The 72,089-nt window shown below is 40.2% G+C and overlaps 5 protein-coding genes across 5 annotated transcripts; 2 read left to right on the plus strand and 3 right to left on the minus strand.

Annotated features, from left to right (window-relative positions):
• The first annotated feature begins 5,824 nt into the window (after positions 1–5,824).
• Positions 5,825–6,796, plus strand: LOC121709785. The gene is made up of 2 exons (XM_042093385.1): positions 5,825–6,507; positions 6,704–6,796. The coding sequence occupies exons 1-2, from the start codon at positions 5,956–5,958 to the stop codon at positions 6,794–6,796; spliced, it is 645 nt and encodes a 214-aa protein (XP_041949319.1). The 5' UTR covers positions 5,825–5,955.
• Positions 6,797–9,916: 3,120 nt separating this feature from the next.
• LOC121709532 (trace amine-associated receptor 13c-like) lies at positions 9,917–10,918 on the minus strand. Its single transcript, XM_042092985.1, has one exon. The coding sequence runs from the start codon at positions 10,916–10,918 to the stop codon at positions 9,917–9,919; it is 1,002 nt and encodes a 333-aa protein (XP_041948919.1).
• A 13,588-nt stretch (positions 10,919–24,506) lies between these two features.
• Positions 24,507–26,833, plus strand: LOC121709786 (protein bfr2-like). The gene is made up of 3 exons (XM_042093386.1): positions 24,507–24,847; positions 25,398–25,575; positions 26,811–26,833. The coding sequence occupies exons 1-3, from the start codon at positions 24,731–24,733 to the stop codon at positions 26,831–26,833; spliced, it is 318 nt and encodes a 105-aa protein (XP_041949320.1). The 5' UTR covers positions 24,507–24,730.
• A 9,018-nt stretch (positions 26,834–35,851) lies between these two features.
• On the minus strand, positions 35,852–36,853 carry LOC121709787 (trace amine-associated receptor 13c-like). Its single transcript, XM_042093387.1, has one exon. The coding sequence runs from the start codon at positions 36,851–36,853 to the stop codon at positions 35,852–35,854; it is 1,002 nt and encodes a 333-aa protein (XP_041949321.1).
• Positions 36,854–51,722: 14,869 nt separating this feature from the next.
• On the minus strand, positions 51,723–52,774 carry LOC121709788 (trace amine-associated receptor 13c-like). Its single transcript, XM_042093388.1, has one exon. The coding sequence runs from the start codon at positions 52,725–52,727 to the stop codon at positions 51,723–51,725; it is 1,005 nt and encodes a 334-aa protein (XP_041949322.1). The 5' UTR covers positions 52,728–52,774.
• Between the last annotated feature and the right edge of the window lie 19,315 nt (positions 52,775–72,089).

Genomic DNA, 72,089 nt, shown 5'->3' on the forward strand with positions numbered 1-72,089 from the left:
ACCAGTTGGATTGACAATCGCAAAGACATGAAGACAACAGTCTTGTACCCCTGGAACAGTGTTCTAGAATATTTGATTGCAACCGTTGGTCCTCCACATCAAGCGACAAGCCGGCAGTGAAAGCTCGAAGGTATGTTGAACTTGTGTAAAATCCATACGCCACAATTTATATGATGATATATGATATGATATGATATTTGGTAGAATGCATAGACTAATCCGGTGTAGGCTAACTTTTTGAAGATAGTAACGTTATAATAAGGTTAACTTTAACGGTGACGTTAACGTTGCTACACAAGCTATTTTTCAAGCTATTTGGTTATGTTAGCTGCTAACGTTAGAATGTAAGTTAATTAACACGCAGACACAGAACAGAGTCTGTAAAGCAACTTTGTAAGCAATTAAAGCTGTGTCACTCACAGACACTCATTTCGGTTACATTACCTGTACAGTCTAGTCTGTTCTCCTGCAATCAAACTAGCTGTCTTAGTCTAAAACTACATACAGTCAAGTTAGTTTGACCCGAGAGCATGGTGGCTAGCTAGCAGGTATCTTTATATTAAAGACAATGTTTCTACTACTAGGCTGATAGAGATTCCACTTGGTAGTCACTAGAGTAGCTGGCTGCCTGTTTCAGTTTTAATTTTGGGTAGGAAGAAAAGTCTCTCTCTCTCTCTCTCTCTCATAGGCTAGGCTGTGCAGAGTCCAAAAAGGCTGCCCTCATTCATACGACATTCTGACTGAATCCGATATGATCTGACACTGATTACCTAAAAGAATCATTAATCTTTGTTTTAACCTTTTTAATCTTTGTGTTTCAAGTGTCCCATCTGTCCCGTCCAGACCTTCCACACAGGATCCCTCAAAGTAAGACATATTTTAGTGTATGATGTGTTTCATGTGTCTATACTTTTTACTCTGTGTTATGGTAGGCTAGAGGCTGAGAGAGGGTAGTCACTAGAGTAGCTGGCTGCCTGTTTCGGACAAGACACATTTCATCCATTGTATTTTTGTTAACACCTATATTTTTTCTGTCAAAGATTTCCCAGATCAGCTCCTGCAGGATGCACAGGTATTTTGGACAAGTTCTCTCTACTGTTGTCACTACACTACTGTATTATGAGCATTGCTAGTTAATCGTTTTTTTTTTTTTTTAGTTTTTTGTAAAATGTTTTTTAGATTTTAGTAAAATTGTTGTTCAAAATTAAATGAAACAGTGTTTGAATGAAATGAAACAGTGTTTTTTACTTTTGTACTGTAGCCCATTTGTGGCAATCAATAAAAAATATAAAAAATAATATAATGTATTCTCCTATGTCTATTTCAGCTGATTTTTTCAGCCCTATTTCACCTTGATGTACATAAGTAAAATAAAGTAAAGAAATATGTTTTTGGAAATCCATAAGCAAAAAAACAGAACACCCAATAGTGGGTCAAATATATAACCCAACAGAGAGGTAAATATGAACCAGTAATGGACTGGTAGGTCATATCCATTTTTTTGTGTTATTTTGACCCATCATGTTAGTAAGAATGACCCATAGTTGGTTTGATAAAAGTAACCCAATTTAGAGTTAAAGTCACCAACCCAATGGATTATGTTATTTTAACCCAACATGAGGTCGGTCCAATAGTGACCCAGGTACCTGGGCTAGGAATAACCCAATTTGGGTTGTTTCCAACCTAGCATTTTTAAGAGTGAAGGATAAGGCAGATGACCGATCGCCCGACTTAAGTCTGGAGGGCAGTTGTAGCTAGGCTGCGGAGGTTGTTGATGCGCCGCTGCCTTCGCTGCAGTTGTGTAGGTAACCCGAGGTGGTTGACTGGGTAGATACAGGGAAGAAGAGTGAGGTAACGATGATACATATCTAGGTGCAGGTGGATCAGGATGCTGTTCCTGTCTGTATTGAGGAGGCAGGTGTGACCCGTATTGGCTGTATGGAACCTGTGATGACTGCTGGAGACTTCTTTCCCATGGCCGGTGGTAAGGCGATAATGGTGCTTGACGAATAGGTTGTAGGAGTGGACTAGGAGGTCCAGGAACATGATGTGAGGGTTCTATGTTCCGCTTACTTGCTTGAAGCAGTCCCTCCTCGAAGGATTCGGTCAAGGCACGCATGGGATCCAATCCACTTTGACCCATGGGGCTGGAGGCTCTTGAGTGTGGTGGAGTCACCATCCTTGCTCCCTCCTCTGATATGTACTGTTGCCTCTCTTCAGTACCTTGTGCTTGCTGTTGCTGTGCTGTGTACGAATGATTAGTATGTCTTCGGCTAGTGCCCAGCTCATAGTCTTGAAGATAGGATGGTGGATGAATCTGGCGCTGTGGCCTGACAACCTCTAGACGAGATGGGTAGGGTTGCATATTGCCGAAAACTCTTCAATCCAGGGATAACACCAACATCCGGCTCGAAGGACCTCTGTTAAATAGGTGTTGGGTTGGTAAATAATGGTAGGACTGTATGTGGAATGATGTATTTAATATGGGTGTCTCACTGGGGTGTCGATCAGAACACAAAAGAGTCGATGCAATTCAATCCAGCACTTTACTTGAGGTGTTGAAGGATTTACACAGCACAGCAAGCACAATAAGGTACACTGGTTGTTATGTTCCAATGGCTATATGTATCTAGTTGTATGCATATGTCTGTTTCCGTGTATCTGTGTATGTATGTGTGGTCTGGAATAAACAAGAATAAACAAGAAATAATGTGTCTGTTAATTTCCCATTATAAAGTTACATAATCATTGGCATTACTTGCATTAATACACTATAAACTGACATTTCTCTATTATGACTAATTCTAATGTAAAACAGTAATTACCATTGAAATGCAATACAATAGTGCCACCTTGTGGCCAGCTGAATTACCATTTGACTGTACGCTAGGCTCTGGAATTTTCCACGAAGTCGCCACTAATCTAATTACAAACACGTCACATCTTACACATGTCATACATCGTCAGAAACGGGTCTAATAAGGCAAAATAATGTCACATATAAGTGCTAACATAGTGTAGATATGAAACAGGTTGCAGTTTAAGGAGATAGCAACATTAATCACGAACTACAAGGAATTACAAAGTGCATGTAATCTCCGTAAATGCTAGGTTCTATTGACGAGCTCTAAACATGTATCTAAGCAAACTACATCACAACACTCAAACATATATCACATACAATGCTCAAACGAATCTAAACATACAGGAATTATACAGAACAACTCACTTTTTCAGCATTGACGCACACATCACACACAAACGTTTTCTCCCTCTCACTCCGCTGCTGCATCTAACTTGAAGTGACGGCGGGAAATGTTCATACTGGCACATGCGCACAGACACGGCATTTCCAACACTTCGTTAGTACCGACCTGAATGAGATTTTGAACGAGGTTGTGAGAGTGGTGAATTTCATCAAGACCCGGCCCAAAAGCGTGTCTATTCTCCACACTTTGCGAGGAGATGGGAGCTGACCAAAAGGCTGTACTGTTTCACAGCGAGGCAAGGTGGCTTTCCCGAGGTAAAGTGCTGTCGCGCGTGTTTGAACTCCCACTCGCCTCTTCTTGGAGGAAGAGCGCATGTTTGAATCTGCAAGCACGTTCACTAATGAACATTTCTTGACAAAGCTGGCTTATCTTAGCGATATATTTGGAAAGCTCAATGCGTTAAATCTCCAGTTACAAGGCAAAGACAAGCACCTGCCTCACCTAGCAGATAAGATTACTGCATTCACCAAATAACTTGAGGTATGGGACAGGCGCCTCGATCGCGACAGTATTATGCCTTTGAGAATCTAAGTGAAATCGCTGAAACGTCTGATTCGGGAGCCACTCTTGTGATCCCATGTATTACAGGGTACCCGCGGAGTCTTAAAAGTATTAAAAAGTATTCAATTTCATTTTCCTAAATTAAGGCCTTAAAAAGTATTGAATTTCACCTCAAAGTTTGGAATTTTTTCACGGAGGTCTTAATTTTTCAAATGATCAGTAGATTTAGTCTAATATCCTCACGTAGCGTAAATCAACTAGGTTCTATTCCGTGTAAATTTGTCCATGAAGCGGTACATTCAGTCACGTTACTACCGCGACAGCTTTGCGTTGCCACTGCGTAGGACCTGTCTATGCGTAGGACGACGCAGTGGTGACGACGCAAGTCCTCTACGTCGCGTAAGCGCGTAACTATACATTGTTTTACTATGGAGCATCGGCAAAATATAGCGCGGGAGAAATCAGAACAGAAGTCGTGGAAGAGAAAGTAGTCGAGAGAGATCATGGGGAAGTGTCGGTTTAACGACCAGTGGCCGCTCAACCCGAAGTATAGCTGGGCAAAAGAAGTGTCAAATAATGACCGGGAGGCTCAATGCACTTGGTGTAAAAAGAAATTTCAACTAGGGACTATGGAGCTTATAGGCACCAGGCACCGATAGCACAGTACTGTGTACAGGCTCCAACACCTAGCACTAGTGCTAACAGTAGCGCCACGACACAAGCGGGGAATCTATCATCCACGTCGGGGATACGAGCTCATATCGGTGGAACTCCAACACTTCAGGCGGAGGTGTTGTGGGTTCTGAAGACCATCACAGACCACCACTCCTACACGTCTAATGAGTCCATCAGTGAGCTGTTTAGACTCATGTTCCCTGACTCCCAGATTGCATCCACATTTAGCTGCGGCAGCAACAAAACGGCGTACATCACAAAATTTGGTTTAGCGCCGTTCATCACGACAGAGATGACAAAACAAGTGATGAGGCCAATGCTTTCCTCATCATGTTTGACGAAGCCCTCAACAAAACTACGAAGTCGAAACAGTTAGACTTGCACGTGAGGTACTGGGTCGGCGACCGAGTCACATCAAGGTTCTTCGGATCGCAGTTTATGGGCCATGCAAAGGCGGTGGACCTGCTTAAACATTTCACAGTAAGTATTTCTCTAATTAAATGTGTGTGTGTGTGTTTTTAATTAAATCTCAATATAACATTAAGCTTATCAGAACTTAAATCATAGATGTAGTAGTAATGTTGTGTTTCTCTAGCCTTTCAGTGTTTCGCATTCTAGCCAGCAATGTTTTCCTGCCTTTTGGGAGCCCCTATCTGTGCTTTGGGATGTAGGCTAGATCCCACGCAGCTGATGTTTCTCCTGAGAATACACTGAATTGTATTCTTTGATGGCAATAGAAAATTGATATCTAAAGTGCATAAAATCAGTTTAGTTAGTGTAATTTCCGTAAATCCTCAAAGTATGGCCGTCTGTATTTCTTTGTTTTTTACTTTCGTTTTATTGTGAGATGCATTTTGATTCGGCATAGCAGTCGGCAAGCTATCAAAAGCAAAAGATGTTCTGTTTGGTTTGGGATTTAATTCACTTTTGGACAGTTTGATTATGTTGCTAAATGTTGGGACTAATGGGAACAGAGATCTGGGGGATATTTGATGGTCCACTGTTAAGTTAGGCTACCTTTCATGTAGTTGGACGTGCTGTATAATGGAAACCTTATTGCGTAGCCTAAATGTAATTATGTTTTATTTATGCATTATTTACTTTTCATTACATTCTTATTTCATTCAGTTAAATCGAAGCAATGTCTTCTAGTGCTTGTGGACATAGCCCTAGTAGGCAATAATTACTTGTAGCCTATTTGGGGACCGCCCTTTATTTGTCCTAATCGACCACGGCTATAAATAGAATTCCGGCCATAATTTGAGGATTTATGGTATGTCTGGATACAGTCTCATTTAAAGCATGGGTTCTTGTAGCAGCTAATATGATTGCCAAAATTGTTAGTGAATTGGTCACGTAGCTTCTTGATATAATGTGGTAAGCTATGCCATCTAGTGGCTATTTTCTGAAGTGTTTTTTGCATAATCTATTTTAGATAACCTGTATCTGTATATTAAACAAATTATTTTATTTCTTATAGGAGTGTGTGAGTGACCTTGATTTGAGGAAGATGGTGTCTGTGTCCATGGATGGTCCCAATGTTAATTGGCGTTTTTTTGAGTTGCTGCAGCAGGAACATGCAGAGCGTTTTGGTGGAGCACAGCTGATAGTAGTTGGGAGTTGCGGCCTCCATACTCTACACAATGCTGTTAAATGTGGTTTCAATGCCTGGCATATGGAGAAAGTTCTAAGAGCCCTACATACAATATTCCTGAATGTGCCTGCAAGGAGAGAAGATTTCTCTAATCTCACCCAGTCAAACACCTTTGCCTTACCTTTTTGTGGTCATCGCTGGGTGGAAAACCTTCCTGTGGTGGAAAGAGCACTTCTCATCTGGCCTAACATTCTGAAGTATGTTGACGCTGTTACAACTAAAAAACTCCCCAATCCTGGGACCTCGTCGTACGACACAATTGAGACGGCAGCCAAAGACCCTTTAATCGTGGCGAAGCTGCATTTTTTTATGGCAGTGTCACGGAGTGTTTCGCCTTTCCTCACTAAGTATCAGACAAATGAGCCTGTGCTGCCTTTTATTGGAGATGACCTGGCTGAGCTGCTTAAGGTGAGGTTTTGTTTTTGCGGTCACAGTATGAATATGACTTCTCTCTTTCCTTTTATTCATAATTAGACCATTACTACAGCTGAGGTTGGTTAATTTAGGTTTATTTATTCATTGCATTTTGAATAAATTACATAACACTGAGGATCCAGATGACCCATTTCTATTGTAACAATCTTTGTTCTTTGTCTTTTTACAGAGTCTGCTAAGGCGATTTATCAAATTGGAACTTCTCCATAATGCCACCCCTCTGGATTTGGTCCGCATTGATGTTACTGAGAAGCCATCCTGATAAAGGCTATTGATATTGGCATTGGTGCTGAGAATGCCATCAAGGTATATTTTTATTCTATAAATGTTCAATGTTCACAGCAGCCATATTGTTGACATTCCTGACACAGGTGACATATGCAACCGTGTCTACTTTTCAAGCAGGGAAGAAGAGGGAGAGTTATTTCAGTTTACTTCAGTTAGTCCCTATTTATTCATAGGAATTTCAGAAGCAGAGTAGGACCACTGGAGAGCTCTCTATCCTACAATTCAGAAAGGAGTGCATGGAGGGTCTTTCGAGAATAGTGAAGAAGATTCAAGACAAGAGCCCTCTGAAATATACAACCGTGCGACAGATGAGTTGTCTGAATCCAGCCCGGATGTACTCTTGTCCTGAACTGTGTCGGACCAAAATGAAAGGGCTAGTGAAGCAGTTTCTTCAGGATAAACAATTGGATGGAGGAGTTGCTGCTGGTAATGTTCTTCTATTTTGTCCATGAGTCCAGAAGCCCAAAAAGGGGCATGACACTACCACTACTACTCACTACACTATGATAGCAAGATGGATCTTGTAGCTTTGTGATTTTAAAGTCTGTACCATTTAGGGAATGGTGATTCCACCAATTAAACCATACATGTTCTGAAAAATTATACCCTCAAGATGTGATGTAATGTGTAGAGATATATCCCACTCTTCACTTGTTTTGCCCATGTATAATATGTTGGGTAGCTGTCATAAACCAAGTGTACAGCTGGTATATTTAGCCCTGTATCATGAAGGGTAAACCCATTCTTCCATGTAAACCATATCTTCTCTCAAAACATTTCCTCTCAGGATGATATGATATGATGATATAACATGGGTTGAGATGTTCCACCCTCTTTACTTTGTTGCCCATGAATAGCACATTGGGTATGGGTAAATCAAGTCAAGTGTATGACGGATATATTTAGGCCTGTACTATTAGGTAGTTTTGTCAGTTTTTCTTCTATGATACAGACCAAAAGATATTAGTCATGCACTTCTTTCATCTGAAACCATACAATCCAATTAATTTTGAATGGGAGGGCTCCTGAGGGGCTGTTAAAATCACAAAGCTACAAGATCCAACTTGTGAGAATTTGCCTACAGTTCACTGATATGTGCAACAATTGCATGCATCTTTAATGTTTTGCAACATAGTTACACATTATTCATGTGTTTTTAAACAATTATGTACTCTAATTATAAGTTTGTCTTTGTCATTTAATCCTTCTTTAGGTGATCTGATCACCCAACAGTTTTCTCAAGTCCTGTCATTGGAAGTGAGGAATGAAGAGGATTTCATGGCCTTCAAGCCTTTACAGAAAAGGCTGGATGTGTTCCTTCATCACCATATTAGTGGTCCCTACCCACAGCTCTGGACTTTCATTCAGAAGCTTCTGCTCCTCTCCCATGGACAGGCTACTGTGGAAAGGGTTTTTTCTATAAATAAGGAAGTGGAGGTTTGCAACATCCAAGAAGACACCCTTGTAGGACACATAATTGTGTATGATTATGTATCACTGCATGGAGGGGTGACCAAGGTGCCTCTCACACCAGAGCTGCTGGCCTCAGTATCATCAGCAAGGAGCAGATATCGGATCCATCTTGAGACTGAGAGGCAAAGAAAGGAATCCGAGGCACAGGGCTTGAAGAGGAAAGCTGTTGAGGAGGACCTGGAGCAGCTCAAAAAGACCAGGTTGACCCTGCAGGCAGTTGCACAAAATCTGGTCCAAGCATGGCAGCAAGATGGCAGAACTCATTGCAAAATCAAATGCTTTCAGGAGGAGCCACAAAGACAAGTTGGCTGAAATCAAAAGTCTCGATGACCTAATTGAAGCCAAAGGAGCAGATCTCAGAAAGATGTAGGCCAGGGATAAGCAACTTTAATGGTGGTGGGGAACCATTTTTCTACTTGACAGTGGTGGGAGCCAAGTTACATATTTGCACTTTTATTGCCCACTGCCTTCACACAATCCCCCCACTACTTAACATAATTTCAGTCATTTCAGTTTTTCTTTTTTTCAACCCTGATGTAGATGTTTCAAGTTTGCAATAAATGTGCAATTTAAATCTATTTGATTGTTGGGTAAGGATAAGTTAGAGGATTAGACCATTTGGGCCTTTGACTTCAAATGTTGTCATGTTCATGTTGGCATGTTCAAAAACTTGTAAATAGTAATTATTTGAGGTTTAATCTTACCTTTAATATTATTTATTCTATCCGAATGGGTGCGATGTAGGTATTACATTTAATCTGAAGTGGTATTAAAAAGGTCTTAAAAAGTCTTAAATTTAGGTCTGACAATTCTGGGGGTACCCTGTATTAAACAGTAGGCCTACATCACATCCCTGCAAAGGTTATTTAAAAAATATTTCCCAACCAGCAGTGCTCAGTATGACTGGATTATGGATCCATTTAATTCAGCATGTTGGCATTTTATTGAATATATTGTGCAATGCTGTAAAATATTGGCCTATGCTTCCTAATATGTTGCTGGAAAACAGAAATACGTGTGTTTAATTTACAATGGCACATTATGTATTTATTTATTATTATATCTGCAGCACCAGCTGATTTTAACTCTGCTGAAGAGGATATATTTAGAACTTGTCATTATTTCAATAAATTTGACCTACCACTTTCTTAGAGCGATGAGGGACAGGTGGGGCTCGAAAATGCCCCCTTGATCAATGTGGGGAATGAAAAAAGTTTGAGAACCACTGGTTTAATGCTATTTTGAGCCATGTCAGTAGTTTAAAAATAGCAATTAGTTTTGACATGACCATTTCTTTAGCTTAGCATACATTGTTATTACAATTTCTAGCCATGTGTAACAGCTTTTCCATTCTCTCCAGTGCTGACCAGTCCAGTTTGGCAGGAGGGATATTGTATTGTGTTTGTGACAGGCCCCTTCCTACGTACAACCATTTTCCCCAGCGGATGGTGTGCTGACAGCGTACTGACAAAATATATGAAGTGATATAACATGAATGCTTACTTTTCTTACTCCACCCAGGTTAATTTTTGGCCCTTTATAGGGAAGAATTTGGGCACCCCTGATTTATACACTTTCTGTCTAACAAATGCTGGTAATTTTAACAATTGTGTCAGTTCAGCTATTTCACATCAGAATTTACATTGAGGTAAGAGGAACCTGGATGAAGTATTGCAAGGGTGATGATTTGCTTGGTTGAGACTTTAAACCATGGGTAAAATAAAGCATATATTATTGGGTTCATGCAGGAGTTGAGATACATAATCCATACAAGACATTTAAATAGATAAGATAATGAGTCAGTGCCGTATGCCAAAGAGATTAAATTATATGGCATATAGCAGAGCAAATAAACTGTAACGAGTACCCCTATTGTTTTTGTAGCTTTACAGCTGGATTTCTTACTTCTCATTGTGTCCTTGTTACCAGCCCTTTCTCTTTCTGTAACAGAGTTAATCACCTTTGTATGATACTTAGCTGTACAGAATATTTTCATGTTTAAAATTATAACCGTGGAACAAGGCACAATGAATGACACAAAAACATCACCAACAATCCTTGAGAAACCGAGTGTGAGCAGACACTCTCCGTGACATGTCCTGTGAGGCTCCATTTCAGTACGGTGGTCATAAAGCAAGAAGAACGTATAAAGTAGACAAATACACCAGCCTAGAACAACAATTATAACTACTTTGTTGTGTGTGACCTTCAATGAGTACCTTAAAGGATCACTGACTGCAATGAAACGATCAATGGAAATTAAGACAAGGCTGCAGAGAGATCCTGAAAAAGCCACACCATAAATGAAAGGGAATATGTTACACAGCATGTCCCCAAAATACCAGCATGTTTCAATTAATTGTGACCCTTCCACAGGCATGACAGTCAGTCCGATAAATAAATCTGCCACAGCAAGAGAGAGGATGAGCAGGTTGGTTGGAGTGTGAAGCTGCTTGAAGTGAAAAATCGAGATGATCACCAGCAAGTTTAGAAACACGGTAGACACAGATATTGATGACAAAAATATGTACATGATGATGTATAGTGCCTGTGGCCTGACAAACTTTGTACATGAAGAGTTCAGGGCTGGATAGCAGCGATCAGCTCTCCAGGGGTCTTCCATTACTGTGACTGGTTGTCCTGACGATAATATTGTCCCAGCTTGGCAGCACACCCATCTTTTCTACTGATTACTTCAGATACTGACCCTGTATTTATATGTTGGTGAAACAATGGCAGCTGTGAAAAACAACTTTTCAGATCCTCATGTGGATTGCTATCTATTAATAACAAAGTCTGGCCCACCCATAATGATCAAACATATAATGGGATGTCATTGAAGTTCCTGTGGGTGCAATGGCCAAATACTTTAGTCCATATAGTGCATATAATACTAATATGTAAGGTTTTTTATTGCATGTGAGCATTTACTTTCATACCAACTTCCTAGTTTGGCATTATTGAGATATGTTGAGCATACCAAGAATCTCCCAAACACCCAATTATCCATTTTTCTATCCAACATTACATTACACAAATACAAAATCAGGATACAACTCTAAATGAAATCTTAAATATGCATTTATTTGACTTGCAAAAAAAAGATTATTAGAAAATTGAATATAATTTTCCAATTTCAATAGAAAATTGGAGCGGACCTCTTGACTGCCTCTTCTCTTTTCGAGATACAGAATATAGGAGTTCGTAGTATATAGGAGATCATACCAACTTCCTGAATTTGGTGTCAATGACACCAAAACACCGGGGCACATGAAACTTAATGGGTATGTAGCCCCACTAGACTTTTTTCAGGAAATAAGCGTTTGGCAAACATGCGCACACAGAATCACACACTCCTGCCCAATATTTAAATCAATCCGACTGCAACTCGAAACACGAATATTACCGTATTTTCTGGACTATAAGTCAGATTTTATTTCATAGTTTGGCTGGTCCTGCAGGTGTGACTTATATATCAAAATATATATATAATTTAACATGTTTTTTAAATGTTAGTGTAACCCACATAAATTGCACTGGGTTATTGAATGTAGTTGTAGCGTTTGCCCCCTGTCCATTAGGGGGCGCTGTGCTGCATGTGAACGAGTGCATTGCACATAGAGGAAGAGTCCACAACTGCGTTTTTTTCCTGAAGCTCAGAGATATTGCGAGTGAAAGAAAGATTAAGATTTATCAACGTTTCGACACTTCACCGTTTATTTTTGAACTAATCCTTTGTTTAACCTTTTCAAGAAGACGTTTCCGGTTGAATTATTACTCCTGAAGATCGTTTGTGTCTTAAATCATTGAATCTCTGGTGAGTGTGTGTTTCCGTTAAGCAAGCCAGTGTGTTAGGCATTGGTTAGCTTCCTTTTACTTTTGAGGTAAAACGAACTATTTTGATGTATATAGAGGTAAAAAAAACAAAAACCAGTCGGAGATATATTGAAAATGAATGTTAAAGTTTTAACCCTTTCGTGCCCGTGCCGAATATTCCATTTTTGGTGCTGGATGACCTCCTTACACAAAAAACCTTATTTCTTGAGTATAATACATACCATCAATGGGATATACATACCATTGTAATCAGAAGGGTCAGTTCTATCAAATGATGTAAAATACATATGGTAATGTTGATATAGTAATGAACAGTCTTTGAAAATCCTCTCCAAATGTATACCAAAATTCGTTAAAATTGAATTTCATTCGCATAAAAATGAATTTTCATCATATTTCTATACGAGATAGAGAAAAATATAGAGTGTATGACATGTTCAGCAAGTTGTGGGCTATTTAACAAAAAAGACTGAATTGGAATATCATTAACCTTTCAAAAGTTATGATAAATTAAGTGATAAGTGTAAAAAAATGCAGGAAACGGGATTTAGAATGTTGACAGAATTCACATTCTCTTTCTCACCAAAAACATAAAAGTATGCATAAAAACTAATAATGAAGTCAGACACAATGGTTTAGATTTATTTGGTCCATAAGAATAAACCATTTATTTGTATATAAGCAAATGCTACAGTCAACAATAATGATATATAAAAGAAAAACATGTACCTTACCAGTAATACAGGAAGTAAGTATACTGTATATTTATTGAAGATCAATTCTGAAGAGACATAGAATACATTTGATTCAACAGATACAACTTCCTTATATAAATTAATGTAATATGAAAATGATATACATCTATAAAATGTATTATTTATGAAAAGCTAGGAATACAATCAACTTCAACATCACTCAAAAATCAATGTGTCTAAACATTTGAAAGTGGATTACATAGAACAAGCCTGTTGAGAATAAACACATACACACATATAAACACAAACTCACACACACACACACACACACACACACACACAGAGGAGGATAGGGAAAGGTGGGGTGGGGAACCTGAAGGTTAAACACAGAGGACCTATGACTCATAACGAAACGCATCCCCTTCTGTAGAATGCCAAATCTGACAGCAATTTTGTTTACCAAAAAAGCAGTCACCTACCGCTAAACTCCAGGCCATACAAGCTACTTTAGTGTTATTATGTATTGTTTTTATAACAAAGCCAACAATTTTTCTTTGGCTCCTGCTGTACAGGAATATGTACTTGATGAAAAGACGACAGAGTAGTAGTTGGAGCAGCTGAAGGCGAGGCTGAAATTTTGACGGAAATGCCTGCCAGCTGTTGTGATAGATTTTCGCCAAAGTCTTTCTGGCTGTAGCTACCAAACCTAGGTTCAACACCAGATTCTGCATTGCCAAACTTGAAATAATAAGAAACTACTGAAACAGCAATGTCAATGGAGAAAAAGTGTACACAATATGTATTTCTCATTTGGTCAACGCTCCCTGATCCCTTCAGAGACTTGGTTCCCCAGTAGCAATGGATATTAGGGAGGGAAGTGAAGTCCCATGTCAATGATCAATCCCAGAAAACTGTGAAACTCTTCTGGGTTCTCTTCGTCCCATGCCCCTGCACTGTGTGTTTGAATACGACGGCCTACTAAGCACAACCTCCCACCCGTTCCGGTGGGTAAAACCACATATGCCTGGGACAACAACATAAAAATCAACATAACAAGTCTATTTCACAGTGTTTTAGTGGCAGTCTACACCACCCTACGCACGCCACCTAAATCTATACCTTCTTCCTCCATCCTCACATGGTCTTCAACATTGTGATCGCAAGCTCATCAGCAGTCAGCCACCTCTTCAGGCCTGCAAGGAGGTCTGTGTAGGTCTTGTCATCCTCCATCTGAAACAACAGTAAAATCATACAAATGTAATACATTTATTAATTTAAAAAATAAAATCACAAAACTACAGATGTGTGCGTGTGTGCACATACATACACAAGAAGAGGTAGCCTAAACTATTGAAGCATTTTGAGTAACTCAAAAATATTTAGAAGTATGAAAAGTCATTTTATTACACATGGGTTTAGCTACCCTAAATCTGATTGCCTGGCTGGCATTAAGATAAAGACAGATTACATTTCACCTAGTAACTAACTGCTTAAATGCAATAATGACATTTCTGACATAATATGTGATTTCACATCATGTTTCTATAAAACTACATATTGAGAAGAGTAGAATATCAAGTCATGCCATCTTAGAAAATGTTGAGACAAGCACGTCTGATGTTTGTCATTTAGAAGCAAGGTAAAACAGTTCACTACAAACTGCCTAGCGAGGTAACAACCCGATGAGAGGCAATACGTCAATTAGCACTACATTTCTGACAGAATCCGTGATTTCACATCTTGTTTTCTACAACTACATATTGAGAGGAGTAAAAATATCGCTCAACTTATTTCATGTAAGAGAACGCAACTTAGAAACGCGGCGCCCATTGATTTATTCAGCTTTGGTATGCTATACTGACTTGCCAATATAATGCTTACCTAACAAGCAAATTAGTACTAGAAAACAAACTTACTTACAGGTTATATATACTAACAGGTTTTTAAATGAAATTGTCAAGTGAAAATAACTGATATCAAAAGCAAACGAGAATACTGCAAGCAGTTCAGAGTAATGCAGCTAGCTAAAGTTACATGACGATGCACTTAGCCCCCGCTATGCCATAATGTTGACGCTGATGAGAAAGCATATTACTGTCAAATAACATGATTTTATGACTACAAATTAAGATTAACCATAACTAGAAACGATGTAAAATATATATTACCTCAGTTTATCCAGCTGTGTGGTTTCCAGTCGAGGTAAACTCCAACGAAGTGCAGGTGGCATCTGGCGGTCCATGTTAAAATGTACGATTGAAGTGAAAAGTTTTTTTCACGACTCATCTTCAAGTATCCAAAACATTTCGCGCCATAAACCCCTTAACCAATCATATCAAATTGAAGCTTATGTTGTCAGCATTACGGGGAAGATTTCAGAAATAAAATCAGTCATTGGACAGCTGAGATATTAGATGATTGGTCATTGTTAAAATTTTAACGAAATTAGAACGGTCGGGCTTGTAAGGGTTAAACCCGCCGTGTTAGTTTAGAACGGCGCTTTCTTTTCTGATCACGTGCACCCTGCGTGGGCATGCATGCATGCCGTGACCTGATGTAGGAGCGCGTGCAGACAATGTTTAAGCTATGAGGTTACTCTATAGGGCTAATGTTTTCAGGCTTCAAGCCATTGTAATGACGTTTTGAATATAATATGATGTGGTATACACATAGTAAGTTGCTAATGGCTTACTGTTGATATTGTATTTGGTTAACTGAATGTACATGTTGTATGTTGACTAGAGTTGCAAATGACACACTGTCATTCTACTGATCTGGTACTGTATTGCACAGTTGTTCAGTACATGATTTACATTAGACAGAGAAATGATATTTGAGTTTGAGTGTTAATACTTATGGTATGAAGTGAAACGATCCTGCATGGCACTAATGAGGTATTTTACACTGCCGTGTGCAGATTTTTTATTTTTTTTGTTATTGTGCATCTTCTGCCACGATTGAGAGAGAGAGATACAGCGAGCCATCCTAAGGACTGTGACCAGTGTGTGTGCGCCTACCTGTGATGCCTGTGGCCTGGACACAACCTGTTCTGGATTACAGATAAGATACACATCACTAATTTTCCTACCCGGGTAGTGATTAGTAAGGCCTTGTTTCATCTTTTTTTTCCCCTTTACAAAAGTACGTACGAAGATCTTTTTGCATTTTTCTACTTTTTCCCTTTTTTTGAGGATTTAAAGGAGGTTTAAAGGAAACATTGAACTCTGGGATTGGAAAATTGAACTTTGGGATTGAAACATTGAACTTTGGGGTTAAACTTTATTATATTGAACATTTTGTTACTGACTGACTTTACGCGACTGACTTTAAGGGGTTTTACATTTTTCTATTGTGGTTCAATATCTTTTCTTGTGTGTCATAATAAATGTTATTGTCTTTTTCTTCATCTAAATACTGGTCGTTGCCAATTCTCTCCCTATAGCCGAACTTAGCTCTGATAACTCTGGTAATATAGTGGTCCTATATATTGCGTTAAGTTAGAAGTGTTACATTAGTCAGTATGAATTGACATGAATTCTACATGAAACATTACCGTCTACAGCCGCGAGAGGGCGCTCTAGGCTTGTGGAATGAGATCGGTATCTTGGTGAACTTGCGACAGGTCAGACATTGTTTCGTACTTAATGGCGGCCTTACATTGTACGATTTTGGTCTGTTTTCACAGTCGGCGACTAAATTTCCACAGTCGGACAGAAATCATAGGAGTTGCCAGGGATGGATTACTGCACGGGCCTACCGGGCCCAGGCCCAGGGGCCCAAGGGGTCAGGGGGCCCTGAAGTCCAAGCCTTTGCATGGAATCATTGCCTCAATATCAACAAATCAGGATGTAGACTATGAATCTGATTGAATTTATTATTGGCCATCCCCAAAATGCACCAGAATACAGGAAATCACATCAAACTAATTAAAAAATTTCTGGGGGAGGACCCCCAAACCCCCCCTCCCACATATACAACAATAAGTGGGGGGCCCTTAATACATTTGGGCCCAGGGGCCCGAAAGTTCATAATCCGCCCATGGGAGTTGTACTGGAATCGCGGCGCGCTCCCGTCAACTAGATCGTTAAAGGCACACTATGCAGGTTTTTTTAGCTTAATATGCAAGTTTTTAAGCTTAATTTACCTTCATTTAACAGCTTCAGAATCATTGGGATGGTTATATGACTTTTTTCGGGTTGAATTGTGGCCGTCTTGCTTCCCCCTAGCGCCTGTGAGCAGAAAAAAACACCCTTGCAACTGCACTCTGCCCTTTTAAGTATAAGTATAAGTATAAATACTTTTTTGATCCCGTGAGGGAAATTTGGTCTCTGCATTTAACCCAATCGGTGAATTAGTGAAACACAAACAGCACACAGTGAACACACAGTGAGGTGAAGCACACACTAATCCCGGCGCAGTGAGCTGCCTGCTTCAACGGCGGCACTCGGGGAGCAGTGAGGGGTTAGGTGCCTTGCTCAAGGGCACTTCAGTCGCGGCCCACGGGTCAGGGCTCGAACCGGCAACCCTCAGGTTACAAGTCCAGAGTGCTAACCAGTGGGCCACGGCTGCCCATATACTTACTTATACTTTCTCTCGGCTTGGGACAGTTTCCTAGAGAAATAGGCACATGGAAAAAGTTTAGCGGGATTACCTTGACGCTCCTACCCCCACCTCCTGAGGCATCTACTTCTACCACAAAAGGTAGCGCTGGGTCTGGATGCTTCAGTAAAGGGGCTGACATGAATTTCAACTTCAGGGTTTTGAAGGCCTCCTCGGCCTCAGGTGTCCAGGAGAACTGACGAGGGGATCCTTTCAGGAGTGTGGTCAGAGAAGCTGCAACAGAGCTGAAATTCCTCTTTGGTAGTCTTGGGCCTTGGCCAATTCAGAACCGCTTGCACCTTCTCCTTATCCATCTGTACCCCCTGTGAACTGTATGGTTAGTACTGCCCTCGCATGTTTCACATGATTCTGCATATTATCAGAGTATACGAGGATGTCATCAATAAAAAACAACAACAAACCTGTGAAGCATGTCCCTGAGAACCTCATTTACAAATGACTGGAATACGGATGGAGCATTAGCTAAAATAGAAGTACTAGGTACTCATAGTGACCTGTGGTGGCAGAGAACGCCGTCTTCAATTCATCTTCTTCTCGTATCCTCACCAGGTTGTATGCGCTTCGCAAGTCCAGCCAGCACCCTGAAGTTGTTCCAACACAGAAGGGACTAATGGAAGTAGATAACAGTATTTGATGGTGATGGCATTGAGAGCTCTGTAATTGATACAAGGGCGTAATCCACCATCCTTATTCTCGATAAAAAAGAAACCAGCTGACACCGGTGATGTGGATGGTCGAATGAAGCCTTATCTTAGAGCTTCGTTTACATACTCCTGCATGGTAATCGTCTCCTTGGAGGACAGGGGATAAACTCTGGAACGTGGTAGTGGTGCTCCTGGCAACAGGTCAATGGCGCAGTCCCATGGGCGATGAGGTGGTAGTTGCGTGGCCCTCGCCTTACTGAAAGCTCAAGCTAGATCATGGTATTCAGGCGGGATGTTGATGTCTCCGACGTCTGAACTCTCGATGGATGTAGAGGAACACTGCACTTGTATACACTGGTCCTGCCAGGTTGGAGACCAGGCCAGCACCCTACTGCTAGACCAAGAAATATGAGGGTCATACTGACGGAGCCAAGGTAATCCTAGGACAATGGGATGGATAGGTGAATTAATAACAAACAAACTCAGTTTTTCTTTGTGAACATGGTCAATAGTGAGTTGTAGTACCTGCGTTAAGCAGTGTAAAGCAGATTGCAGTAGCCTAAAGTTAATCATAACGTCGTCTATCGCTGGAAAAAAAATAGAGAGCGGCCTATGCGGCCTATGATAACTTAATTAAATGTTCGGCAGGCCGGATTAAAGTGCATGGCGGGCCACAGTAAACAGTAAAGTTTCCGGGAAGTGACCTAGCGAGACCGCCACCTTGTGATAAACCCACGAAAATGGCCTGGTTTTGACCTGACGTGCATGTGTCACTGATTCAACCCAAAGCGGCAACCATCAAAAGCAGAGTTTTAAGATTAAATGTCCAGATAACGCACAATCTGGACATTTTTTCATGAGTTTTCGATCGTCATATATTTAATTTCCATTCTTCACAGAGTTCCCAAAATCACATATACAGTAAGGTGTGTTAGAGTGTCTAGTTTGGTAATAAAAAAAAAAGCTAAAAACGTAATATTATGTTTTTGGCACTCAACGCATGGCACTCAATGAGTTAAAGGAGAATTCCGGTGTGATATTGACCTAAAGTGTATCGAAACATGATACCGAGTGTGAACGTATGTCTCATAGCCCATCTCGGCTTGTCCCCTGCACTCCAAAATCTGGCGCTAGTTAGCCGATGCTACCAACATCTTTTTCAATAGTGGTGCTTCGGCATCGGGCTAGCCATGCAAATAAATCACTGTTTTACACCCATTTACGAGGCTCAATGTATCTCCACACTTCATTGGTAGACTTCCGAGGGCCCTGACATTTAAAACGAGACATTGAGAACTTTGAAAAAGCACTGGTAGTTTACTTACAAGACGATTTATACAGACAGTATCTTCACGAAGTTTAGCGTTTGCAGCCATCTTGAATTTAGTCACGATAAGTCGAGCAATGAGTAAGAATGAACAGGTATGATAAGGGATCAGATTCCAAAAATAATTCAGTGGAAATGCATGGATTCCAGTTGCTGCTACTGGAAGAAACTGGAATCCATGCATTTCCACTGAATTATTTTTGGAATCTGATCCCTTATCATACCTGTTCATTCTTACTCGTTGCTCGACTTATCGTGACTAAATTCAAGATGGCTGCAAACGTTAAACTTCGTGAAGATACTGTCTGTATAAATCGTCTTGTAAGTAAACTACCAGTGCTTTTTCAAAGTTCTCAATGTCTCGTTTTAAATGTCAGGGCCCTAGGAAGTCTACCAATGAAGTGTGGAGATACATTGAGCCTCGTAAATGGGTGTAAAACAGTGATTTATTTGCATGGCTAGCCCGATGCCGAAGCACCACTACTGAAAAAGTTGTTGGTAGCATCGGCTAACTAGCGCCAGATTTTGGAGTGCAGGGGACAAGTCGAGATGGGCTATGAGACATACGTTCACACTCGGTATCATGTTTCAATACACTTTAGGTCAATATCACACCGGAATTCTCCTTTAAGCTTCAGTAACAGCTCTCCGATCTCCAGTCCCTTCGCTGGAAGTTCGAACACAGCTTTGAAGAGTGTCTCGAATCGGGAAAAGTCTTGAATGTTTTCTCCCCCTTGTACCCATACAGCTGTAGCCCATTCTAGCGCTTTCCCAGTGAGAAGAGAAATAATGAAGGCTACCTTGGAGGCCTCAGAATGAAACTTCTTTGGATTCTGAGTCATGTACAGCGAGCATTGGAGCATGAAACCTGTACATGAATCAGGGCTTCCATCAAAACACTCTGGCTTCACCATGGGACCATCTCGTGGAGGCATGGGCTGAGGAGGAGGTGGTGGAGGTTGAGTAGACTACTCCTGGATGGCTGTTGACATACGGGTGAGTTTCTCTCGCTGTTGCCCAAGCATCTGACCATGCTGGGTGATGGCTTGACGAACCTTTGTTGCCTCGGCTGCATCCATGTTGTGGTGTGATATTCTGTCACACACAAGGAAACCAGGAACACAAAGATGAAGATGCAGTAGTTCAAGGCTTCTTTAATTTCCAAAAACAAAAGGCCACAATGAGCAAACAAAGGATGGACACGGCGATTAAAGCAAAGACTAGAACTCAAACAGTGTCTCCCGTAGAACAGAGAATATCACACTTACAACTGAGAGGAGAAGGACTTAAATACAAACATAACGAGCAAACTGGAAACAGGCGAGTGCTACTAAAACTCAGGTGAGGCTGAACGGAGTAGGCCTGCATTTGGAGCTGGAACCCGGACTAGAGTAGATCCAGGGACTGGATCCGGAACAGAGGAATGAGGTGCGGCTGCTGTGACAAAGTGATTTTGACACATTTTGCTGCGTCCACTTGTAGGCTTTTTAGCCTTTTGTCTCGCAGCTTCTGTGCGCCCCCCTTGCGCTTTTGTGGTTTATTAGGCCTACTATCCATTTTCACAATTTCACAGACGGAAACTCACAAACCACGGAGAGAGGGAAATTTCCTGGGAGGGGGGGGGGGGGCTGAGAGATGTCATTGGACTAAAATCAACCAATGGGCCGCGTTTCGTGTCTCCAATACCGTCGCGGTGGATATTTATTAAATGATTATTAAATTATTAAAAATGTGCGTCGGCCCACCGGGCATTGCCCGGTACGCCTGATGGCCAGTCCATGCCTGACCTTAATAATATTCACGGGAATTATACAGGTAGCAAGTAAAGCATGAACTGAACACATGAACTGAACAACACTAGTTGGCAAGTTAGAGATGATCCTGACTGTCATCAGTGCACCAACGTTTTGCCTAGTGAACCGAACCGAAGCTCATAGGCTAACAAGACATCCACATGAATTGTTAACGTTAGCCTAGGTAAACCACACAATAACAATACGGCATGTTTCTGATAGGCCTATTTGACAGAGTAAGCAACAGAGAGGTTTTATTTTGAATTGTCAAAAGTAGTTAATATACTGTACTTCATTTATCAGCATCAATTCAGTTAATAATATGGTTAAGGTAGAGTCAGCACTGAGGTGTCAGGTAAAAAAAAATGGTTAGTTTTGGCCCTCAGATATAGGAGGGCCCCTTAGCAGGATTTTGTTAAGAGCCCCATGGAGGTCTGAACCGGCACTGGTCGCAAGTCAAGTCTGAAGTCATTGTTTTTGCTTATGCTACCCCATACATCAGAAGACTAACAAGATTTGGGGAAAATTCTTGAAATAGTCTTTTAACTAATGCCCCCCATTCAAGCTTTATTCAAAAGACTACAGTCTTTCAAGAATCTTTCCCAAATCTTGTCAAAGTCTTGTAAGGATGGCTTTAGGTCTCAGACTCAAGTCACCATCTCTGATGACTAACAGATGTAACAACATGGAAATGGTCCAAATGACCGCTGAACTTGTACAGCACTAGGCTACTCAATGGAGGATGGAGGACCAAAAATGACTTCATGATAAATAAATGCAGAAAAAAATATGGGATAAATAAATATTTCAATTGTAATAAATAATTTTTCATATAATGTATTGTATCATTTTTATTCATGTTAAACCATACAAGACAGAGGGAGCAAGTTATTGCATCAACTAGCGTTTGTCTTTCATTTCACACCTTTAATGTAAGATGTACCACTGAGGTTTGGACCCTCATTATGGCTGTGTTGTGCACATTTCAGGTGTTAATAGGCTCCTCTGCTATCCAGGGTTCACAAAGAAAAGGCAGACAAACAAATTTAACAGATCATTAGAGTGTATCCCAGTGTGCCAGAGTGTGACCTGTGTCATAGTGACAACAAACATATCAAACAAAATAAATAAATAATGGGAGAACATGGAAACATGAACACAGTTGTGTATTTGTTACATCATGTGTGTTTTCCGCACACCTCTGACTCAGATGATTAGTCCATCATTAAGACAGAACCTTCAGTAATCTCAACGCTTAAGGGTGTACATGTAAATAAACAAATGTAGGCCAAAAGGATTTAATGCTTACTGCAAATTCAAAGCATTCAGTATATTGGTTGCGTGACTTGTTGAGAGACTGTGATAAACAAATGTTAGGCTGCTTACTGCCATACAAAGCTAAACAGCAGTAGGCCTAATGTTAACTAGTTTGGTCAAAATAGAGTTATGAGAGAAATGACTCGAAATGGGCTTTGAGAGTCTGTTCTGTCTATGGGCCTCCTCGACAAGCAGATTGCTCATCCACGGAGCCGCTAAGTTATATTCTGCCTGGTGCTGCTGTCACATGTCTGATAATAGCCTGATAATTCGGCACACGGACCAAAAGAAAAATAAACAAAATGTTTCCTGATCAGGATCTTAATTTGGTGTCATCAAATAGGCCTATGCAGGCATAAAATCAGGGGGTAGGGGTATGAGCGCTCATTGAATGTTTGCGCATGTGAAACTGAACCACTCCGGAGATAACGTGGATAGGCTAGAAGCAACATTATTTAGAACAACAAATGAGGTTGATTCCTGTAGGCTTATCCATGAAAACAGCATAGAGACTGGATATATGTCTCTATGTAGGGTAGTTTTAGATCGCCTAATGCAGGAATGAATGTCACACAAGCCAGACAGAAGAGACCCACCTTACTTACTTAAAAGAACTGTATGTAAGATTGCAGTACCAGTTTTGGCCACAATTTACTTTCAAATTACTGTAGAGCGGTGTATCCCCTCCCCCTCCCCCCTGACTGGCAGAGCTGGCAACCCGGATGCCGAAACACTACTGATTTTGTGATTAGTAGATAGGTGGAGGGTGGCACATCAGGCCAAAACACAACATGACAACATCAACATCAGTTGAGGGCTGCAACTTCACTTTTTAAATGACAATATCCTGGCCGGGCTACTGTTGTCAGTGATATAAGTATTTGAAATGAACATGATTTCTTAATGTCTAGTGAGATATCAGGGCCAATCTATGATTAATTGAAATACATTTCTTACATACGGTTCCTTTAACTATGTTAAGGTATTCCTGTCCCTCAAAACTGTACAAATTCTATTAAAATGGTAGCAGTCAGAATTTCAAAATGTTCATGGGGGAGAACCCCCGGGCCTCCGCTGATATAATCCACACCCCCTCTCACAAAATGCATTCAATGACCCTGATTGTGACCCCCTAGAATTTGGGCTTGCATGACACCCCTGATGCAGAGGCATTTTGCCCCCTTTATCGGTTGAAACACGCCCCATAATCACATCCCAATGGAGCAGTAAGACTCAAATTCTGACTATCATTGAGAATGACGATGTCAGGCCACCATAGACCTCCATTCATTCTGCACTCGCCCGTAAGCGCCCTCACATGGAACCAGAGTGGAACTGCAACCAGTTTAGAAACTGGAAATTTCCAGAGTGAAAGTTCACAATATTCCAATTTACAATACAGTGTAGTTACACTGACACGCGCACAAAGCATCTTTCACAAGGTAGACATAGGCTCTGTTCGAAACAGAAAGCAGCGACTCGCCCCCCTGCCTAAATAGAGAGCTGTCTCACTAGACATGACTACCGATTGAATGGATTTTTTAACCCTCTGTACCCCGTAACGGCCGTCGCCGGCCGTGCTGTTCTTCCCCGTAACGGCCGTGAGCGGCCGGTTTTTTTTCATGGATGAATACAGGCGATCACTTAATTTCTACAGCTTATGTACACTACAGATCAATATTTTAGATCCCCTTCGATGTATTGTCATAATCAAACACATATGTTTGTATTGATTTATTTTTAGATATTTGCGTTTTTTTACAATATGTGCCTGTTTCTGCTCCGTGGCCGCTGTGGTTCAGCTGATATGAATGATGGCATGTGTCCAAGATATCTAACAAACGTCACTCATCTTGCCATAATCAATTTGGCACAGCAGTCGTAGGATTTGTAACACTTTACTCTTTTCCCCAGCCATCAAAACAAAAAAATCTGCTTGTAGACTTTGATATATGTTGATCTTTTATGCTACGAGATGTGCCTATCTGCTCCGTGCGGCCGCAGCAGTTCAGCCGATATGAATGAGGACTCAAGTCTCAAAGTTGCAGTAGCCTATGCTATCTGCCAAATCGTCACTCATGTCACTGTGTCACATCAATCATAGGATTTGTTACAATTTACTTCTTTTCCCGCCGTCAGGACCTACAATTCTAAACATTATAGCCTCCGAAATCACGAGACAGAGTAACAGGCAAAGAGATAATGTCTTCTGCACCGAAACGCCGCAGGTTTAGTCTGGCCGAGACGGTTTTGATGTGCACTGATCCATCTCAGGTGCTGGAAGAAGATCTTCCCATATTGGATGGCAATGACACTGATGTAAGTTGTAAATGTAATGTTGGCAATAAAAGAATATGACCGTAAACAAAATATGTCAGTGATCGCTAAGTTGATTGCTAAGTTTAGCGCTAACTTTCACTAACGTTGAACACTAACACTAGTTAGTGTAACACTTCAACAAGTGCAGTGCGGCGCTGGGATGTCTTTTACCATTTTGCCGAAAAATTCAGAAAACATGAAATTTCTTCATTCCTGTCTTCTAATCTGCTAGATCCATACAAGAAGACATTGGCATAGATTTGGCATTACTTCCATACGTTGTTAGCTAGCTCACTATGGCAGTCATCAGAGTAGGCTAATCCATATCGAGTGACAACAAAACTTCTGAATGGATGTCAATTGGTTACGTCAGGGGTGTTCACCTTTGACCTAGATTTTGTTGCGAGAGCTGGATGGATGGATGGATGGATGGATAGATAGATAGATTTATTATTATTAATATTATTATTATTATTATTATTATAACAGACTGTAGATAGGGCTAATATTGAATCCGAACAGACTTTTGGTGTGCAACTTTCATTGTCAGATCAATCTGTCGGATGTGTCAGATCACAGCTCTCAAGGTGAGGAGGACAATGAAGTAGGAGAGGCTATGCGAGAAGAGGAAGAGGTAATGATGGAGAGAGAAGAGGCGGAGGAGGCAGGTGAAGCAGTGGAGGAAGAAGTGGAGACCAGAGTGAGAGCCAGGGCAGAGTATAGAAGAGGTCGAGGGATGGAGAGGAGGAGGGAGAGGAAGAAGATGAGGAAGCTTGGGAGTGAGAGGGAGAAACAGTGGGAGAAGGAGACAGAGAGGAAGGGTACAAACACACGACGATCCACCATGGTCTGACTCTATCCCAGTTCCCTCCATCCAGCCTTGTATGGTTGATCCTGGCCCCAGATGTATCTTGACCAACGTGCTGGATATCTTGTGGCAGATGGTTGGGGTGTTATTCATCTCAAATCTTACAAATATGTATGCTGCATCCAGCAACCAACCCGCCACATGGTACGATACAACAGAGGAGGAGATGAGGGCCTTCATTGGTTTCAATATCCTCATGGGTATCCATCGTTTACCCTGCCTCGCCGACTTCTGGAGCTCTGATCCATGTGTCCGAGTGCCATATATCGCTGACCGGATATCTCGCAACCGTTTTTTGAATTAATTTGCCAATTTTTTCAGTGCAGTTCACAAGGAGAGGATACAGATAAGCTGGCAAAAGTTAGGCCATTTATACAAGTGCTACAAGAAAATTTCCCAAAACTGCTTGTGCCCTGGTCTGCGCTGTCTGTGGACGAAGCGATGATTAAATTTGATGGGAGACTGCGTTGGAAACAATATATGCCGAAAAAAACAGTGAAATGGGGCATAAAGTTATGGTGCCTTTGTGACTCTTTGACAGGTTATTGTCTCGCCTTCAATGTTTACACGGGAAAAGATGACGTACAGGGAAAAGGTTTGGCCTACCGAGTAGTTATGCATCTGCTTAGAGGATATTTGGACAAGCACTATCATGTCTATGCAGATAATTTTTTTTCTTCCATTCCCTTGGTGAGAGACTTGCTTAATCATAACACCTACTATTGTGGCACCATCAGAAAGACCTCCAAAGGCTTTCCAACGCAAATCACGGAACCAAAATTAATGATAGGGGAGAGCAGAAAAGTGGGAAGGGATGGGATGATGGTATTGAGGTGGATGGACAAAAGGGATGTGTATATAGTTTCAAGCAATCATGCAGGCAGAGACCAAATGAAGCAAAGATCCAAGTTTAATGCTAATCTAATCTCTTGCCCAGAAGCGGTCCTTGATTACAACAGGAAAATGGGAGGGGTTGACCATCTGGACCAGTTTCGAAGCTATTACAATGTTGGGCGAACTGGAAAGAAATGGTGGAAGTACCTGTTCTGGGGACTGTTTGACATAGCAATTATAAATGCATATATTGTGTGGCAGCTTCAGCTCAGGCCACTTCCTAAGGGCAGGAAAACCTGGGGCCTGAAAGCCTTCAAACTTAAAATCGTGCATGCCCTATGTGATGATTTTTTTGGCAGGAAGCGGGGTGTCCAGGGCATCAATACCCTGGGTATCGACTTTGTAGTGAGTAGGAATTTAAAAGAAGGCCACTCACTTGTGCGCTTTGAGGGGAGGAAAAAGGGATGTGTAAGCTGCATTAGAGCAGGGCGCCGCACCAATAGTGGGCGGTGCATTGAAATTTCTTTTGGCTGCTCAACTTGTTCTGCGCCATTGTGCAAAATGCCACCATGTTTTCATGAATTTCATGGTATGTTATAGTTTATTGAATAGTTAATGAAATGTAATCTGTTCGGTTTGTGTTGCGTCGGTCTAATTAATATAATACTGTTGTTATAATAATAAAAAAAATATATATAAATAGATAATGAGGTTTTAGTTGGAAGTTCTTTCTTGCTGTTTTTTATAATAACGATACCTTTATTATTATTATTATTATTAGTAGTAGTAGTAGTAGAAGTAGTAGTAGCAGTAGTAGTAGTATTTATATTACTATTATTTTATTGTGTTGTATCAATGTAATGGTCTCTTATCACTAATAATATTGGCCTATTCTAACTGCTGTAATGTTCTGAAATGGTAGTCGCTAAATGAAAATGACAAAATTCCATCTTATACTCTTTGCAGACTAGATAAAAAAAAATATTAACCCCTGAACTACTCAACAGTTTCATATTTTTTGCAATGTAATAGTTAAGTTGGTCTATCATATATTTTTAGATGATATTTTAAGATTGAAAAGCTTCTCTTTTAGTCTTTTAGTTGTCATCATATCACAATTTCTATGATTTCATTCAGATCAATGGCAGTCTATGGAAATTGTGCATACATAATTGGCAATGAATTATATATAATTTTAAAAAGCAGTTTCTGACCTTTAATATGAATGTAACTTGCATTTGACACTTTGCCTTACTTTTTAAGTTATTTTTCATTATTTAAAATATTACTGAAATTGCCTTTTTTTCCTGGAACTTCCAGGAATCAGAGGCATTGTTGTAACATTCTATTGGGGTATAGAGGGTTAATGGGCGGTCTCAATGTGTAAAGCTAGGGCAGGCCCAATCCAACTTCCTTCCTCTAACTAAAGGGTGTCCCGCAAGGATCAGTGTTAGGACCAATCCTATTCACACTATAAATGGCATAGCGTCCTCTCTAGATAACTGTCAGGTCCACTTTTATGCTGATGACACTGTCTTGTATTGTGTAAGTAAATCTGTCTCACAAGCAATAGACAATCTGCAGCAATCTTTCAATGCATTGCAAAAAGCACTAATTAATCTTAAATTAGTTTTAAAGGTCTCATCTCATCGTTTTTTCATTAATTTTGCAGTGGTCTGTAGTATTGATGAATGCCCTGTGAGCTGGTTTTGGTGAAAAAAATGCTGTCCTGCGTCTGTTTCATGCTGTTCTAGTTTGGTGGGGAAGGTGGGTGGGGAGGAACGACTGGATTTCGCCTCTAGTCATGAATATTAATGACATGCTAATGAATTCACCTCTGATTGGCTAACAGTACTGTGACGCTTCCTCCAGTGCGTCCTCATCCGATTCTGCCTGTGCTATGCTCCATATTCAACTTTACAGTGCTAAAACCTGGCTAAAACTTGAGTCAAAACTGTTGCACAAAATGTCGTCGGAGATACAACTTCATGTGTTTGATCCTAGTATTCGAGTAGGAAGAAGAACCGCTTCCTGATCGTTTGTCGGTGAACGTTGGTTTAATAGAATGGTAACAATTGCCTGTTAAACGTTTGTGACAATCGTCATCTTGCTTTCAAGTAATAAACAGTTGGAAACGTTTTAAAATAAAGACCTATTTCTTTACACAGTCAAAAGTCTTTGCAATCTTCCTAGTAGATATTTTACTTCACAACACAGGTAAGCACCCTAAATGCAGTTCAGCCACTGACCTAGCCTGCTAATGCTATCGGAATAGCTAGATAGTTATGGTTTGAATTCCATGATACTATCATTGAAAGACCACTTGGTCATAGCCCAATATATATATATAGATCTAAATGCAAACACGCCTACCTAGCTATATTTTGCTGGAATTGTACCAGAATGCCTACAGAAGCAGAGAATGTGTGCTGCAAGACTTCTCCGGTAATGAGAACTATGATAGCCTGACATTGGCAGAGGTTAGCCTACTCAAGTTGTTTTCTGTCACGTATGACAGAAAAAGTAGCCTACTATAGGAATTTTATAGTATTTGGACATACTATAGGTACTATAAGACTACTATAGAAAAACTATAGCGGTTACAGGATATTATAGATAGATAGATAGATACTTTATTGATCCTCAAGGGGAAATTCAATTATAGAGTTATTAGTAGTACTTCTACAGTATGTCCCAATTATTCCTATAAGATTACTATAATTTTTTGTCCCAAATACTATAAGATTCCTATACTACTTTTCGTAAGGGGATTGCTCATGTGGTTAGAAAAATGGGCAACACCAGTACCCCTGTTGTCTGTATGACCCTGTACCCAGGATTAGAACCAGTCTGCCTTAGCATAATGTACTCCCTTCAAAATGCACTAAACATTCGACTATGACGACTATGGTCCTCTGAGACAGAAGATATGAAAGGTAAGATAAACCTTTAGCTTAAAAGGGACAAAAACTGATGAAACTCCTAAAACAAATATACAAAACAGGTCAATTTTCTATAAACAACTTTATTATATTTACATACAGCTGTGGTACTCAAAGTGTGGTCCACAAGCCATCTCAAGTGTTCCACAAGTAGATGTGGTAAAATATAATAGATGAGTTGTTTGCAATATTGAACCAACTTGTATGTAAATCCAAACAGTTCTGCAACACTGATGTAACCTATGCCAGTTTAAGTCATATGAATCCTCTGACACCATAAGCAAGATGCAAAGACAATAAGCAAGGTGGTTCAGTAAGCCTAGGCCTTTTTTTTTTTTGCTAGGTGGTCCGTGAAACACTGACAAATAGTAATATTGCAGTCTATTAAAATAATGCAAACACAAAACAAGAACATTCAAACTATGCACAGAATTAACAATGTCCTCTTTTTGCCAGACGATGCAGACATCTGGCCTACAGATCCTTTGTAAGATGGTGCTGGGATTATTTAGGGAAAAAGGTCTGAGTTGTTGTTTCGGCTTGTATTGTCCTGGGGATCCGAAGGGACAACACACAAAATACATTCGTTGGCTGTGATGATTTTAATACATTGCTCTTTGATTGCGCTGGGCCATAGGTGGAGCCATCAGGTGTTATTGTGGAGATGTCGCTTTCATCCTCCCCTCCTCTTGATCAACCCGAGGTCTTCTAGCTGGCCTTGGATGAACAGGCTTGATGGCAGTAGAGGTAGCAGGCCCCCATGCCCATGGTGTATCCGAAGTGCTTGTATCAATACTCATATTTTTCATGAAGTATTCTGTTTGGGTACCTAAAGTAAATAAATGTGTATTACTGTCAAGTTACAAGATACTGATAGTACACAGGACATTCACTATCTCACAAAACTGTACTGGCACAATGGAAACAAAAATATTTTAGTGACTGTGGTAAGGTGTATGATGTACTAAGTAGCACACCCACAAGAAGACATTCGGTAATATCAATTCTATCTGTTATGCTATTCATGGGTTTCATCAGGTCCATTTACACAGGTGTATTAATCAAGCACCATGCAGTCTGCATTCATAATCGAGGTGCTTGATTTTATACACCTGTGGAAAGTGACCTGAAGAAACCCATGACTTTCCAAAACATTGACGAGCACATAAGAACCTGTATTAGCCTACTAGAAAAAGACTTCTAGAAACTAACTAGCACAACAATAAAAGTTATATCACAAACCTTTGCTTCTAACGTGATGACCTAATGTAGGCTAGAAAGCTGTGTAGCCTGACATGAGGATGTGCTCTGGAAGACATACAAAACACTAAGTAAACAGCAAGTAATCAAACAAAACATCATTGTATGTCAATGTAATAATGGCAAGAAGACATAAATTAGACTGAAGTGTAAATACCTGAGCTCTAGTGATAGCAACTTAGCCTAGTGCAGGGGTATTGTGTTTTTGATTTTCCCTGTTTAGACTAGAACAATACCAGTACTTAGTTGAGCATAAAATATTGTTGCTAATATTATTATTTGTGGTTTAACGCTTAGGTTAGAAGATTATAGGTTCAACAAGCTAAATCTCTGGGTAGTGTGGTCAGTTTCTTATGAGTGTAGCTACACCAGGCACGTAACTGAAGCATTCCGTTCGCGTTATGTACTGCAACAATTAGCTTCCAATAGGCCTAATCAATGGAAGTAGCTACACCTGGCGTGTTAGTGGCCTGGAAAATAGACCATTCCTCTAATGGATTTTACCAGAGCCCTTCCTATTAGTCATTCTCTGATTTTACACGTCGCGAACAGAACACTTCAGTTACGTGCCTGGTGTAGCTTCCTGTAATATAGGCTAGCCTAAGCCTAGCTTGTACCCTTTTCATGCATGCTAACGTGAAGAATATGAACATGCTATTTTGTAACAGACGTTAGGTGGAAAAGTTTGTTTGTACTTACAGTCTGTGAGCTGGTGGTCGATCATCATGACGGTACAGAACCAGGTTTTCAGAACATCGATGCAAAACCACTTTCTAAGGCAGTGAGTGTGGTCGAAATGATTGGAACACAGAACTAATGTTGCACTACTTCGGTGGTGGTGTTCCAACGATAAATCCGAACCATTTCTTCCTCAACTCATGTTTCTAAGGCAAGACATGCAACATTGATGTGTTATTGCCAGAAATAAAACAGGCACAATTTTTTTTCCGCCATGTTGGCAACTTGCTGTTAGCTCCTACTAGCTGCAGAGAGACAATCCCCTAGCGCAAAATCTTCCAGTCTTCCTGTAGGCGGTCACAAGCCAAGGTGGGCGAGGCCATGAATAGTCAGTTTTCCTTCGGCGTCATTGGGAAGGGCTCTTTCTGATTCGCTTGTTTTTCCATGTATTTTCTTTCATTGGCTAATGCGGGCAATGGGGGTAGAAGATCATTTTCACGTGCAGCATGCATATGCAACTTGGAGTGAGCTATAGTATTTCGAAAGTAACAAGTATTAAACGGTTTCTCAGTGAATGTGACCTTTAAATGCAAATAAAACAAAATTTATGCTGTTTACAAGGGCAAGGGACATTGATTTTAGTAAACTGCATCTCACCACCCTAAACAACAACAAAATTGAGCAAGTTTCTGTATAGTACCAAACTGAACTACTCATTTCATACAGATTACCTAGCGAAAAGACCTACCTAGATCTCGCAAAAGTTTTTTTCTACTTTTGGAACTTGCTGGGCTTCCTACTTGACCCCAATAGGCCCACAAACCACTACCGCCAGATGGCAATCATATCAGAGGGCCGAACGAGCGAACCGGGAGGAACAAAGGTCCGTTAAATTCTGTCAATAATTGCATAGGCCTTTGATCATAATTGTAGCGCCGAGCTTAGTTAGTTGCATTGTGATGTTCCTGTATGTTGTGTGTGTGTGTGCGTGTCTGCACGCAGGTGTCTCCCTCTCCCTCCCGTCATAGGCCTATCCAGGAAACCCAGAAAACGCAACAGCGATAGAGCAATCATAGTATCATGTTTACCCACGGTTGCCATTCACCTAGCTTAGAGATGGCGCTGCTGACTTTGTGTTCGATACTTTAGCTACAGCTGTGTCTTCAGACCAACCCGGAGGATTTAACCAAAGATCCTTGATTACTAGCAAGATAGAGCAACGTAATTCGTTACTATGGGAGCAAAATGGGACAGTTCCGGTCTGCATAAGTGGGAGTGTCACCTTACTTCACTAAATAAACTTTCTCTCTTAATAAGCAATAAGAACAGATAAACATAATTGTGTTCACAATATCATTGTCTATAATCATGTATGATACCAATGAATCATTCTTTAGGACATTATATAAATAATTTAATTCATGTGTAGTCATGTGTACCGAGCTAGCTAGCTAGCTAACGCTAGCTTAAAACGCCATACAAATGGATGGGAGTAGCTATGGCAATACAGATATGCGCTAACAAGTGACTAGTAGTTGAAGGACTTCGCTTACACTTAATATACTGTTCCAAATTCGCTTGAGTATAAACTATCGACTTTAACTAATGTCAGTAATGTTATTCAGCTAGTTGTCATTTCAAAGAAATTACACTTCTCCGTTTAAAATGTTACCTTAGCTAAGAGGCTAGCTAGCATGCTAACAACTGGACAGTAACTGGCAGCAGCATGGTCTGATATTAAGTTATTTTATTACAAATCCGAACACTAAAAAATTACACTTTTAGGCTTGAAATGATCCCAAACACTTACAGATTATGACAAAATGTTCCAAAAAACCCCTCAACAAATCCAGAAAGACATAATGACCAATTTATTGGTAAAATTCCACAAGTCTCCATTGACATTAGTGCAGCGAGGGTTTACTCTGGTCTGCATAAAGGGGGATTTTCCCCCCTCCCCCTTGCAATAATCGAACGCGGAAATTGTTGAACGTTTGTGCCTCTCGCTCCGCTTTAACCCTCTCTGATTTAACGTTAACAGGCCTTCAGTAAGTGACGTTAGTAGCAAAGATTCTAGAGCGCTACGCGCTGTAACAGTTAGACTGCAGTCTTGATCACTGGAAGCATAACCAAAGATCATTGATGCTCCGCTTTAACCCCCTCTGGCATAACCGTCTGAAGTAGTGGGCGATCTTACAGATCAGCAACTCGATGGACTTATGACAGCGACAGTTTGATGCTCCGAGAGATTGCAGTTCTTCAACGTAGTTTCAAACGTTAGCATCTAAGCTAGTCTGCACAATCCAGACTCCAGGAAAGGCAGATGGCAGCTCGCAGGTCTGCAGCAGCTTGGCGGCCGCGGTAGATCTTTCTCAGAGTATACATCTAGGTCCAGCTGTCCAGAGAAATCTCCTCAACCAGACAGGGAAGGTGCAGCAGAGGCAACAATCCTTTTGTTGTGCATAGGCTACATAATGGGCAAGGCATAGGCCATAGGGCATAAGCTACGCATAGACAGATGCCCAGCAAAGTCCAAAAAAAGAAAAAAGTTTTGCGAGATCCCGCAAAAGTACATCGTTTTTTTTTCTTCTTCATGTATTTTTTCCCCATGACTTTTTTTATTTTTTTTAACCCATGTTTTTTTCCCCCCCCCCATGTCACCCGGGGGGCTCCGTAGGAAAAGGATTGTTGAAGCTGTCTTTTTGCCATTGCTGGATTATGGAGATGTTAATTATAACAATGCTACCCTTACTTCTCTCAAAGCACTTGACACTGTCTATCATTCGGCTATCAGATTTGTAACTGGCTCTATCTATAACACTCATCACTGTACCCTGTATAATACAATTGGTTGGCCTTCTTTATCAGAAAGACGTTCCAGACACTGGCTGCTGTACATATACAAAGCCATCATGAGTAAACTCCCACCCTACATCTCTTCACTACTACTCTGGCAGTCACATGTCCACCATACCCGCTGTTCTAACCATCTCCAGCTCAGAGTTCCCAATGTTCACTCTGAACTTGGTAAGACAGCCTTTAGCTTTGATGCCCCTAGAACCTGGAACTCAGCCCAACAGTCCCTTGGTCTGAGCTCGCTCATCTCTTATGGCCAGTTTAAAGCTTTAATTTCAAATCTCCCCAGCCCAGTCTGTAATTGTTTTACTTCACCTCTTAATTACGCTTTTACCTCATTGCCATTTATTGGACAAATTGTTATATTTTATTTGTATTTGTATTTTAATGATCTATTTACTAATTCTTTTATTGTGTGTTTTATTGATATTTTATGAATTCACCTACAATGATTTGTTAGTGGCCTAAACTGGCCTTATATTTTCATTACTATGTATCTCGGCTATATTGGAAAAGAGGACTGCCCTCAACTGTATTTCCGAGCATGAAATAAAGGTTGAATGAATGAACTATAAAAGTCTCACAATATTTACTCCAAAAAACGTTTGAGTTGAAATGACTTAAAAAAATTAAGGTAACAATTTGCATGGATCTTTTTAAGTTATTTTAAAGGACTATTTATATTTATTTAATAAAATTGATACTTTTTTTTTTAACTTGTTGCTGCGATTCTTCTGTGTCCTGGGCATTTATCTGAATTAAAAAGGGTTTTTTTTAAAAAAAGGTTTCGGCTGACATTAGAGCTAGCAATGCTAAAATGTTAAGTGCTGAATACAGCTGCCAGGTGAAACAAAACGTAACAGAAGTTTGAAGACACCAGACAGCTAAAAGTTACCTATGCTATTTATTATTTCTTTTAACTCAGACTCATTGGCCTTGGCTTATTTTCTGTGAAGAACATAAAAAATAATTTATTTTCAATGACTGCACACAGTACACCCCCCTACACATAACTATGAGGTGTTCGGGTCTACAGGACCCGAGTGTAATTGTAGGTGCTATGTACCTTAACTGTGTCCTACTCCTAACTGGGCCTGCTGTATGTGTGTGTGTCTTTGTGTGTGTCTGGGCATCTGTATGTGCGTGTCTGAGTGTAAGTGTCTGTGTGCGGGAATGTTTTTTTCTGCACCTGCTATTCCCACAAAGTTACAAAATTGTTACATTTCAAGTACTTTCACCTGATTAAGTTCTAAGAAATAAGCACCAATAATGATCAAAAATCTTGTTTCTGTTTTTTTTCTTCTTTGTTCCTCGTTTTCTCACAAAAAACCCCGAAAATGATCATACACGTGATCTCACAGGGGTAAATGACAAATATGAACCATAAATGGTGTCTATTACATTGGTAATTGAGCTAAAGTAAACACCTGTTAAGTAGTTTTTCATAAATTGTTATGGCTGTATTGATTTAAAAGCCTAATAATGTGGTGGGTCCAACAGACCAACATTGGCTGAGTAACAAAAATATGAACACCTTACAAGGGTTAAACAATTGTGTCAATTCAGCTATTTCACATCAGAATTTACATTGAAGTAAGAGGAACCTGGATGAAGTATTGCAAGGGTGATGATATGCTTGGTTGAGACTTTAAACCATGGGTAAAATAAAGCATATATTATTGGGTTCATGCAGGAGTTGAGATACATAATCCATACAAGACAGTTAAATAGATAAGATAATGAGTCAGTGCCATATGCAAAAATGCTTAAATTATATGGCATATAGCAGAGCAAATAAACTGTAACGAGTACCCCTATTGTTTTTGCAGCTTTACGGCTGGATTTCTTACTTGTTATTGTGTCCTTGTTACCAGCCCTTTCTCTTTCTGTAACAGAGTTAATCACCTTTGTATGATACTTAGCTGTACAGAATATTTTCATGTTTAAAATTATAACCGTGGAACAAGGCACAATGAATGACACAAAAACATCACCAACAATCCATGAGAAACTGATTGTGAGCAGACACTCTCCGTGACATGTCCTGTGAGGCTCCATTTCAGTAAGGTGGTCATAAAGAAAGAAGAAAATATAAAGTAGACAAAAACACCAGCTAAGAACAACAATTATAACTACTTTGTTGTGTGTGACCTTCAATGAGTACCTTAAAGGATCACTGATGGCAATGAAACGATCAATGGAAACTAATACAAGGCTCCACAGAGATCCTGCAACAGCCACTGAATAAATGAACGGAAATATGTTACACAGCGTGTCCCCAAAATACCAGCATGTTTCAATTAAACGCGGCCCTTCCACAGGCATGACAATCAGTCCGATCAATAAATCTGCCACAGCAAGAGAGAGGATGAGCAGGTTGGTTGGAGTCTGAAGCTGCTTGAAGTGAGAAATCGAGATGATCACCAGCAAATTTAGAAGAACAGTGGACACAGATATTGAAGACAAAAATATGTACATGATTATGTATAGTGCCTGTGGCCTGGCAAACTTTGTACATGAAGAGTTCAGGGCTGGATAGCAGCGATTAGCTCTCCAGGGGTCTTCCATTACCGTGACTGGTTGTCCTGACGATAGTATTGTCCCAGCTTGGCAGCACACCCAACTTTTCTACTGATTACTCCAGATACTGACCCTGTATTTATATGTTGGTGAAACAATGGCAGCTGTGAAAAACAACTTTTCAGATCCTCATGTGGATTGCTATCTATTAATAACAAAGTCTGGCCCACCCATAATGATCAAACATATAATGGGATGTCATTGAAGTTCCTGTAGGTGCAATGGCCAAATACTTTAGTCCATATAGTCCATATAATACTAATATGTAAGGTTTTTTATTACATGTGAGCATTTACTTTCATACCAACTTCCTAGTTTGGCATTATTGAGATATGTTGAGCATACCAAGAATGTCCCAAACACCCAATTATCCATTTTTCTATCCAACATTACATTACACAAATACAAAATCAGGATACAACTCTAAATTAAATCTTAAATATGCATTTATTTGACTTGCAAAAAAAAGATTATTAGAAAATTGAATATAATTTTACAATTTCAATCGAAAATTGGAGCGGACCTCTTGACTGCCTCTTCTCTTTTCGAGATACAGAATATAGGAGTTCGTAGTATATAGGAGATCATACCAACTTCCTGAATTGTTGGTCAATGACACCAAAACACCGGGGCACTTGAAACTTAATGGGTATGTAACCCCACTAGACTTTTTCAGGAAATAAGCAAACATGCGCACACAGAATCACACACTCCTGAGTCCTGCCCAATATTTAAATCAATCCGACTGCAACTCGAAACACGAATATTACCGTATTTTCTGGACTATAGGTCAGACTTTTTTTCATACTTTGGCTGGTCCTGCAGGTGTGACTTCAAAATATAGATATCAAAATATATATTATTTAACATGTTATTAAAATGTTAGTCAGTATGAATTGACATGAATTCTACATGAAACATTACCGTCTACAGCCGCGAGAGGGCGCTCTAGGCTTGTGGAATGAGATCAGTAGCTTGGTGAACTTGCGACAGGTCAGACATTGTTTCGTACTTAATGGCGGCCTTACATTGTACGATTTTGGTCAGAAATCATAGGAGTTGTACTGGAATCGCTGCGCGCTCCTGTCACTTAGATCGTTAAAGGCACACTATGCAGGTTTTTTTTAGCTTAATATGCAAGTTTTTAAGCTTAATTTACCTTCATTTAACAGCTTCAGAATCATTGGAATGGTTATATGACTTTTTTCGGGTTGAATTGTGGCCGTCTTGCTTCCCCCTAGCGCCTGTGAGCGGAAAAACCACGCTTGCAACTGAGGGCCGACTGCTTCGGTGTCAGGAATTATAATGAGTGTAACAAATTGCTTTACTGCATTCAAATACACATACCCGCCAGGCACCGGCTAGAAAAAGGTAGCGATGGAGTTTCTCAGACATTCGTCATGACAGAGCCAGTGAAAAACAAGTAAAAACCGAGAAAACAGTAAGGAAATTGCCAATACTGCATAGTTTAACTTTAAGTGTAAGGTGCCAATCTTAGCGGTTTCTAGTCTTTCTAGTCGTGGCTCATGCAAATAGTGACGTGAAGAATATAAAAAACAATATACATGTAGTTACCTCTCTCCAACACCAAACAGGAAGGGGCAAAGTAGGTGACAGCTGTAGCCTATATAATTATTTTATACATCTTTTGTCGGCTCTTTCATGTGACAGAACAACTCTATGTCACGCATGAAACAATGCTGCAGAAAAAACACGAAAATATGATTTTGAGTTTATAGGCTATAATTTCAATTCCTGTTGATATCTATTGCACGATGGGTAATAATTTAAAGGAATCTAGTTGCAGTCTTGTAAATGGTGACCCTGCAAGATCTAAACGATTTATACAGACAGTACCTTCAGGAAGTTTACCATTCGCCACCATCTCGAATTTAGTCACGATAAGTCGAGTGACGAGTACGAATCACTGGGATGATAAAGAATCAGATTCCAAAAATAATTCCTTGGAAATGCATGGATTCCAGTTGCTTCCACAGAATTATTTTTGGAATCTGATCCCTTATCATACCTGTTCCCATCCCATACCATGTGTGACTAAATTCAAGATGGTGGCGAACGGTAAATTTGTGTCTGTATAAATCGACTTTTTCAAAAAGTCTGTATAAATCGACTTTTTCAAAGTTCTCAATGTCTCGTTTTAAATGTTAGGGCCCTCGGAAGTTTACCAATGAAGTGTGGGGCTACTTTGAGCCTCGTAAATGGTGTAAAACAGTGTAGGCCGATGCCCGAGGCACCCCCTTTGAAAACCTGTTAGTAGCATCGGCTAACTAGCGCCAGATTTCGGAGTGCAGGGGACAAGCCGAGATGGGCTATGAGACATACGTTCACACTCAGTATCATGTTTCAATACACTTTAGGTCAATATCACACCGGAATTCTCCTTTAATGTGATGCTCTCCACAGGCATAACGAACAGGCCAACTAGTAAATCTGCTACAGCCAGAGAGAGGATGAACAGGTTCGTCTGAGTGAGTAGTGGCTTGAAGTGAGAGATGGAAATGATCACCAAGAGATTGAGGAAGACCGTAGATACAGATACAGATAAAAAATAATATATACATTATGAAGTATCCAATTGGTGACCTGGTATCCTTTGTGCATGAAGAGTTCAGTGCTGGAAAACAGTAATAAGCTTTAGTGAGGTTCTTCATTGTTGTGGCATTTGTGGAAAATATTACATACAATCCCAAAGATGGAAGTCCCCCCTTGTTACAAGCTATTGCTCTGTTTTCACTTGTGACCATCAGTCACTGCGCCAAATTGTAGGGCACTCTGTGTTTTTTATATACAGCATGAACACTGCAACTCTCTCTCACGCTCTCTCTCTCTCTCTCTCTGTGCGCATACATGTGGAGTGAGTGGACGGAGCCGGTGTTGCACCAAATTTTGTGACTCTAGAGGGCGCTATATGAATTGACTGAGTTGTACTGACACATTGACGAAGCACTTACGCAAATAACGTAAGATCATAGAGGTCCAAAAATATTGAACGGGCCATCAAAGAAATGAACTACTTTACTGAAATTTCAATGCAGATCCATTTACTGAAATTCAAATGCACAGTAAACGCTATATAGTCTGTAGTTCATCAACAAACAACCTACCGGTTAAAACGGAAAATGATAGCGAGAAAGTAGCTCTCATCACTGGTAGTCTAAACAGATGGACTCAACATGCAGTAGGCTAGGCTACTTCAGCCAGATCGGTCACATATTTTATAAATGGATAAGACAGATAGTGCTTTTGTGGTTGAGTTGATTTTATGAATGTATCAACTCAAGGTGTTTTTGGGTAGAACTACAAAATATGTGTAGTGCTGTGTGGTCGTGCAATGTCATTTTTTTAAGATATATTTTGTTGATGAAAATGCAGACTTTATACTACTAGAAATTATGTTTACGATAATTCTGCTGTTGTTATTGTGAAAATTTCATAGGCTATTCATAAACATAAATGGGGGGAGGGAAATCATGTTTTGCAGCTTTCAAAAATGAAAATAAAAGTTTGTTATCATCTGTGTATGCACAAAAAAACATCTCAGGTGACTCCTTACTGTCCCATGTTTAACCAAACAGCTTCCATCACTGCTGTGAACTTCAGCAGGACAGGTCACATATTTTGACTGTCAAATTATGTTACCCCACTATAACTCTGCAAAAATGGACTCACACACAAAAAAACATTTCAAGATAGAACTACATTTAATTCATACATTACACGCAGCACAACTAAAGGGATTGCTCCCGGGGCTGCCATGGTCCACGTATTCAACACAGGTCATGTGGAACCACCGGTCACATAAGTCACATTGGACCTGTAACAACAAAGATGAAGACAACATAGCAACGATTTCAGAGTACATATTTGAAATACACAGTGAAATGCCATAATTGAAGTGTCATGATAAAATCCTTTACCCATTTGGTTGTCTGTTTTTGGTCCTTTACACAAACATTTGTGTTCTCCACAATGGTGGCACAGCTCACTTAGGTCATCTGGTCATCAGTGACAACAATAAGACTTGTCAACAATTGTGTCAGTACAATACAAATACAATAAAACTTATAAATATTTGTAGGAATGCATGCATCATGATTATAGACCAGAATATAAGCTACATTACCAGACTTGTTCAAAAGTGCCCTGGCCACCTCCTTTCTGTAGCCACTGCTGCTCTGCTATTTGAAAATAGAAGTGGCTCTTCTTTTAGTATCCTTTCAGCATACTAATGTGACACAAACTTAATTAGCTGATTGGTCAACTGGTCATATGTTCCAACACTTTGTATTGTTTGGAACCACTCAGCCCACACAGAAAAAACAAACTTACTTTCAAGACAAAGGCTCCGCAGGAGTTGCCATCTGCCTGCAACGTGTGTGCTACAGTGCCTGCTGTCCACCTTGACACATTACATCCTTTCTTCCGGATGAATGCCATAAAGTGCAATGATGTGCCTGTATCATCTTATCTGTAGGGTAGGAGTCTTCCTTCTTTATGGTTTCCATTACTAGAGACAGTTCTTTGCAGTTAAAAGCCTTGACCTTGCATATGTCAACCACAGGGGGTCCACCACAATACTGTGTCTTTCCTTGGGAAAGATCACCTAAAGAATCAGGAAGTCACATATGCTTACATTGTCCTCATCATATTTTGTGTGAATAAAGGTCTACAAAATATGTTGGGTGTTCCCTGCAGTTTTTCTGCAATTCTGAGGTAGCCTCCATTGGACCATGTGTGTGTTTCTGTGTGTGCGCATGTGCAAGACCAAATATTAGCACGTACTGTACAGTTAATATCCAGTGGCTTGGCTCATGGACAGCACCCATATTTAGGTCTTTGTTGTATGGGATCACACTACAAAAAAACAGGAGCATTTACAGACTCATTGACATGACATCGTCAACGTTTGAGTGTTTTTACAGAACCAACTTCAACTCGGCCTACCCTCAATCTTGACCCCTTTCCTTCCCAGATCCTTGTCATTTCAAATTAATCAAAGGAAAGAGCCTCCTCCCCCCACCTTGTTTGTTTCAGCAACCATGTTACTGAGCAGTGCGTTGATCACCTGAAGTGCAAGAACAGGGTTGGGAAATTAATGTTGTCATGTGATGTAAGTATTAATTAAGTACTTTATTTCAATATTACTATACAAGCACATATCAGATGCCCCCTAAAGTGCAACACAACTTACCTCACTCTCCAACTCCTGTCCTGGTGCAGTTCTTGCAATGTCCCAATGAAACATTTTGTATCGGCCCATGCGGGACAGCAGGACATGGGCTTTATTACCTCCCCAGGCATCTGTTATGCCTTTTGATGACATGGCATTTGAATATCAATTACTTGCAAGCACATGGCATTAATTTGTATTCATTGTTATTTTTTTACTACTGTAATATGTATCGGAATTGGGATGTATTGGGATAAATGCAGAGGCCAAATTTCCCCCTCGGGATCGAAAGAGAATATATACTTATACTTACTTGTACTTATGCTTTTGGGCACTCTTGGAACCTTCTCCACATACAGCTTCAAGTGGTCAATGCTGACCCTAGGGAAAGTGCAGTCATTGCTGTCAATCAGGTCAACACTTTTCCCCTCAACCTTTGCCACTGAAAAAGGTCCCAAGTACTCGGGGTCGAGTTTCCCCCCTTTCCTCTGTTGGCTCCTCACATTCCTCCGCCATACCAGGGCCCCCGGTGGCAAGATCCAGTGAACCTTCTGTGTTGTCCTCCCCCTAATTTTATCCTATCTTCATAATCTCCTCATGGCGCTGGATATCAATAGCCACCTCTTCAGCAAGGAAATCCTTCTCCATTGAATGTTGCATCTGTGGAGACATACAGCGGGGAAAATAAGTATTGAACACATCAAAAAAATTCAGTAAGTATATACTTCCAATGAGGCTATTTGCATGAAATTTTCACCAGACATTAGTATCAACTCAGATAGTCCACCCATAAAAAAATCCAAATATTGAGGTAGAGTTATGTGTAATAAAATGGAATGACACAGGAATAAAGTATTGAACACGCCTGCTGAAATTTCTTAAATACTTTGTGGAAAAGCCTTTATTCGTAATGACTGCTTCAAGGCATTTCCTGTATGACGAAACTAATCAGTTTCTGATGCCAAGGGGCTGTGCGCCCAAGTAATGAGACAGCTGCGCAGAGATTTTGGCACATAGACCCTGATCTGGAGGGCATTCTGGTGGTTGAGGATCCTGGGCTGAGGCCTCTAGAACCTCTCTTTCCAGATCCCACCGAATGGAAGATTGGTTCTGGGGCAGTAGAAGTGGGTTCAGTTTCAAACATGCGAGAAAGAGAGTCAGCTTTGACATTTTTTGAGCCAGGGCAATATGAGATTGTGAATTGAAACCGAGTTAAGAATAAGGCCCATCTGGCCTGTCGGGGGGTAAGGCGTTTGGCGGTGTGTATATATTGTAGATTTTTGTGATCAGTGTATATCACAAAGGGATGTTGTGCACCCTCAAGAACAAGCCTGATAGCCAGTAACTCCCTATTCCCCACATCGTAATTTGAGGGGGCAGCCGTGGCCTACTGGTTAGCGCTTCGGACTTGGAACCGGAGGGTTGCCGGTTCGAACCCCGATCAGTAGAAAGCGGCTGAAGTGCTCTTGAGCAAGGCACCTAACCCCTCACTGCTCCCCGAGCGCCGCTGTTGTTGGATTAGTGTGTGCTTCACCTCACTGTGAGACCAAATTTCCCTCACGGGATCAAAAGAGTATATATATTTACTTATACTTTCTCTCGGCTTGGGACAGTTTCCTAGAGTAATAGGCACATGGAAAAAGTTTAGCAGGATTACCTTGACACTTGGACAGTATGGCTCCTACCCCCACCTCTGAGGCATCTACTTTGTAGAATTCTGGGGTATTCTCACTGTATTATGATGTGTTCATATGTTACATCTGTGTGTAGTATACAACGTGGAGAGGTTCATATTATTGTACATAACTGTGTCTTAGGCCTGTGTACCAGCAGGAAGGTCATACAGGCCAAGGAACATCCGAGGAACATCAGTGATAACATGGGCCGAGGGAGACAGCATGTCTGCCTATTCGGGCTAGTATCTCCATCTGGCCAGGGCCGGGTTGTGTACACTGGTTGGCACCTGCCACGTTGGCATGATTGACGTTTGTATGTTTTAACAGGCTTTGTCTTAGGTTTTGACTCGGAGACGGATCGAGGAAGCAACCCGAGGAGCATCTTCTGTCGGAAGGCTCAACAGCCGCTTCTAATAACAACCCCAACTGTTAGACTCTGCACAGTTTTACTGTTTGAGACTTAGCCTGTGTTCTGTTATTCATTATTGTACCATCTACAATAAATCATTATCTAATCGCCGATCCTGATCCCGCCGCCAAGCTTTATTGACCATCTTCAATACAGACCTTAGAACAGGGGTCTCAAACACCCGGCCCGCATCCTGCCCAATTCCGGCCCGCGACGTATGACAAAATAATAATGTAATCCGGCCCTTGAGGCTATTAATTGCGACAAACAACGATACTGATTAAAATAGACGATAGATCCAGGTATGGTGACAAATCTCATTTGTAGGCCTACTCTGCTCCACTATGTGCAAGACATTCAGAGCTTGATTCAAACCCAAAATCGCTGCGCAAAGTTTTCAGGAAATACTTGTATTACACGCGAGAAACACAAAGACGTGCATTTGTAATGACGCGGAAGCGATGCAGGCCATATTGAAGCAGAAATTAAGCAGAAATAGGCCTACACCAAATGTTGAAAAACGTTCACGTGTGATGAAGTCTTAGGTAAGCTATGTTATTCACCTATTCTAATTCTGAAGGAGAATATCCTATTGGAGATTATGATCGATCGTCTATGACAGTGATGGTCAAGGTGCGTCTGTGAATGGAGGTGCGTGTATACAACGGTGTCCACTAAGCATACCATGCTTGTTTCGACCCTCTGCCCAACATAGCTTGGAGGTTGCAGTGGTAATCGTGATGATAGTGTCCGTAATGGATGTGGTACAGACAGCAGGGCTAGTAGAAATAGGGCTCTAAAGAACTACAAAGTCACCCGCAATATGATGCGAATTTCTGGGTAGGCTACTGCAGATTACCCGCGATAGGAACTGTTTGACCAGAATTTTATTGTAGGCCTATATTGTAGTAATCTATTACTAAACCACAACATCTTAGGTGTTGGTATACATCTTAGGTGTTTTCCTGTTAATTTGTTATGGGTAATATGAAAAAAGGAAAGTAAACCTGCTTAAATATGTTCATCCAGTATTTACTAAAAGGTGCATAATTTGAGGTGCTTGCCATCCAGTGACAAATTAGATGGGTAAATTTACCCCCTTCATAAACTTTTGTTTTACTCAAAGATTTTTACATTTACAGTAGGACTTTATCTCTGACCACTTTCAAGCCATGGCCTTTTGAAATTTTGATATAAAACTCCAATGGTGTTGCTTTCTTAACCCTGATGCCTAGTTTGCCAGGTAGAGGAAATATTTTTATTTCGTGCGAAACACACACACATACCTGTTTTTATGTTTTTCATTTATTTTATAATTTGTATTAATATTTATTTTGTCATTATTTTATTATAAGCTAAGGTTGCTAGCACAGGTGTCTAAAACTAGATAAAAACACTTGCACTTTCTGTTTGCAGTTTTGTGTGGTATTTGAAAAAAAGAACATTGCATTTTCAGAAATAGCCGGCCCTCCAATCAGATGACGTTGGCAAAATTGGCCCCCAGCTCATTTGAGTTTGAGACCCCTGCCTTAGAACTAAAACACAACGCAACAACCAGAGAATCTAACAACTTCTACCACAAAAGGTAGCGCTGGGTCTGGATGCTTTAGTAAAGGGGCTGACATGAATTTCAACTTCAGGGTTTTGAAGGCCTCCTCGGTCTCAGGTGTCCAGGAGAACTGACGATGGGATCCTTTCAGGAGTGTGGTCAGAGAAGCTGCAACAGAGCTGAAATTCCTCTTTGGTAGTCTTGGGCCTTGGCCAATTCAGAACCGCTTGCACCTTCTCCTTATCCATCTGTAACCCCTGGGAACTGTATGGTTAGTACTGCCCTCACATGTTTCACATGATTCTGCATATTATCAGAGTATACGAGGATGTCATCAATAAAAAACAACAACAAACCTGTGAAGCATGTCCCTGAGAACCTCATTTACAAATGACTGGAATACGGATGGAGCATTAGCTAATATAGAAGTACTAGGTACTCATAGTGACCTGTGGTGGCAGAGAACGCCGTCTTCAACTCATCTTCTTCTCGTATCCTCACCAGGTTGTATGCGCTTCGCAAGTCCAGCCAGCACCCCGAAGTTGTTCCAACACAGAAGGGACTAATGGAAGTGGATAACAGTATTTGATGGTGAAGGCATTGACAGCTCTGTAATTGATACAAGGGCGTAATCCACCATCCTTATTCTCAATAAAAAAGAAACCAGCTGACACCGGTGATGTGGATGGTCGAATGAAGCCTTATCTTAGAGCTTTGTCTACATACTCCTGCATGGTAATCGTCTCCTTGGAAGACAGGGGATAAACTCTGGAACGTGGTAGTGGTGCTCCTGGCAACAAGTAATGGCGCAGTCCCATGGGTGATGAGGTGGTAGTTGCGTGGCCCTCGCCTTACTGAAAGCTTCAGCTAGATCATGGTATTCAGATGGGATGTTGATGTCTCCGACGTCCGAACTCTCGATGGATGAATTTCCCCTGGGGATCAATAAAGTATCTATCTATCTATCTATCTATCTAGAGGAACACTGCACCTGTATACACTGGTCCTGCCAGGTTGGAGACCAGGCCAGCACCCTACTGCTAGACCAAGAAATATGAGGGTCATACTGACGGAGCCAAGGTAATCCTAGGACAATGGGATGGATAGGTGAATTAATAACAAACAAACTCAGTGTTTCTTTGTGAACATGGTCAATAGTGAGTTGTAGTACCTGCGTTAAGCAGTGTAAAGCAGATTGCAGCAGGGCTTTGAACTGGTTCAAGGAACGAAAACGAAAACCGGGAACTTTTTGTATTTTACAGGGAACAGAAACGAAACCGGAAACGTTATTATTTTTTATGTTCTGGAACAGGAACACTTATTTAAAAATAATGGTAACCGGTTAATACCGGTTTTATTTCGTTCCTCAAAGTTTTCGTTGCCTAATATACTAAAAAAAAAAAGTAATTATTTTCCTGCGCACGTTACCATGACGGCTGAGGTTCACTTCCTGTGTGACATCACATCAGACATTCGCTGACTGAATGGAGAGAGAGCGGTGGATTACAAAGTCTCCACTCCACATCTTAAATAAGAGGTAAATTACGATCCATCGTTAATTAAAACGCTCATTCCAAACACAATATCAATAGCTATATTTGTCGACTCCACGTTAATGATGGACTAGCGAACATTAGGCCTACTGGATGGCCTTTCCCCCCCGACAGTTGTTGCCCGAGTGGCATAACCATGTGTTTTAATAATGTTGTTACGTTTGTGTGGAAATTTTCTCTTTTAACAATAAACTACACATTTGAAAAAATGGTAGGCCTATTTAATTATTATTATTATTATTAATAATATAATTATTATAATGTAATAATGGTTGTAATATTATTACATTTGGTTTAAGCTGGATGAGAAAGATGTGACATAATTCTATAGCATTAAACAGCTGACAGGAACGAAATTAACCGTTCCGGGAACAGTATTTTTTTGTTCTAACCGGTTCGGGAACGTCAATTTATTGGTGGAACTCATAACCGGAAACATTATAATTCCGTTTCTGTTCGGAACGAACCGATTGGAAAAAAAAATCGGTTCAAAGCCCTGGATTGCAGTAGCCTAAAGTTAATCATAACGTCGTCTATCGCTGGAAAAAAAATAGAGAGCGGCCTAGTTAATTAAATGTTCGGCAGGCCGGATTAAAGTGCATGGCGGGCCACAGTGTCGAGATTCAGGTTGTCATCTCGACAGGCTATTTCAGACTGGATCTCAGGTCTGAAGCCAAGTCGGTAGATGGTGAGGAGCGATCTCACCTTCCAACCGCTTCTGGCTGCAAGGGTCCGAAAAGACAGAGTAGTCAGCTACAGAACGATCACCCTGGTTAACTCATTGAATGCCGCGTTGTTTTCGGAAGCTTTGGCCCAGAGTGCCAGCAATCTTGATCATTGTATCTTGGCCACAGCGTATTCTATGCTATAGCTATGGACACATACTATGGCTTGTTTGAAAGGTGAGACGTTAAGCTCTCAGTGGGTACAAACCGTTTATTTCTACATGCCTCTGTTCCTAAGAAATCCCAAGCTAAACAGTGGCTACTTTTCATCAAAATCGCTGTTTTATTTCTAGGAATGGAGATGTAGCGTCTGATGAAATATGAAGTGTTGCCTGTAAAGTTTCCGGGAAGTGACCTAGCGAGACCTGGCGAGACTGCCACCTAGTGATAAACCCACGAAAATGGCCTGGTTTTGACCTGACGTGCATGTGTCACTGATTCAACCCAAAGCGGCAACCATCAAAAGCAGAGTTTTAAGATAAAATGTCCAGATTGTGCTTTTTCATGAGTTTTCGATCGTCATATATTTCATTTCCATTCATCACAGAGTTCCCAAAATCACATATAAGGTGTGTTAGAGTGTCTAGTTTTGTAATTAAAAAAAGCTAAAAACGTAATATTACGTTTTTGGCACTGACACCTCAGAATTCTGAATTATAATTAGTAATAAATATTTTTTCATATAATATATTGTATAATTTGTATTCATGTGAAACCATATAAGACAGAGGGAGCAAGTTATTGCATCAACTAATGTTTGTCTTAGATTTCACACCTTTAATGTGAGATGTACCACTGAGATTTGGACCCTCGCCAGCAATCTAGACCATTGTTGATGATTTTTGTACAGCCACAGCATATTCTCTGTTATAGCTATGAACACATACAATAGCTCGATTAAAAGGTGAGACTTTAAGCTCTCGGTGGGTGCAAACCTTGTATTTCTACACGCCTCTGTTCCTGAGAAATCCCAAGCTAAACAGTGGCTAGTTTTCATCAAAATCGCTGTTTCTTTCTAGAAATGTAGATATATAACGTCTTTCATGAAATATGAGGTGTTGCCTGTTACTTACTTGTGTAAACCTTCCGGGAAGTGATCAGCGAGACCTGGCGAGACTGCCACCTAGTGATAGACCCACGAAAATGGCCTGGTTTTGACCTGACGTGCATGCGTCACTGATTCGACCCAAAGCGGCAACCGAGTTATGGTAAAATGTCCAGATAAAATGTCCAGATTGTGCGTTTTCATGAGTTTCACGATCGTCATATATTTCATTTCCATTCATCACAGAGTTCCCAAAATCACATATAAGGTGTGTTAGAGTGTCTAGTTTTGTAATTTTTTTTTAAAAAAAGCTAAAAATGTAATATTATGTTTTTGGCACTCAATGATTTAATGTCTAGTGAGATATCAGGCCAATTTATGATTAATTGAAATACATTTCTTACATACAGTTCCTTTAACTCTGTTAAGGTATTCCTGTCCCTCAAAACTGTACAAATTGTATTAAAATGGTGTTTAGCAGTCAGAATTTCAAAATGTTCACGGGGGAGAACCCCCGGGCCCCCGCTGATATAATTCACACCCCCTCTCACAAAATGCATTCATTGACCCTTATTGTGCCCCTCTAGAATTTGGGCTTGCATGACACCCCTGATGCAGAGGCATTTTGCCCCCTTTATCGGTTGAAACACGCCCCATAATCACATCCCAATGGAGCAGTAAGACTCAAATTCTGACTATCATTGAGAATGACGATGTCAGGCCACCGTAGACCTCCATTCATTCTGCACTCGCCCGTAATCGCCCTCACATGGAACCAGAGTGGAACTGCAACCAGTTTAGAAAGTTCACATATCCAATTTACAATACAGTGTAGTTACACTGACACGCGCATAAAGCATCTTTCACAAGGTAGACATAGGCTCTGTTCGAAACAGAAAGCAACGACTCGCCCCCCTGCCTAAATAGAGAGCTGTCTCACTAGACATGACTACAGATTGAATGCATTTTTTAAGAATGAGTGTAGCACTCAATCTTTTGTTTTCAGTTTCGAACCGCACTTTCTGCCTCGCTACCCCAGGTAAAAGGCAGCTGTTTTTACCATTTCAAACAGAGACTTCGACTCTATTCCTATAACCGTGGTATTTTGTTAGTTAATTCAACTGGCAGCCTTAAGATGTTTTCTTTGCATATCACAGTTGATATGTTATTGCACAGCATACACTTTGACTCCATACTGTAATAACATCATCTCCATCAGATAGTTAGATTATGATTTATGATGTATTTCCTAGATTGAAAGGCAATCTCAAAACAGTGAGGGTGGCTAATTCAATCAATGCCATTCAATTTTCTGTGAAAATTGTGGTTGATATTATGTTAACAGATTTAATGTAACATATTGAATTTCGACTCTGCGCTGTAATAACATCATCTTCAGGGTCTTAACATGTAAACCACTAGTCTAAGTCATGGTCTATACATTTCAAGAGAGTGTCGGGTCATCTAAAAGTACAGTAGTAAACTGAACCAAAGCAATGGCCATGTTTAACTTCTTGCCATGCTGCGCAGATCTGGCTGAACTTTATGCATGTTTCCATTGCAATTTTGTAGCTAGATCTGTGCATACAACGTTATTACAAAGGGGTTGTGTGCTTGTGTTCACACAGTTCATCCCAAGCTCCTTAAAGAAGAGCCATGTGTAACACCTTTTCCATTCTCTCCAGTGCTGACTGGTCCAGTTTGGAAGGAGGGATATTGTATTGTGTGACAGGCCCCTTCCTTCGTACAACCATTTTCCCCAGCGGATGGTGTGCTGACAGCGTACTGACAAAATATATAAAGTGATATAACATGAATGCTTACTTTTGGCCTGCATCCCTCCACCCAGGTTAATTTTTGGCCCTTTATAGGGAAGAATTTGGGCACCCCTGATTTATACACTTTCAATCTTAACAAATGCTGGTAATTTCACCCTGGTAAGGTGTTCGCGTCTGTGGGTCCCGTCTTCAATGTTTGCTAAAAGAAACATATGCTATTTATTATTTCTTCTAACTCAGACTCATTGGCCTTTGCTCATCTTCTGTGAAGAACATAAAAAATAATTTATTTTCAATGACTGCACACAGTACACCCCCCTACACATAACTATTACATATGAGGTGTTCGGGTCTACTGGACCCGAGTGTAATAACTGTAGGTGCTATATGTACCTTAACTGTGTCCTCCTCCTAACTGGGCCTGCTGTGTGTGTGTGTGTTTCTTTGTGTGTGTGTCTGTGCATCTCTGTGTGTCTGGGCATCTGTATGTGTGCGTGTCTGAGTGTGCGTGTCTGTATGCGGGAATGTTTTTTTCTGCACCTGCTATACCCACACAAAGTTACAAAATTGTTACATTTCAAGAACTTTCACCTGATTAAGTTCTAAGAAATAAGCACCAATAATGATCAAAAATCTTGTTTCTGTTTTTTACCTTTTTTATAATTGAATTTCCTTGTTTTCTCACAAAAAAAACCTGAAAATGATCATACACGTGATCTCACAGGGGTAAATGACAAATATAAAATAAATGGTGTCTATATCATTGGTAATTGAGCTAAAGTAAACACCTGTTAAGTAGTTTTTCATAAATTGTTATGGTTGTGTTGATTTAAAAGCCTAATAATGTTGTGGGTCCAACAGACCCGGGAACATTGGCTGTGTAACAAAAATATGAACACCTTACAAGGGTTAAACAATTGTGTCAATTCAGCTATTTCGCATCAGAATTTACATTGAAGTAAGAGGAACCTGGATGAAGTATTGCAAGGGTGATGATATGCTTGGTTGACACTTTAAACCATGGGTAAAATAAAGCATATATTATTGGGTTCATGCAGGAGTTGAGATACACAATCCATACAAGACATTTAACTAGATAAGATAATGAGTCAGTGCCGTATGCAAAAATGCCTAAAAAATATGGCATATAGCAGAGCAAATAAACTGTAACAAGTACCCCTATTGTTTTTGCAGCTTTACGGCTGGATTTCTTACTTGTTATTGTGTCCTTGTTACCAGCCCTTTCTCTTTCTGTAACAGAGTTAATCACCTTTGTATGATACTTAGCTGTACAGAATATTTTCATGTTCAAAATTATAACCGTGAAACAAGGCACAATGAATGACACAAAAAGATCACCAACAATCCATGAGAAACTGATTGTTGTGAGCAGACACTCTCCGTGACATGTCCTGTGAGGCTCCATTTCAGTAAGGTGGTCATAAAGCAAGAAGAACATATAAAGTAGACAAATACACCAGCCTAGAACAACAATTATAACTACTTTGTTGTGTGTGACCTTCAATGAGTACCTTAAAGGATCACTGACTGCAATGAAACGATCAATGGAAATTAAGACAAGGCTGCAGAGAGATCCTGAAAGAGCCACAGCATAAATGAAAGGGAATATGTTACACAGCGTGTCCCCAAAATACCAGCATGTTTCAATTAATTGTGACCCTTCCACAGGCATGACAGTCAGTCCGATAAATAAATCTGCCACAGCAAGAGAGAGAATGAGCAGGTTGGTTGGAGTGTAAAGCTGCTTGAAGTGAGAAATCGAGATGATCACCAGCAAGTTTAGAAACACGGTAGACACAGATATTGAAGACAAAAATATGTACATGATTATGTATAGTGCCTTTGGCCTGGCAAACTTTGTACATGAAGAGTTCAGGGCTGGATAGCAGCGATTAGCTCTCCAGGGGTCTTCCATTACCGTGACTGGTTGTCCTGACGATAATATTGTCCCAGCTTGGCAGCACACCCAACCTTTCTACTGATTACTCCAGATACTCACCTTGTATTTATATGTTGGTGAAACAATGGCAGCTATGAAAAACAGATCCTCATGTGGATTGCTATCTATTAATAACAAAGTCTGGCCCACCCATAATGATCAAACGTATAATGGGATGTCATTGAAGTTCCTGTAGGTGCAATGGCCAAATACTTTAGTCCATATAGTGCACATAATACTAATATGTAAGGTGTTTTATTGCATGTGAGTATTTACTTTCATACCAACTTCCTAGTTTGGCATTATTGAGATATGTTGAGCATACCAAGAATGTCCCGAACACCCAATTATCCATTTTTCTATCCAACATTACATTACACAAATACAACAGGATACAACTCCAAATTAAATCTTAAATATGCATTTATTTGACTTGAAAAAAAAAGATGATTAGAAAATTGAATCCAATTTTCCAATTTCAATAGAAAATTGGAGTGGAAATCTTGACTGCCTCTTCTCTTTTTCAGATACAGAATAGAGGAGTTCATAATAGATCATATATACCAACTTCCTGAATTGTTGGTCAACGACACGAAAACACCGGGGCACATGAAACTTGGTGGGTATGTAGCCCCACTAGACAGGAAATAAGCGTTTGGCGCACAAGCAACTGGAATCCATGCATTTCCACAGAATTATTTTTGTAATCAGATCCCTTATCATACCTGTTCATTCGTACTCGTCGCTCGACTTAAAACTTCCTGAAGGTACTGTCTGTATAAATCGTCTTGTAAATAAACTACCAGTGCTTTTTTAAAGTTCTCAATGTCTCCTTTTAAATGTCAGGGCCCTCGGAAGTCTACCAACGAAGTGTGGAGCAGGGCTGGACTGGGACCAAAAAATGGCCCCGGCATTTTTGGCCATGGCGGCCCACCATGATTATTTATACGATATGCTGAGGCACACGACATACCAGAGGATATATGCGTACATTTATCATCCAATAAAGAAAAAAATATTTTAAAAAATCTTTGTATATTCCCACAAGGTGTTTGGGTGCGCTGAAAATGAGAACCAAAATGATTTTTCAGACTTGTGAGGTCTGCTGTTCAGACCCTGAAGGGATTTCTTTTTTGTTCATTGCTTTTTGTGAGAGTGTTTCTACTTATCTCAATAAGGAAAATAAATGAAGAGCCTATGTTGAGTACAAATATGTCTTCTGAAGGCCTAAACAGAGCCCAGCCAAGAACTCCAATAAAATGTTGATCAACTTTGAGGGACAGCTATGACCATGCAGAATCCTTCAGACCAAACGTGATTAATTTTGCTACATACTATTCCTATTTATGTACCAGCATGCAAAATGTGAGCCTCCTACATGGTTTAGTTATTGCGCTATGGGCTTGTGAACATTGACAAAAAAAAGAGGCCGAACAAAATCGAACACCCCCCTCCCCCCGTAAAATTGGCTGTATCATGGAAAGTATTGATCTTACATAAAAGTAATTTTACAGTGTGTAAAAAAAAAAAAAAAAAACTAATAAATGGACCTTTGGTCCAAATGTGTATATTTTGTCTTGCTGTGGTAATGTAACCTATCCGTCTGCCACTTCGGATCTTAGGCCAGCTCGTAGCGTAGGCTACTGAAACTGATTTGGAAATTGTTTGTAGCCTATGCGTAATAGCCTATTTTGCCTGTCCACGCCTTGTCGTTTTAAAGTCGGGATTTGAAATGTTTGCGCAATTATAGCCTATTCTATGTAGAAGAGTTAAACGGGAAATTTGAGATAGGCCTTGTCAGTATTTTTATTATAGCGCAAGCCTTTGAAGATCTCCATATGGATAAAACTTAGGCTACAACCAGGTAAGGAGTTTAGCACGTATCCAGAAATATTTTTGATAAGAAATTATTTATAGGCATAGGTTAGGCCTACAGTAAGTCTGTAGGCTATGGGATGGATAGCCCATCTGAATGTTTTTGGATGCCGCCTGTGATTTATTATTTCTGGGCATAGCTACGGTATAGGCTAAATCAAGGGGAAATAATGAGTACGTCTATTCTAAGGTAAAGTCCACAAAAATAGACTTGATAGGCCCGCCAAACACTACCGGAACTTTAAGAACGAACGATATTTTGCGTTCCGAACCGGTTCAGGACCGATATGTTGGTGGCGGAACGCATGCAAGAACGAAAACGTTAAACATAGGCCTATCTGAACCGTTCGGAACGGAACGTTTGAAAAATAATTTCGTTTTCAAGCCCTGCTCATGGGTAACATAGGTACACTTGGTATTTTTTCCAGATTTCCAGAGACCTAAGTGCGTAGGCCCTGGTTGAATTGATGAGGAATGACCCCAATAGCAGAGTAACATATAAATATGTTGCGACTCTAGAGGGAGCTCTACACTCGCCAAAAATACCTAAACTTGCATAGTATACCTTTAATGCATTTAAAGCATACACTTTGAAAAATTCGACTCCATACTGTAACTAGAAATGTAATGCCAGAGGAATTACAATAGTGGATGGAAAGCTGCTGGGTTAATGTTGGTGGGGAAATTCCTGAAAAAAAAAACATTGAATCACTTAATCTTTGAGTTCATACAAATCCTTGTACCAAAAAACCTTGTGCGTCAGGCATTCTTGAGATATCACACTCAAGGTGGGTTTGGCCTTGACATTTGACTTCATCATTGAGTCCATACAAATGTTCACACCAAATTTGAAGCATGTGCGTCAAGCCGTTCTGAAGTTGTGACACAAGCATGAAAGCTGGCCTTTGGAAAATGTAATTCAGAGTATGCAATGCAAGACTACTGTACCTGCAAAACGGGGCTTTCAGTTGGTGTTGTTGACTGCTCATTCTGCAGCCAGCTAACAATTACTTTGTCAACGTTAAAATAATTGAATCAACGTCACACTGCAACATTTATTCTACATCACTTTTGCACCCTTCATTAATATTAAAGCAACATTGAAATTCTAACTACAGATCAGTGGGATTTCAATGGTATTTCCACTAAAATGAATATTGAAACAATGTTGAAATTACAACCAAACTAAAGATCAACGTGATTTCAGTGGTATTTCAATTGATATTGTGGTGAAACTGACCCGAGGGGATTATTGGATTATTGACTGCTGTGGAATGATTGACTGTTTGGTTGACATGTGGTGGATGTAATTGCGCTCACCTGTGAGCAAGGGGACAAGAAGGGGTAGAAGACGTGTGGACGGTGGCACGCGGGGAGACTGTTTGCGACTGGCATTCGGGGTGGGTGCTGTTCATGGCTTTTAGTGTCACCGGTAGTGAAGCAAGGGGACGTGGGATTTAGTAAGTGCCTTACGGTCATACTGGGTTCTGGTCTCCGCGGCCAGAGACTGGGCCTTTGCTCCGTGGCTATCTGCTACTTTCTCAGCTTTTGCTCTGTTTGTTATCTGCTACCTCCTCCTACAAAGACTGTTGCTCCGCTTGCTATCTGCTACTGCTATAAGGAATATTTGCTACTGCTATAGCTACTCCCATTCACTTGTATAGCGTTTTAAGCTAGTGTTAGCTAGCTCGGTTCACAGACTAATTAAATTATTCATTCCATGTCCTAAAGAATAATTCATTGGTATCATACATGATTATAGACAATAATACTGTCAACACAATTATGTTTATCTGCTCTTATTGCTTGTTAAGAGAGAAAGTTTATTTAGTGACGTAAGGTGACACTCCCACTTATGCAGACCGGAACTGTCCCGTTTTGCTCCCATAGTAACGAATTACGTTGCTCTATCTTGCTAGTAATCAAGGATCTTTGATGAAACCAGAGAAGTTACAAGTTACCCCAACATAAAGGTAATTACCAAGCGATTAACATAGCTTTCTGTCATTACGAAATCATTTAATTTAAGCCATAGATTTTGGCCCTATTTGTATGTGTATCAAAAGGCTGCTGAAGCGCATGGGAAGATTTTTTTTTTTCACGTTTCAGTGATTGGTAGCCTACATCATCATCTGGGTGATGGCAGAGAATAGGCGTGTTCGACTTGAGGCAGATCTGTGCAGATCTGACTTGATGTGATGCATGCTGGTTTGAACACAATGCATACTGGGATGGACGCAATGCATACTGGTTAGAAATTCTGTCCGACTTCTGTCAGCCGGGGAGGGACTTACCACCGTGACACCATGTCACATGACCTTAAAATATCGCGGGAGTCTTAGCCTGCAGACAGATCTTGCAGTTGCCTTCCACGAGCTGCACGAGCTAAAACACGCCCTCATGACGTCAGTTCAAAGACGTGATAGGGCCATTTGGGAGGAATGTCCTCATGATGATTTTGACGGGAGTCTCATGGTGCTTCCTTATGGTGGAATATGCTAAAATAAACAGAAATCGAAGGGATACCTTCTTATACGTGATTTCTGCAACAATGGTAGGCTAGCCTACTGAAAACGTTTGGATATTCTGTTATTTTCTGCTGTTGGTTAAATAGATAGACACACATATAGTGAAAACACTTGATATTGAATTCATGTGTATGTGTGTATGTGTGAATTTATGTGTGTATGTGTATGTTAACTGTATGACAACAGTGGTTTATTTAAACTACATCATAAGAATTTATTTCGTCAGTCATCATGCTCATTTTAATGAGTAAGAATGAAAGTTCTGCTGTATTTATTGCATTCAAAATTCCGCGAGATCTCCCGCGAGTCACGTCAGGCAGACTGTATAGCCTGTCTGTCCGGGATGAGCTGCCCTCTGTTGTAGCTCCTCCCAGCTAGCCTCTGAAGATCATGTTTACGTAGAAAGCCAGACCAAGTCAGATCTGCCTCAAGTCGAACACGCCTAATGTCTAATAAGGGGAGAACTGCCACTCTCGGAAAACTTCCGGTTTCTGAACTGGTTGCAGTTCCTTCTGTGGTTCCACATGAGGGCGCTCATCCACGAGTGCAGAATGCATGGAGGTCTATGGAGCTGTACCCCTCAAAATCCACTTTTCTCAGGATATCATTTTTTTTCAAGGAATTTGAATATTGTATTCGAAAGGGGAGGCAAAGAAAATACACTTGGTTGAGTATTATATTTTTTAAAGTCACTTAATTGTTCTAAAAAGCCTTTCAAACGTGTCAATGACGTCATTCATTAGCACAATGCTAGCGTGTTATGGGCAACAACGACCCAACATGTAAGAAATCAAAAGGACATAAGTACTCGTTCATTCAACTTTTGACCTATAACCCACGTTGAAGTTACACAAACTACAATCAAATCTGAGATTTGTCAACGACAATCAGGTGAAAGAGACAAATTTAGCCATCTAGCTCCATTGACTCCCATTCATTCTGCACTCATGGCGATCGCCCCCAGTGGAACTCTGGTGGAACTGCAACCAAAATTCGGTACAAATGGGACTTAATACGGAGTGGCCAGGCTCTCCGTAGACGGGCTCTGATGAAACTGTGTGTCGGCGTTGTTCAGCAGTTGTTATATGGTATGTGAGTGGAAATATATGCTACACATATTCGAAGCCATCACCAGAGCCCGTCTACGGAGAGCCTGGCCACTCCGTATTAAGTCCCATTGTAGGAGGAGGTAGCCACGGAGCAAAGGCCCAGTCTCTGGCCGCGGAGACCAGAACCCAGTATGACCGTAAGGCACTTACTAAATCCCACGTCCCCTTGCTTCACAGCCGGTGACACTAAAAGCCACGAAAAGTACCCACCCCGAGTGCCAGTCGCAAACAGTCTCCCCGCGTGCCACCGTCCGCACGTCTTCCACCCCTTCTTGTCCCCTCGCTCACAGGTGAGCGCAATTACATCCACCACATGTCAATCAAACAGTCAATCATTCCACAGCAGTCAATCATTCAATAATCCAATAATCCCCTCGGGTCAGTTTCACCACAATATCAGTTGAAATACCACTGAAATCACGTTGATCTTTAGTTTGGTTGTAATTTCAACATTGTTTCAATATTCATTTTAGTGGAAATACCATTGAAATCCCACTGATCTGTAGTTAGAATTTCAACGTTGCTTTAATATTAATGAAGGGTGCAAAAGTGATGTAGAATAAATGTTGCAGTGTGACGTTGATTCAATTATTTTAACGTTGACAAAGTAATTGTTAGCTGGCTGCAGAATGAGCAGTCAACAACACCAACTGAAAGCCCCGTTTTGCAGGTACAGTAGTCTTGCATTGCATACTCTGAATTACATTTTCCAAAGGCCAGCTTTCATGCTTGTGTCACAACTTCAGAACGGCTTGACGCACATGCTTCAAATTTGGTGTGAACATTTGTATGGACTCAATGATGAAGTCAAATGTCAAGGCCAAACCCACCTTGAGTGTGATATCTCAAGAATGCCTGACGCACAAGGTTTTTTGGTACAAGGATTTGTATGAACTCAAAGATTAAGTGATTCAATGTTTTTTTACAGGAATCTCCCCACCAACATTAACCCAGCAGCTTTCCATCCACTATTGTAATTCCTCTGGCATTACATTTCTAGTTAAAGTATGGAGTCGAATTTTTCAAAGTGTATGCTTTAAATGCCATAATCCATAATCCAGTCATACTGTGCTATGGCAAGCGATTGAGCATTTATTCTGATATCTTGATATCAGGCATAATTGTCATGTACATGTAAGCCATTTTTGTCAACTAGTTAACTAGTGAGCCATGTTTGTGTGAACTAGTTAACTAGTGTTAGTGTAACTTGTTAGTTAACTAAGTTACAGGTTCACCGTGCCATTCTAAAAGAAAAAATAGCAAATTATAATAGAGCTATTCGGAATGAGAGAAGGAACCACTTCTCTAAGGTAATTGCTGAAAACAGTGGAAACTCTAGGGTGTTGTTCTCTACCATTGATAGGCTATTGCATCAAACACCTTTTGATACACTCAGTCAGGCATCCTCTCTAAGATGCGAAGAATTTGCAGACTTCTTCAAAAACAAAGTCATTTCTATAAGGGAGGCTATTGGTAACACAAGTAATATGTTTGATAGTACACCCAAAAACAGCCCCCCAAAATTAAGGTTCTTTAGCACTATTACTCAATCTGAGCTTGGTAAAATTATAACTCAAACTGGCTCCTCAACATGTGTTTTGGATCCAATCCCTACTAGATTCCTCAAAAAAGTATATGATAGCTTACCTCCCTTTATTCTCAAGGTAATAAATACCTCATTAGAAACAAGTATATTTCCAACTGCTTTTAAAACCGCTGTTGTGAAACTTTTACTTAAAAAGTCAAATCTTGACCATACCAATCTGAGCAACTACAGGCCTATATCAAATCTACAGTTCCTGAGCAAAGTACTTGTTTGTAATCAGTTAAATACCTTCCTCAACAAAAACAGTATCCTTGAAAAATTCCAATCAGGTTTTAGATCAAATCACAGCACAGAAACGGCTCTAGTAAAAATAGTCAATGATCTCAGACTGGCTATTGACTCAAACAAAGTCTCAATCCTTATTCTTCTGGATATGAGTGCGGCATTTGACACCATTGATCATTACATCCTAATTCACCGCCTTGCGAAGTGGGTGGGTCTCTCTGATAATGCTCTAAACTTGTTTCAAACCTACATTACTGGCAGAGATTTTTATATCAGTCTAGGCGATCAAGTGTCTGAAAAACATGACTTGCCTTTTGGTGTGGCCCAGGGGAGCTGCCTTGGTCCCCTGCTATTTTCCCTATATATGCTTCCGTTGGGAAATGTCATAAGTCAGCATAATGTAAACTTCCACAGCTACGCAGATGATACCCAATTGTATATTTCTGTGGAGCCAACTAACCCAGATGGCCTTTGCTCCCTCACTGCATGCCTAACCTCCATTAATCAGTGGATGAGCAACATTTTTTTGAAACTAAATGATGACAAAACAGAGGTACTTTTGGTTGGACCAAAACTAAAGCGAGATATTGTTCTTAGTAATCTGGGGAACTTGGCGCTTGGTCTTGGTCAAACCAAAAGTAACAAGCCTCGGTGCCATCTTAGATGCGGTGTCATCTTAGATGCAGAGTTAAGTTTTAAGCCCCATATCAGTAAAGTTACTCAGACAGCATATTTCCACTTGAGAAACATTGCCAAAGTGCAGCCCTTTTTAACTCAACAAGATGCAGAAAAACTAATTCACGCCTTTATCACTAGCAGGTTAGACTGCAATGCACTTTTCACTGGTCTTCCCAAAAACATCTAAAGAAATTGGCACTCATACAGAACTCTGCGGCTAGACTTTTAACTAAGACTAAGAAGAGAGAACACATCACCCCTGTGTTGGCTGAACTGCACTGGCTCCCTACTTCCTATAGAATTGATTTTAAGGTTATGTTAATTACTTACAAAGCTCTGAATGGCATAGCACCTTCATATATCTCTGAGCTTTTAATATCTTATCAACCACAAAGGAAACTTAGATCATCCAATTCTAATCTTTTAATCGTACCCAAAGTGCTACACAAACAAAGTGGAGAAGCTGCTTTTATCCATTATGCCCCCAAACTATGGAACACCCTGCCTCTGTACATCAAGCAGGCGAGTTCAGTAAATATTTTTAAAAAAGATCTGAAAACATACTTGTACAGGAAAGCTTTTAGTTAACTCATCTTATCCTGTAGACTACTTTTTCAGATTATTCTATATCTGCTGCTATTGGAGGGCACAGCCAGCCAGAAGCAGATGGGCTCCCCCTATTAAGTTAAGGTTCTGCTCAAGGTTTCTTCCTGGAATATGGGAGTTTTTCCTTGCCACAGTTGCCATATGGCAGGGGTGGGCAAACTGCGGCCCGCGGGCCGGATCCGGCCCACCAAGCACTTTCATCCGGCCCGCTGAGCATTTCATTTGGTTATCAGGCTGCTCGCTATTTTTTTCCTGCGATAAAGACGACGTTGGTTAGCTTTACTGCAAACTGCTTTTCACTCTCCTTAGAGAACGTTTACAATGTCAATGTCAAAACATCATGTTAAATAGAGATAACATCATGTTAAACTAAGTTAACTCTTAGTTATCTCCTTTGCAGCAGATCTAACGTGAACATGCCATCCATTTAATTGGGAACGCGTCTGCACTCACGAGAGGGAGAGAGAGCCGCAGGTTCCAGCTGGCTTGTCATTGTTGATAATTGATATCTCCTTCTTATAAAAAACTTTTAAAAGGAAATCATGAAGGCAGCAGTAGTTCCCACTACTGACCATTTAAAAAGTGTAAGAGGGCCATACCGTAGCAGGCAGAAGATCATTGAGAAATAAACGTGAATTAAAGCGACAGTGCACAATTTATACATTTGTTAAACAGCATAAAATTAGCAGTATTTTTAAGCAATTAATATTTTAAAAGAAATATTTTGTCATACTAAATTATAGGCTATAAAAAAGGTATTTCTTTATGTGTGTGTCGTGGGGGGGTGGTTGTTGTGTGGCCCGCCGGCCAATTTTCAAAACCCAGTGTGGCCCTTGAGCCAAAAAGTTTGCCCACCCCTGCCATATGGCGTGCTTGTGGGGGGTAAAGGGTTAAGGCTGCCAGTCTTATGACATGTTATTCTCTATATTTTTTATATGTTTCTGAGTGGATCATAAACGGCCCCAGCAATGAAGAAAAGTGATTGATAATGACTGACTGACTATTATTGTGTTACATGCAATGTAAATCACTTTGAGCTGCATTCTGTGTATGAAAGGTGCTATACAAATAAAGCTTATTATTATTATTAGATTATTATTATTATAGTGAGGGCCAAAATATGCACACTAGTTAACTAGTGGGAGCCAAAAGGCTCACTAGTTAACTAGTGAACACATTTTAGCTTCACTAGTTAACTAGTGAGAGCCAGAAATGTCTACTAGTTAACTAGTAAAGACCAAAATGCATACCAGTTAGCTAGTTGAAGGCTTTTGGGTCTCACTAGTTAACTAGTGACAGACAAAAAATGTGCACATGTTTACTAGTGAAGGCAAAACACCTCACTAGTTAACTAGTTACAGTAGGTCAATGTCACTAGTTAACTAGTGAACCATAAATGGCTTACTAGCTAGCTAGGTGATGGCAGTAGGCTCACTAGTTAACTAGTTGATGCATCATTTGTCCAAACTAGTTAACTAGTGAGTGAGGTCATAAATGTATACTAGTTCAAGACAAAATTCACACTAGTCAACCAGTGGCGCAGAATTCAAATTAGGAGGTGGAGAATTCTGGAAATTGAGGCTTTCTATTGGCTCCCTATGTCCAAATAGAACATGACAACCAATCAGTGCAGAATTTCACGAAATCCCACCCACAATATTTGCATGTGGCACACAAGTTAACATGTTGGCCAAAGGTACTCTAGCTAGTAAACTAGTGGCTTCAGTGTGACACTTACATGTAAACTAGTGAAGGCAGAACTTCCCACTAGTTAACCAGTGAGGTCTAAAAAGTGTCACTGTGTGCACCAAAACACCCACTAATGAAGGCAATTTCCATTCGACTAGTTAACTAGTGAGGTGCAAAAAGTGTCACTAGTTTACTAGTGTGCCCCAAAATGCCCATTAGTTAACTAGTGAGATGCCAAAATGGTCACTTGTTAACATGTAAACGCCAAAATACCCACTAGTTTACTAGTGAGGGTGTTGTGGGCCTCACTAGTTAACTAGTGGCATGCATATTTTGTTCACTAGTTACACCTAAAAACACAACCAAGCTGACCGTTTTTGTCCACTTGTTAACTAGTGGAACAATTTAAGTCTCACTAGTTTGCATGTGTGGCAGTGAAGCAGCTCACTAGTTAACTAGTGCGCACAAGACACACACTAGTGGCTGTTTTTGGAGCTGTCTAGTTCACTAGTAATGTAAAAGGTACTCTTACTAGTTAACTAGTGACAAATTGGCCTTCACTAGTTAACTAGTTGACATGTTTGGCCTTACTAGTTCACTAGTAATGGAACCTAGTGTTAATTTTGTCACCTATTTTTAATTTAGTCTTAGTCTTGTGACGAAATGTCCTTTTTAGTCTTTGTCATATTTAGTCATTCAAATATCATTTTTGTTAGTCAAGTTTTAGTTGACTAAAAGTCTCGTCATTTTAGTCTAGTTTTAGTCAAAAGAAAACTAAAAGTATCTTAGTCTTAGTCAGTTTTAGTCAACACATTTTAGTCTTTTTTTTATAACAAATTATTTCTGATTACCATTTGAGTCAAATAGTGTTTCACACATCTCAATTTTCCAACAATATTGTGTGTCCACAGGGCTACTCGTCTGTTATAATTACTCATTCTGATTTTTTGTCAGTCAGTATGTTTACATGCACAGGTAAGTCGAGCTACAGTTATAGCTCGGCTGGGATTTGACCATAGACAGTAAAAGATTTGACTGGACCACTGTCATATTCGTAGACCAGTGTTTCTCAAAGTGTGGTCCGCAAGGTATGCCAAGTAGTCCGCGAGCAGAAGTGGTAAAATATAATATAGATGAGTTGTTTGCAATATTGAACCAACTTGTATGTAAAAACAGTTCTGCAACTAAGATATGCCAGTTTAAATCATACAGTATGAATCCACACAATAAGCAAAGTACAAAGACAATAAGCAAGGTGGTTCAGTAGGCCTATTGTGTAGACTAATTATAGGCTACTGTTGAAGTAGGTCTAATCTTTTTTTTTTTTAGATAGGGTTAGTTAAGTGGTCCTGAAACTGAAAAGGTTTGAGAAACACTGTCATAGGCCAAAGTATTAATGTTTTACTCCGCCTCGCTAGATGGCGATATGCGCCCAAACACAACACATTCCCCAAACAGACTCTCCATCTTAGCCATAGCTAACTTGCTAGCAAACTTTGCATCATCAGTCTAACTAGTTAAATAGTTGACATTACATGATGAACATTTTCGTATGGACATTTTGGGGGATATTAATTTGTATGAGAGAAGCTTCAACTTCTGGGTATGTAGCATTGTGGCATAAAGCTTAGGTAGTTAGCTTGCTAACTCTGGCAGAAATCTCCAGTGTTCTTGTTCCGTGTAGTTTCGTGTTGCAGCCACAGGGTTGCAGCAACAGCACGTAGACTAGCCTACAGGAAAGCTGCGTATGAACTCATTCGGAATATTTTGAAAACGTAACAGCTAGATATTCTGTCTTCTCATTTTGTAGACGAAAATGAAGAGAGATTTTATCTTAATTTTTATTTCATGCAAAACATTTTAGTCTCGTCTTTTTTCGTCAACAATAATGCATCTTAAGATAGTCAGTGTTTCAGGACATTACTGCCGTCTCGTCATCGTCTCGTCTTAAGTCATGAAAAAAAAGGTTGTTGACGAACATATTTCCTCTCGTCTCGTCTGACGAAATTAACACTAAACAGGACATGCTCACTATATCTGCATTATAATGCCTTTCACTAGCTTATAGAGGGCATTTTGTGCCTTACATGTTAGCTACTGAGGACAAAACACTGTCCATAATAAACTAGCAGGAGAAAAATGCCCCTCACACTAGTGAACTAGTGGAATTTGAATAAATACACAAACGGCTGGCATTTTGTGCAACTAGTTAACTAGTGGGACGTAACATTGGCCACTAGTTAACTAGTGGCCAATGTCGCACTTGCATGCAAATGAAGAAGGCGGAACAAGGATTTTGATTGGTCCATTTAGGACTCAGAAACCTAGAAAACATGGCTGACTTCGTCCAGGCTGTTCTAAGAGCAAACTTTTATAAACTAAGATCGTTTGAGCATAAAAATATGTTTTGATAACATGTCTAGTGACAAAGTTGTGGTGTATTGCTGTAATCTTCGTTCAGTTAATGTCTACAATCTTTAGTTTTTCAGTTATTAGTCTGAAAATCGCGATAAAACTGAAGGCATTTGTATATGGTTGCCTAGCAACAAAACGTTTTAGTAACATGAACATTGATGATAGCATTGCTGATGTGGCAAGACTAGCTGAAGTGGTTAAGCAGCAGGAGATCATGTGGGAGACCAGCGTTCAATTCCTTAGAAGTGCATGAAGTTTTTTTCTTGATCTTTGAGCTTTTAATTACTTTTGAAACCATGTGCAGTTAATGTGTACAATCTTTTGTTTTTCAGTTATTAATCAGAAAAGTGCGACTGAATGGATACATTTATGTCTGTGCAACAATAAACAAAGAATAATAATAAAATCGATCCCTTGAATCTTTGGTGTGGATCACTAAGAGCATGGGGTTTCCCTGTTATTATTAAAAAACATTTTGACAGAATATGAGATACTGCATACTGCAGGCTCTGCTTTACTATCTATACTGAAGTACCGTTGCAGAGCAGTGTGTCACTTTAGCCACTAGGGGCACCCATCAGGACCTGAACGCGAGGCTATGAACAGTAAATTTACATTTAGACTGGGTGGGATTCTTACATAATACCCAATAGGAGTCTTCTACCCACCCTCTCATTAGAATTTGCATAATAGCCGTTTCAGGCACTAGTTAACTAGTGATCTGCTTCACTGTCACACATGCAAACTAGTGAGACTTCAATTGTTCCATTAGTTAACTAGTGGACAAAAACGGTCAGCTTGTTTCTCTTTTTAGGTGTAACTAGTTAACTAGTAAACAAAATATACATGCCACTAGTTAACTATTAAGGCCCACAACACCCTCACTAGTAAACTAGGGGGTATTTTTGCCTTTACATGTTAACAAGTGACCATTTTGGCATCTCACTAGTTAACTAGTGGGGCTGAAATGGCCTTCACTAGTTAACTAGTGGGCGTTTTGGAGCACACTAGTAAACTAGTGACACTTTCTTCACCTCACAAGTTAACTAGTCGAATGGAAATTGCCATCACTAGTTCACTAGTGGGTGTTTTGGTGCACACAGTGACACTTTTTAGACCTCACTAGTTAACTAGTGGGAAGTTCTGCCTTCACTAGTTAACTAGTGAGCAGTTCTGCCTTCACTAGTTTACATATAGGTCTCACATTGAAGCCACTAGTTTACTAGTTAAAGTTCCTTTGGCCAGCATGTTAACTTGTGTGCCACATGCAAATGTTGTGGGTGGGATTTTGTGAAATTCTGAGCTGTGATTGGTTGTCATGTTCTATTTGGACATAGGGAGCCAATAGAAAGCCTCAATTTCAAGTTCTCCGCCTCCTAATTTTAATTCTGCGCCACTAGCTGACTAGTGTGAATTTAGGCTTCAACTAGTTTACTAGTATACATTTATGACCTCACTAATTAACTAGTTTGGACAAAGGATGCATCAACTAGTTAACTAGTGAGCCTGCTGCCATCACCTAGCTAGCTAGTAAGCCATTTATGGTTCACTAGTTAACTAGTGACATTGACCTACTCCAACTAGTTAACTAGTGAGGAGTTATGCCTTCACTAGTAAACATGTGCACATTTCTGGCTCTCACTAGTTAACTAGTGAAGCTAATATACACAATATGCACAAACATGGCTCACTAGTTGACAAAAATGGCTTGCATGTTGGCCTGATATCAAGATATCAGAATAAATGCTCAAGCGGCTGGCCAAATTACATAGAAGTTAAAGGAGAATTCCGGTGTGATATTGACCTAAAGTGTATCGAAACATGATACCGAGTGTGAACGTATGTCTCATAGCCCATCTCGGCTTGTCCCCTGCACTCCAAAATCTGGCGCTAGTTAGCCGATGCTACCAACATCTTTTTCAATAGTGGTGCTTCGGCATCGGGCTAGCCATGCAAATAAATCACTGTTTTACACCCATTTACGAGGCTCAATGTATCTCCACACTTCATTGGTAGACTTCCGAGGGCCCTGACATTTAAAACGAGACATTGAGAACTTTGAAAAAGCACTGGTAGTTTACTTACAAGATGATTTATACAGACAGTATCTTCACGAAGTTTAGCGTTTGCAGCCATCTTGAATTTAGTCACGATAAGTCGAGCAACGAGTAAGAATGAACAGGTATGATAAGGGATCAGATTCCAAAAATAATTCAGTGGAAATGCATGGATTCCAGTTGCTGCTACTGGAAGAAACTGGAATCCATGCATTTCCACTGAATTATTTTTGGAAACTAGTGCTGAGCATTACTAGTTAACTAGTAAGATATGAAACATATGAACTAGTTAACTAGAGAGAATTTGGGCCTTAGTTAACTAGTGAGCATTTTGACTTTTTGTGAAACGCTGCATTAAACTTTGGTGGTAGTCCCTACAGATAAATCCAAATATTATAAACTTTGTAAGTGGACAGAGAGGTTATAATAAGGTTTATGAAATCAGCGATTTACCTTATTTCGTCTTCAGGTTACAATGACTTGAACAAATCAGTGGGTACGTTTGACTTCTTGCTGTGCTGTGCAGATCTAGCTACAACATTGCAATGGAAACTTGCATGAAGTTCAGCCAGATCTACACAGTGTGGCAAGAAGTCAAACATGGTCATTGCTTTGGTTAAGTTTACTACTTTCAGATGACCTGACACTCTCTTGAAATGTATACACCACGACTTAGACTAGTGGATTGCATGTTAAGACCCTCAAAGTGTAAGTAAGCTTTAAATGTGTTAACATATTGTGATACTCCGGACACTTTATCACACAGGAGGGAAACTTCCCGAACTTTATTATCAACAAGTATAACAGAAACGAGTTGCTGTTTTGGCCACAACTCATGCTCAAAAGGGCAATCAGACGCACCTGCGCACACACACACACACTCACGTAAACTCCACCCCTCAATTCCCCTAAAAGGCACACAACAATTTAAGAAACTCAACAGGTTATCACACTGATTTTAAGATTTAATTTGGAGTTGTATCCTGATTTTAATAATAATAATAATAAGCTTTATTTGTATAGCACCTTTCATACACAGAATGCAGCTCAAAGTGCTTTACAATTGAAGCATGTAACACAATAATAGTCAGTCAGTCATTATCAATCACTTTTCTTTGCTGTTTATGATCTACTCAGCAACATATCAAAAATATAGAAAATGACGTCATAAGACTGGCAGCCTTAACCCTCTTACCCCCCACAAGCACGCCATATGGCAACTGTGGCAAGGAAAAACTCCCATATTCCAGGAAGAAACCTTGAGCAGAGCCTGACTTAATAGGGGGAGCCCATCTGCTTCTGGCTGGCTGCACCCTCCAATAGTAGCAGATGTAGAATAATCTGAAAATGTAGTCTACAGGATAAGATGAGTTAACTAAAAGCCTTCCTGTACAGGTATGTTTTCAGATCTTTTTTAAAAATATTTACTGAACTCGCCTGCTTGATGTACAGAGGCAGGGTGTTCCATAGTTTGGGGGCATAATGGATAAACACAGCTTCTCTACTTTGTTTGTGGAGCACTTTGGGTACGATTAAAAGATTAGAATTGGATGATCTAAGTTTCCTTTGTGGTTGATAAGATATTAAAAGCTCAGAGATATATGAAGGTGCTATGCCATTCAGAGCTTTGTAAGTAATTAACATAACCTTAAAATCAATTCTATAGGAAATAGGGAGCCAGTGCAGTTCAGCCAACACAGGGGTGATGTGTTCTCTCTTCTTAGTCTTAGTTAAAAGTCTAGCCGCAGAGTTCTGTATGAGTGCCAATTTCTTTAGATGTTTTTTGGGAAGACCAGTGAAAAGTGCATTGCAGTAGTCTAACCTGCTAGTGATAAAGGCGTGAATTAGTTTTTCTGCATCTTGTTGAGTTAAAAAGGGCCGCACTTTGGCAATGTTTCTCAAGTGGAAATAGGCTGTCTGAGTACCGAGGCACCGAGGCTTGTTACTTTTGGTTTGACCTGGTGTGCCAAGTTCCCCAGATTACTAAGAATAATATCTCGCTTTAGTTTTGGTCCAACCAGAAGTACCTCTGTTTTGTCATCATTTAGTTTCAAAAAGTTTTTGCTCATCCACTGATTAATGGAGGTTAGGCATGCAGTGAGGGAGCAAAGGCCATCTGGGTTAGTTGGCTCCACAGAAATATACAATTGGGTATCATCTGCGTAGCTGTGGAAGTTTACATTATGCTGACTTATGACGTTTCCCAATGGAAGCATACTGTATATAGAGAAAATAGCAGGGGACCAAGGCAGCTCCCCTGGGCCACACCAAAAGGCAAGTCATGTTTTTCAGATACATGATCTCCTAGACTGATATAAAAATCTCTGCCAGTAATGTAGGTTTGAAACCAGTTTAGAGCATTATCAGAGAGACCCACCCACTTCGCAAGGCGGTGAATTAGGATGCTATGATCAATGGTGTCAAATGCCGCACTCAAATCCAGAAGAATAAGGATTGAGACTTTGTTTGAGTCAGTAGCTAGTCTGAGATCATTGACTATTTTTACTAGAGCCGTTTCTGTGCTGTGATTTGATCTAAAACCTGATTGGAATTTTGGATACTGTTTTCGTTGAGGAAGGTATTTAACTGATTACAAACAACTTTTTCAAGTACTTTGCTCAAAAACGATTTTAGATTTGATATAGGCCTGTAGTTGCTCAGATTGGTATGGTCAAGATTTGACTTTTTAAGTAAAGGTTTCACAACAGCGGTTTTAAAAGCAGTTGGAAATATACCTGTTTCTGATGAGGTATGTATTACCTTGAGAAAAAAGGGAGCTAAGCTATCATATACTTTTTTGAGGAATGTAGTAGGGATTGGATCTAAAACACATGTTGAGGAGCCGGTTTGAGTTATAATTTTACCAAGCTCAGATTGAGTAATAGTGCTAAAGGACCTTAATTTTGGGGGGCTGTTTTTGGGTGTACTATCAAACATATTACTTGTGTTACCAATAGCCTCCCTTATAGAAATGACTTTGTTTTTGAAGAAGTCTGCAAATTCTTCGCATCTTAGAGAGGATGCCTGACTGAGTGTATCAAAAGGTGTTTGATGCAATAGCCTATCAATGGTAGAGAACAACACCCTAGAGTTTCCACTGTTTTCAGCAATTACCTTAGAGAAGTGGTTCCTCCTCTCATTCCGAATAGCTCTATTATAATTTGCTATTTTTTCTTTTAGAATGGCACGGTGAACCTGTAACTTAGTTTTTCTCCATGTTCTCTCAGCTTTCCTACATGATCTTTTTAGATCATGGATATTTTCGTTCATCCAAGGTGTCAGTTTGCTACAGGGCCTTTTTTTAGTCTTTAAGGGTGCCACTCTGTCAAGCAGAGCGCCTAATTCACGATTGAGAGCCTCTACCATTTGATCAATGGGATGATGTAACATATCTAAATTTATGGAGTCTATAAGAGCTATGAACTGCTGTTCTGCTCTAATGTCCAAGAGTCGCGATTTGATTGCAATTTCGGGATGAATTTTTGGAGTATGTAGTACTATATTAAAAGATACACAATGATGATCAGACATATTTATATCATTTAATGATAAGTCTGTGACTTCTATCCCTCTAGAAATGACTAGATCGAGGGTGTTGCCAAGGTTGTGGGTGGGTCCTGTAACATGCTGCTTTAGCTCTAAACTGTCCAACACATTAAGGAACTTACTGGCTTTAGCATCAGTTGTCTTATTGACATGAATATTGAAGTCGCCATTTACAATTATCCGATCATAGCTAGTGATGATGAGCGACATAAGTTCAGAAAACTGGTCGAGAAAGCCAGTCCATAGTTTAGGAGGGCGGTATAAGGTTAATAGAAGTACAGCTGGGTCAGCCTTCAGAGTGAGGGCAATATACTCAAAGGAAGCGAATTCGCCAAAGTTGACTCTAGTGCAACTATATTTGTTTGAGAGAATGGAGGCAATCCCACCACCTCGATTGCCTTGTCTAATTGAGTGGAAGAAATTATAATTTGGGGGACAAGTCTCAACAAGAACAGCTTCGCTGTCTGAAGTCAGCCAGGTTTCAACAAGAAACAGAAAATCCAATTTTTTTTCACTAATAAAATCATTGAATGCAAAGGTTTTGGTAGTAAGTGCACCTATATTTAGTAAACCCATGTTAGCTGAAAATGCCTCTGGCTTTTGAGGAATATGCTGAGGTATGGAAAGAATATTTGTTAGGTTTCTAGTTTTAAATTTGTCTTTTCTTTTTACTATACGTTGGGTAGAAATCAACGTTGGAATAGAACTATAAGCATAAGTCATGCTATTGCATGACGCAGCTTGATCTATGGTAGTAGTATTGTATGTTACCCTGCAGAAAACATTCTCAGACCCATCCACATGTATAATGCCATTCGAATCAATACCTGGGGGGCGTGAATCTGTAATATTTTCTACAGAATGTCAATGCCTCAGTGTGGACGCTATGTTGTCAGAGAGTAGCCTGGCTCCATGTTGGTTTGGGTGGAGACCATCACGCTTCAGCATACTGGGCCTCTCCCAGAACAAGCCCCAGTTGTTGACATAGGGGATGCTTAGGGAAG

Source organism: Alosa sapidissima, chromosome 5 (assembly GCF_018492685.1).
Source record: "Alosa sapidissima isolate fAloSap1 chromosome 5, fAloSap1.pri, whole genome shotgun sequence".
NCBI lineage: Eukaryota > Metazoa > Chordata > Actinopteri > Clupeiformes > Clupeidae > Alosa > Alosa sapidissima.

Excerpts from the sequence above, each read along its gene's own strand:
- LOC121709786 (XM_042093386.1), top strand. The coding sequence starts at position 24,731 with ATGTCTTCTGCACCGAAACGCCGCAGGTTTAGTCTGGCCGAGACGGTT. Across the intron at positions 24,848-25,397 it reads TGGATGGCAATGACACTGAT|ATCAATCTGTCGGATGTGTC; the intron begins GTAAGTTGTAAA and ends TTTCATTGTCAG. Across the intron at positions 25,576-26,810 it reads CAGGGCAGAGTATAGAAGAG|CTTCAGCTCAGGCCACTTCC; the intron begins GTCGAGGGATGG and ends ATTGTGTGGCAG.
- LOC121709787 (XM_042093387.1), bottom strand. The coding sequence starts at position 36,853 with ATGGAAGACCCCTGGAGAGCTAATCGCTGCTATCCAGCCCTGAACTCT.
- LOC121709788 (XM_042093388.1), bottom strand. The coding sequence starts at position 52,727 with ATGGAAGACCCCTGGAGAGCTAATCGCTGCTATCCAGCCCTGAACTCT.
- LOC121709532 (XM_042092985.1), bottom strand. The coding sequence starts at position 10,918 with ATGGAAGACCCCTGGAGAGCTGATCGCTGCTATCCAGCCCTGAACTCT.
- LOC121709785 (XM_042093385.1), top strand. The coding sequence starts at position 5,956 with ATGGTGTCTGTGTCCATGGATGGTCCCAATGTTAATTGGCGTTTTTTT. Across the intron at positions 6,508-6,703 it reads ACCTGGCTGAGCTGCTTAAG|AGTCTGCTAAGGCGATTTAT; the intron begins GTGAGGTTTTGT and ends GTCTTTTTACAG.